The sequence below is a fragment of the Brassica napus genome, chromosome C5 (genome assembly GCF_020379485.1).
Source record: "Brassica napus cultivar Da-Ae chromosome C5, Da-Ae, whole genome shotgun sequence".
In the NCBI taxonomy this organism is placed as follows: domain Eukaryota; kingdom Viridiplantae; phylum Streptophyta; class Magnoliopsida; order Brassicales; family Brassicaceae; genus Brassica; species Brassica napus.
Genome location: NC_063448.1, coordinates 21154781 through 21226869, shown reverse-complemented (window position 1 = coordinate 21226869; position 72089 = coordinate 21154781). Strand labels below are relative to the sequence as shown.

At 36.4% G+C, this 72089-nt stretch overlaps 5 protein-coding genes and 2 long non-coding RNA genes across 7 annotated transcripts; 4 read left to right on the top strand and 3 right to left on the bottom strand.

Moving 5' to 3' along the window:
* The first annotated feature begins 29117 nt into the window (after positions 1-29117).
* Positions 29118-30813, top strand: LOC106397079 (calcyclin-binding protein-like). The gene is made up of 5 exons (XM_013837633.3): positions 29118-29355; positions 29730-29882; positions 29981-30220; positions 30322-30381; positions 30478-30813. The coding sequence occupies exons 1-5, from the start codon at positions 29245-29247 to the stop codon at positions 30577-30579; spliced, it is 666 nt and encodes a 221-aa protein (XP_013693087.1). The 5' UTR covers positions 29118-29244; the 3' UTR covers positions 30580-30813.
* Positions 30814-32646: 1833 nt separating this feature from the next.
* LOC106412039 lies at positions 32647-35514 on the top strand. Its single transcript, XM_013852928.2, has one exon. It carries the CDS (start codon positions 32647-32649, stop codon positions 35512-35514), a length of 2868 nt encoding a protein of 955 aa, XP_013708382.1.
* Positions 35515-37754: 2240 nt separating this feature from the next.
* Positions 37755-40917, bottom strand: LOC106422174. The gene is made up of 2 exons (XM_013863003.3): positions 38963-40917; positions 37755-38890 (listed from the first exon to the last, which is right to left on the bottom strand). Exons 1-2 carry the CDS (start codon positions 39173-39175, stop codon positions 37913-37915), a joined length of 1191 nt encoding a protein of 396 aa, XP_013718457.2. The 5' UTR covers positions 39176-40917; the 3' UTR covers positions 37755-37912.
* Positions 40561-41783, top strand: LOC106412059. Its single transcript, XM_013852947.1, has 2 exons — positions 40561-41227; positions 41521-41783. Exons 1-2 carry the CDS (start codon positions 40561-40563, stop codon positions 41781-41783), a joined length of 930 nt encoding a protein of 309 aa, XP_013708401.1.
* A 12281-nt stretch (positions 41784-54064) lies between these two features.
* On the bottom strand, positions 54065-57393 carry LOC106435076 (gibberellin 2-beta-dioxygenase 2-like). The gene is made up of 3 exons (XM_048759494.1): positions 55553-57393; positions 55044-55389; positions 54065-54381 (listed from the first exon to the last, which is right to left on the bottom strand). Exons 1-3 carry the CDS (start codon positions 55963-55965, stop codon positions 54112-54114), a joined length of 1029 nt encoding a protein of 342 aa, XP_048615451.1. The 5' UTR covers positions 55966-57393; the 3' UTR covers positions 54065-54111.
* Positions 57394-57693: 300 nt separating this feature from the next.
* On the bottom strand, positions 57694-63452 carry LOC106422194. The gene is made up of 4 exons (XR_001284390.3): positions 59105-63452; positions 58395-58494; positions 58266-58327; positions 57694-58185 (listed from the first exon to the last, which is right to left on the bottom strand). It is a non-coding gene; the product is annotated as an uncharacterized LOC106422194 (long non-coding RNA).
* Positions 63453-64068: 616 nt separating this feature from the next.
* On the top strand, positions 64069-66207 carry LOC111210716. The gene is made up of 2 exons (XR_002661963.2): positions 64069-65705; positions 65789-66207. It is a non-coding gene; the product is annotated as an uncharacterized LOC111210716 (long non-coding RNA).
* The last annotated feature ends 5882 nt before the right edge of the window (positions 66208-72089 follow it).

Below are 72089 nucleotides of genomic sequence, written 5' to 3'. Positions count from 1 at the left end.
GGGTTCGGGTCGGGATTAGTAAATCTTCAAAGAACCGGTATAACCCATTGTACTTTCGGGTTCGGGTCTCAATCGATTCTTCGGTTTAAAAATACCTGATTAAAACCTACTTTGTAACCAAAACATAAGTAAAATCAGTTCTTCGGATTTTAAGTACATGATTTGTACCTATTTTAATAGTCAAACCATAAGTAAAATCGATTCAAAAATAAGAAAGGTAAACATAGATATTGATAAAAAGAAAACCAAATAAATGAAAGCATAAAACAAAAACTAAGCATTATTCAATGAAAACAAAACCAAAATCTAAAAACTTCAAGCTTCAACCGCCACATTCAACCATTAACCTTCATATAATAGATAATTATTTTAGAAGTTCAATAACATTTTAAAGTATTTTGGATACATATTAGGAATTAAGATCATGTTTGGTAGAAGTTCTTTTTGTGATTTAAAATTTTTCGGGTTCTATCGGATATCCATTTAGGTACGGGTTCGGTTTGGATAATACCCATACCCAAAATACCATAAAACAAGATCCATTCGGTATTTATGTCGGGTTCAGATCGGTTCGGATTCATTTTTATCGGATCGGATTCGGTTCGGATTTTCGGGTTCGGTTTATTTTCCCAGCCCTAAATTTAGATAATTATAAAGTCCTTAAAGCCTTCAAAGTCAAATCCCCAATCACAACCCTAGTTGGAACTTTGATCATGTATTGAATTTTGTCAAGAGTTTCGAAAAATTTAAAGATGGTTCCAATCTTGCTAAAAGAGATATAACTCTATGCGGTTTTGGATATACATCTTCAGAGTCTGAAAATCTTACTTCTGATGTTGAACTGAAGAGAAGATGGAGCTTGTACAATAATAGGGCAAGCTCTAGAAGATGTCAAGAAGAGTTCAATCAAGCTTCAGAGGTGTTCTGAAGTAGTTATCTTGTGAAGTTAAGTCAAGGAAAGACTTAGACTGATCATGTGAAGGCTTTGGAGGAGTTAGAGAGAAGATGGAAGTGTGGTGCAAAGATAGGGCCAGTACGGCCATGGTACGGCCTAAGGGCGATCCAAGAAGGTGTATGGGTCAACCATAGAAGATGTTTGGATGAAGGTGCAGATATAGGGCGAGTGTACGGACCTCAAGGCCGTACAGCGACCGTACATCCAATCCGGTCTGGCCATCACCCGGATCAGCCTTGTTCAGAGTTGTGCAATGTGTGGGCGCGGGTTAAGTTTCCTATAGTGACCGTTGGAGTGTGAGAGGCAAGGAGAATATACCAAAGGGATAAGAGTGAGCTGTATGTGCAAGCTGGAAAGGTAAAGGTGCTTTACCTTTACAGCAAGACCAATCTCTTCCCTTCATTCAAATGAAGCAATCTGAGCTCTCCATTCAGTCAAAAGTCGCCAGCTATCACCAGAACATCAAAGACCACTCTTCTCTCATCCTAGCCATTCAATCTATCTTTTATTTACAGCCTTAGGATCTAGGTTTGTGATCTGAGTTGTGTAAAGGCATATATAAGCCTCTTATGATCATTTTGTAATCTTTAAGTGAGTAAGGGGGTTTCCCTTCTCCTTCTCTAATCTAAAACACTTTCTTAGTCTCTCTAGTCTCTCATCCTGAATCTCTATACACGTTCTCAGTCTTGTTACTAATCTCTTAAACACTTAGACACACAAACACTCATTAAACTTCCTTTCTCTCAAATCGCTTCCAAGCTCTCTCTCTATACCCATTTGGGTTTCATACACACATACAACCTGAGTTCTCTTAAATATCACATGGTATCAGAGCCAGGTTCATTAGAACTTGGTTCCAGCTTCCGCTAAGCTCAAAGCTCACTCCCATGCCATTTCCAAACCAAGAAGAAGCTTCATGTTCATTTGGCTATTCAACCTCTTCAAGAAGAAGGTGTGCTCATCAATGGCGTCCAGAAGCTGTTCTTGGTCGTTCCCCACTCTCTCATGGTCGTCCTGAAGAAAGAAGGCCATTGGAAGCATGTCCAAGCCATTCCCATTCACTGTCCAAGAAGAAAGGTGAAAGCTTTCAACTTGTACCTGGTATGGCGACTCAAAAATGAAGAGAGGAGGTGTCTTAGGCATGGTGGGATCAAGAGAAAGGTCCATGAAAGAAGGAGATGTAGGAGTTGACACCAACAGCTCGGATCTTTCCATGTACTAAGGAGTTTCAAGGAACTAACACTAGTTCCTTGGCTGTAAGGAAATCTCTTTCTCTTGTATAAAGCTTGAGTGTATGAACAGGTTGTGATGTTGTGATGTGATTGGAAACCTGAGGATTGTTTAAAAGATTGCTAAAATGAAGTTGCTTTAGAATCTGTCCCAGGATACTTTAAGAGTCTCGTTTGGGTATTGAAATTGTTTAGTATGCTTAGCTCCGGTTCATAGTGATGCTTGTTGTGATTAATTAAATCTGCTTGCATACATGGAGTGAAACCGAATTTAAAGCCGTTGCATATAGTCTTGTGGCTGTCTTACATTGAAGTATTAGATTCATGTCGAAGTACTGAGTAAAGAAGCTCTTAAGAATGCCTAAGTAACTTGTCTTGAATCTGTTAGGATCTTACTTGTACTTAGAGATTTAGCTTGCAAAGAATAGAACTTGATAATCTCTTGTGTATATCTGTTGCATTGCTTGTGATATTGGGAATCAAACTTGATAATTTATTAATCAAGATTTGACATCAATACTATTGAAAATGGTTAAATGCTTAATGTCAATTCTAAATTAACTTGTCTTGTTAAGATGATAGATTATATTATCTAAGCATGCTTGCTTTCATGAGTTAGAAACTGATTAAGATTAATGCTTACTGCCTTGTATTGTTGCATTTAGATTAAAATCTAAGTTGCATAAAATTGCCTAAATACTTTGACTTGAATCTGATAAGGTCTTGCTTAGTATTTAGAGAATGGTTGCTTGCATAGATAAGAACTTGACATTGTCTTGATTCTATCTAATGTTATAAAGCTTGAGACATTGGTGATCAAACTTGATGAAGTCAAGGATTGATCCCAATGCAATTGTGACTTATCTTTGCTAGAGTTTGAGTGATGTTTCAGGTTCACAAAAGGTGTTCCTAGTTCATCATCAAATCCGAGTTGAAAGAGAAAGAATGATGCCCATTGTGTGTACAATGGAGAGGTGTTACAAAAAGGGAGAAGCACAGATGGTTGTAAAACTCACTGGTGTTCTTCTCCTTAACATTGCAAGTACCTGAAGAAGAAGCTAACCGGGTCTAGGCAGTGGCGTGCCTATTCAAGAGGGTGCTCAAACTATGACAGAGCACTCTTGGCTGTGTGAAGAAGAAGGCTACTCTATCAAGGCGGCTTCTATTGTGAGGTGATTGAAGAAGTAGCTGAAGCATTCACAAGCATTCCATCATGGTGGCAAATTCAAAAGGGTGATTGCAATAAGAGAAGAAGAAGAAGTGAGGATTCAAGTGGCAACTTTAAGAACCACTCCTCATCACCTTAAACAAGGGAGTAAACCTAGTCTCATCTATCTTAATATGTCTTGATAGGTTTATCTCCTGATTATACTATGTGCTTTCCCTAATTCCATTAAGAGTTTATAGCTTCTAAGTAGAATGTCTAGGCTAATTGCATTGAAATTGTTTTGCTGCTGCATTGTCTTATTGATAGTAAGTAATGTCTAGAGTCCCAGAATCTCATGTTCTGTTTATTGCATTGTCTTGGATGTTGTCATAGCTTGAATCATCATGAATGTGTTGTAGAATTGAGTAGAATGTCTCTGCTGCTTGCATCATGATTGATAAGTTATTTTGCATACATAAGCATATCTCATACTGTCTAAGTTCAATCCTAGTGTTATCTGATGCTATTGCCTATGTTTAATCCATCAATGAAAGTCTTGCATAAATTAGAAATTGTCTAAGTTGCTTGCATCATTGTTTTTGATTGAAACTGTTGTGCATAGCTTTAATATTGCTCATGGATTGAACCTGTTGCATTCATATAGCTAATGCTTTAAGATTGTGCATTCATGTAGTAATGCATTTAAAAATGAGCCTAAATTGCAAATGTACTGATGTAAGCTTTGCATTTAGAGAACTTAAGTATAGAACTTGCATTGTCATTGTTAGAAATTGAAATCTTCTTGTCTTGACTCAGTCCAGTTCTGATTGTTGCTATGCCATAGTTAAATCCATCAGTGATGTCTTATAAGCATTTAGAAGTATGTCTAAGCTACTTGATCATTGGCTGTGATAAAACTAGTGAGCATAAGCATGAATTGAGTCACTCTTGTCGCCTTGATTGCATAAGTATCATCTAGACTTGTGTTCCATTTGGATTGAATCTGTTTCATTCATATAGTTAGTGTGTAACCTAATGCATTCATCTATTGTTGCATTTAAAAAAAAAAAAAACTGAATTGATTGTCTTTACTTGATTGTCTTGATTGTCTAGCTTGTTTCAAGTATTATATATTATTGTGGCATTGGTGATCAAACAGGATGGATAATCTTGGTTTGATCCCAATGGGATGATCTGATCTTGCATTGAGTTGTGGTGGTGTTAGGTACACAAGGAAATGTGATACATGTAACTCGCCAACAACCAAGAATGTAAAGAAAAGGGTCTTGCGCCATTGCATATCATCACTAGGACATGTTAGTCCATAATCTACAGGAAGTGTAGTGTGATTGAGTATGCAATGAGAGATGGCCATTGCATAATTCCATTGGACATATCTAGTCCTTAGTCTACAGGAAGTGTAGCATGGGTCATTATGCAATGAGAGGTGTGTCTTGTGAGACTCTCTATGGTGATTCAAACACCCTAGTTCCTGGTTAAGGAAGAGAGTAAACTCACAAGAAGAAAGCTATCATGAAAGATGATAGTTATTAGACGATGGAGATGCATAGGATCATCACAAGCTTAGCTCCTTATAGTCTCGGTTCTAAGCTTGAGGGGGAGTCTTAATGCATATGATCCATGGTCAGTAACAAGTCTTTGCAAAGGCTTCTACAAAGGATCATCAACCGGACCAAGTCAGTGGCGTGTCTAGGTAAGAGGCTGTTCAGAGCAGTCTTGGCGAGTGAGGAAGAAGGCTCTCCATCAATGCGCCTTCAATGAGAGGTGATTGAGGAGAAGCTGATGAATCCATTATGCCTTTCCAAGAAGTTGATGATTCCATGAAGATGGTGCATTGGCCGAGTTAGGAAACTCACAAAAACACAAGAGAAGTTCCCTTAGACTTTTTAAACTCTTTCTTCAATCTTTTTCATTCATCTTATTCACTGCTTGTGCTTGAAAAGATACTTAAGATGATCATGATTGAATTATGGGATTGTGTGCATCAAGTGTGATGCAGGATATTCATTTTCTTGTTTTTGATAGGTACTGATGCACCTTTGGGATAATGTATCAGGTACCATTGCTTGTAGCCTCATTAAACAGTTCCGGGGAATCTCCTAGCTTCTCTAAAGGGGCTATGAAGTCTGTTGAGAGGGGGAGACCCTAAACCTAGTCTATGAAGAGGGCAAGCCGGGTGTGAAGTATTGATCAGCCTCACTAGTGTTTTGAAGATGATCTGGTCGTGTCCTAGCTTCTCTAAGATGGCTGAGAAGTCAGTTGAGAGGGGGAGACTTCAAACCGGTTCCATGAAGAGGTGAAGCTGAAGTGTGAAGTGTGCGCAAAGCTGTGAAGAGCTGCTGCACCTGTTAGGCCGTGATCCAGAGCTTCTTGTGTCCAACCACATTGGTTCTAAGGCACAAGAGCTCACTGGCCAATCCCTAGGCTTTGGAGAGCTCTACTCTTTTTCCCTTGCAAGGTTTTGTCCCAATGGGTTTTCCTTGTAAGGTTTTTAATGAGGGAGACTCTTCAGAGTTCCAAGCTTGGCTTAGGATCTCCTAAAGTCAAGCTTGAGGGGGAGTGTTGAACTGAAGAGAAGATGGAGCTTGTACAATAATAGGGCAAGCTCTAGAAGATGTCAAGAAGAGTTCAATCAAGCTTCAGAGGTGTTCTGAAGTAGTTATCTTGTGAAGTTAAGTCAAGGAAAGACTTAGACTGATCATGTGAAGGCTTTGGAGGAGTTAGAGAGAAGATGGAAGTGTTGTGCAAAGATAGGGCCAGTACGGCCATGGTACGGCCTAAGGGCGATCCAAGAAGGTGTATGGGTCAACCATAGAAGATGTTTGGATGAAGGTGCAGATATAGGGCGAGTGTACGGACCTCAAGGCCGTACAGCGACCGTACATCCAATCCGGTCTGGCCATCACCCGGATCAGCCTTGTTCAGAGTTGTGCAATGTGTGGGCGCGGGTTAAGTTTCCTGTAGTGACCGTGGGAGTGTGAGAGGCAAGGAGAATATACCAAAGGGATAAGAGTGAGCTGTATGTGCAAGCTGGAAAGGTAAAGGTGCTTTACCTTTACAGCAAGACCAATCTCTTCCCTTCATTCAAATGAAGCAATCTGAGCTCTCCATTCAGTCAAAAGTCGCCAGCTATCACCAGAACATCAAAGACCACTCTTCTCTCATCCTAGCCATTCAATCTATCTTTTAGTTACAGCCTTAGGATCTAGGTTTGTGATCTGAGTTGTGTAAAGGCATATATAAGCCTCTTATGATCATTTTGTAATCTTTAAGTGAGTAAGGGGGTTTCCCTTCTCCTTCTCTAATCTAAAACACTTTCTTAGTCTCTCTAGTCTCTCATCCTGAATCTCTATACACGTTCTCAGTCTTGTTACTAATCTCTTAAACACTTAGATACACAAACACTCATTAAACTTCCTTTCTCTCAAATCGCTTCCAAGCTCTCTCTCTCTTTACCCATTTGGGTTTCATACACACATACAACCTGAGTTCTCTTAAATATCACAATCATGTTACACAAGCATATCCAGGTTTGTCTTTATTTTCTATAAATTTAGAAGAAGAAGACATTAATGGTGGATCTCCATCTCAGCGACCAATTGGAGTGAAAAAATACAAACTAAAAAAAAAGAATGATGATCAAATATCAGTTGTTAACCAAGCGAGGAAGGCCCAGTGGTTTTTAGGGAGCGTTGGCCCCAATACGGACCCGAGTTTGAATCCCGCTAGCTACCGTCGATTAAAATGGGGTGAAAAAGGCGGCCCTCCAGGATGCCTTCTGCGGAGGTGTACTTAGGCGCTTGTCGGGTTTCCTCCGGGGTGTCCGGATTACCTGGATTATCAAAATAAAAATAAAAAATATCGGTTGTTATAAAGACCTTAGAAGAAGGAAACCAACAGCTTCTAGAACAAATAAAGAAGACAAGTGCATAAAGACAACACCACTTGGAGATGCAAAGTAAGAATTATGCATTGAAGGAGCTCAAAGAAGAAAATAAAATGTTATTTCTGAACATAAATTTCATAGAAGATCTAAACATTCGAGAATATGTTCAAGGAGAATAAACACGAATTTTGAGGAAAGGCATGAATCAACAAGCTCCTTCTTCATCAACTTCATTTGAACAATTTTTAATGTTCTTGGTGGATCTGGAAATGATCTACTAGAGTATTAAATCATAATGATATGTTAAATTTGAGTTTTTTAAATGTTTTTGCTATTACTTATGTATTTTTAGTTTATTAATTATTATGTTGATATACTTTCTTATTTATATAAGGTATCATTGCATTCAAAGTTTCACCCAATTTCATAATTAATTTTATAATATTCAAATGTATAAAATATGACATATAATTATATTCGAATAGAAAATGAAAACTTATAAAAAGAGGGGGATCATTTTGCAAATGAAAAGTTCAATTCCAAATATAGAGTAAATTAATAGTGTTACTCTGTATTTGGAATAACACTGTTCATCTTTCTAGATTTGGTATAAGATTTGATGTACCATTGCATTGACTTTTATTCTATATTTTAGAGGGAAAATTATAGTACCATTGAAGAGGCTCTAATACAACTATAATTTGAGGAGAAAATTTTCCAAACACAAGGCCCATAAATGGACTAAACCGGGTCTGGATAAACATCATAAAGAAAAAGTAATTAGATAAGTGAAAATGTGATGAGAGACAATACTTTCGAGGAGCCTTGGAAATGACTCATGTGCAAGTTTGACAATATATTTGCATAAGACCACGATCAATGAAGGTGTTAGAAATTTTCTTTTCCACTGTTTAACTAATACAATGGACTTGTTGAGTTTTACCAAAATACATGTGGATTAAACTTTAGCTGAAAGTTTTCAACGGGGTGAAAAAATGAGGTCGCCTCGATGGATATGAAAGCGCAATGTTAGTTTTTGGTTTCTGAAACTTATGAGATATCAATTTTCTGCATCTCATCTTATAAATGGTTCAACTTTATTTATATATATATAATTTTTTTGATATTAAAAATCTATTCTATTACTCAAACTTGAGGTGGTCTGGGTAACCAGACCATAATAGAATAACAAACGAAACAAAAAGACCTATGGAAAGACCGAACAGATCTAACTAAAAAATTAGCAGTCTCATTTATTTATTGGGAAATGTAAGGTAGCCTGAAATCATAGAATCTTCTCTTCATTTCTTATATCTTTTTCGGCTCTGTCGAAAAAATCGGCCATGCATGAGTTTTATTTATCATGTCGATCAAATCTTTGCAATTATTTCTAAAATGCTGACATGTTTACTGATGACATAAATTAAGATGGAAATAAAGGCGCCAATATTATATAGTTTTTTGTTACAAAATAATAATATGCAGTCAATATTTGTGAGAATATTGGCGGCGATGCTCTAATATTGGTGAAGAATGAAATTTTGTACACACTGATAAACTTCTAATGAAACTGTGACAATTAATTTCAACTAAGTAAAGATTTGCGCTTTGCGCGGAATGGAAATGATGAACAAATTTTCCTAACATAATATGAATTATTGCGTTGAATTTATTTTGCGGTAAAAATTAGATGTAATATACAATGCGGACGCAATATACAATAGAATTCTGTAAACTAAGATTAGATAAATTAATAAATATTATAAAGTAATAAAATTGAGCCAGTTCAAAATAAGACACAAATTGATAAGAATATTTTTAGAAGATCTCATGTAAAAATATATTCCCATTAAAATTATAAATTAATAATTTTTTATATAAGTTCAAATGATTACATTGTATTGTTTGTTTTACGTTCACAATGAAGCTTATTTATATTTCAAAGACTTTTTAATATTTTGATGTTATATATTAAAAATATATCTAAAACATACATTTGGTGTATGATATATATCTCAATACATCAAATAACAAATAAAATAATAAAATTATATGAAAGTTAAATTTTAGTAAACAGTAAAATCAACTATTTTTTAGTTTACAAAAAAATAATATCGTAAATTTTAAAAATATAAAACGATTTTCTTAAAACAATTAATAATTCAATAAATTAATAAAATAATATAGTTTCAACATTATTATTTTTTAGAATTTTTACTGTATATTGAAATGGTGGAAAAATTTACAACTCTTAAATGGACATAATATACCATATGAGATGAGTAGATGATTATGACATCACTTATATAGTACGCTGAAAATATTCGAGCACTTGTAACATATATATGGTCGACTATATAAAAATAGAGAGTATTAGCTAACAAATAAGTATCTTTCCCGTTTGATATATACGCGGCTTCCAAAATTGCACGCCAATTCAATCAATAATATTAATTTACTTTACTTGTCACTAGAAAATCTTCACGAAATGCAAATAAACTAATTGGATGCATATCATTAACTTATAGGCCATATTAACCTATACAGTGAAAAATCTTCACGAAATGCACACATATTAAATATGAATACATGATCAATTTTGAATAAATCACTTTGTTGTGAAACTTAAGATTTAGAACCGTAAGTTTCTGTGTATTAATCAAAAGTGTGTTTCTTTATATAAGGATTACAAGATATAGAAATATGGAAATAATCCAAAACCTAAACCAATTAGGATTAGGAAAACTACTAATACATAATATGGAAAGAGTACAAATACAAGGAAAAAAAAATATGGTTTCCTTTTCTCCAAGCTACAAGGCCGTCTCTCTCTCTCTCTCCAAGTCGTGGCTGCCTTTCTCTGTCTAGGGTTGGGCCGTCTCTCTCTCTAAGTGTATGGGCCAGTTATGGACCGGGCCGGTTATGGACATCCATCAATTGATTTATAACACTCCCCTTTGAATGCCATAACCATACAGGGATTGTAATACGCTTTATGTTGCCTCATTAAAACCTTATCAGGAAAACCCAGTGGGACAAAACCATGATGAAGGAAAAAGAGTACAACACGTACTACTCCCCCTGATGTGAACCTCAGTGGAGGTCCTTCAGCCTACGCATCCCAATCTGATGTGAGCTTCCTGAATGTGCAGGTAGGAAGTGCTTTAGTGAATAGGTCTGCTGAATTGTCACTGGATCGTACTTGGACGACTTGGACCTCACTGGCTTTTTGAAGCTCGTGAGTGAAGAAGAACTTAGGCAATATGTGTTTCGTCCTATCACCTTTTATGTAACCGTCCTTGAGCTGAGCAATGCACGCAGCATTGTCCTCATACATCACGGTTGGCTATTTGTTCTCGGCCATCCCGCAATCAGCTCGGACGTGTTGGGTCATCGACCTCAACCAAACACACTCGTGGCTGGCCTCATGTGTGGCCAATATTTCCGAATGATTAGATGATGTGGCCGCGATGGTTTTTTTCATGGAACGCCATGATATGGTCGTACCTCCATGTGTGAAGACATATCCTGTCTGTGATCGAGCTTGATGTGGATCTGATAGATAACCTCATGATCGGACATGATCTAAACATATACAAGAGATTCATGGCAAAAACACATGTCCAGCCTAGTATAGCTTGCCTATTACATCAAGGCGCCAATGGTACTTGGGTTAAGAACTTTTCCGGACCAAGGACATATCCCTTGTCCTTCTTGGGATCAAAGGATCCGTGTCTAATTCAATAAATCCTCACGACCATGTCCTTCTTGAGACTTACAATACGTTTGTGTCCAGACCAAAGTACCTTATGGGAGAACACAATGGGCGAACTTTTAGTCCATGTTTAAAATTTGGTTGAATACCTTTCTATAAGCCCTTTGATGCACAAAGATTCCATCTTTTTAAGATGTTTTAATTTTATTCCCAAACAAAACCTTGTTTGTCCCAAATTCTCATTTCAATCTCTTTCTTTTAGATAATCGTTTGGAAAATCTTTCCAGAGGATATTAACATACACATATATATTTTAGTTCTCGAGAACCTGTTGTATTTGACAACTCAATATCTTCTGGGACTTATATATATATTCATTATCCAGTGGACCATATAAGTAGGCGGTTTCTACATCCTTTAACCGCAAATCTATTTTCTTTTCTTATGGCCAGACTTATTAGGAATCTAAATGTTTGTTATATCCACCACAGGGGAGTATATCTCCTCATAATTGATTCCTGGTCTTTGTGTGAATCCTTGTGCATATGGCCGTGCCTTATATCTTGCTATCTCGCCATGTTTCATTTCTTTCACAAAGACTCATTTGTCCAACTGGTTTTACATCTAGAGGTGTCCGAAATGTGGGACCAAAACCTCTCTTTTCTTAATTAATTCCACGTCCCCTTTTCTTTTTATCTGATTTGTTGAGTGCACTCATGTATGGACGTGAGTTCATGATCGTCGTTTATATTCATAATTTCAAGTGCTACTAAATCATCTTATGTCGACAATCTTTATGTGTTCCATAATGTTCCAGACATGATATAATCGATTGAGATTTTATTATTATCAAGGATCTTTATTACCTTGCAGCTTGGCGCCCCAAGCTACATTGTTTGGTACCTTAGATGTTTAGCCGACCGGCCTTATCTCTATATCTGGGATGGTTTCCTTAGTAACCTCGGATTTGGATCTGTTTATCATTATCTGCACCTTTCTTTTGTTTCCGAGGATTCTAATTTTTTGGAACTTATTGGTCTATCTTGTATAGACTCTGTAGCAACTTGACTGTGTTTCTCTTGGACATCATTTTCGTTGGTGTTTTACAAGCTGGTTTATATATGACTTAGTCATTTTTCCGGGTCAGCAAATGTGTCTGGCATTTGATTAGCTAGCTTTGTAAATGTATAACCTTTGGACGTCTATTTCACATTCTTTAGTCCGAGGATCTTGCCAAGACAATGATGGTCGATGCCATTCTGTTTCTTTTACCAGCTTATTATTTTCTCCCCCTAATGTTGAATAGTCGGATTCATTAAACTTGCAATCTGTGTTCTTGGCCACTAAATAGATCACCCATATTTGGCTCAAGGTACTTCATTATCATGGGAGATTCATATCCAACATATATCCCTATCCTCCTTTTGAGGTCCCATCTTAGTTTTCTGTGGTGGAGCAATTGGCACATCTAAATGTCTTTAATGATGGAATATGTCTGGCTCTTGACCCGTTATCTAATCGAGATGGGGAATATCTATGATCACTAAATGGCCTGATGCTTTTAACTTAGATGCATGTAAAATTCGTATGTCCCAAAGCTTTAGATTTAGAGTTTTGACCTTATAAGTAATGGCCTATGCGGTTTATAAAACGATTCGGCCAAGCCGTTTATAGTATGGACATGTGCCACGGATTTGTCCACACTGCCCCCTCATGGACATATTATAATTATCGCCTAATGAGTTTCCCTTGTGAGATTCTATGGGATAACTCTTTCTTTCTTTCAATGTGTGCCCATTTTGCATCATGTTTGAACCATGATGGCTAATCCGGTTATGCCATAGAGTGAAAAGTTCGCAGGCATTTGCCTCTATCAAACTGATCTTTGCATAGTATAGACCAGTAGAGAATGCAGGTATAGTCAGGGCCATTTTTTCTATGATCTTGAGTGAATTTTAAAAGGAAATCTTTATTTCCTTCGCCCATTGTTTCAATATGGAAATCATTCTTATGTTTTTTAAACTCAATGGGCTTCAATGGGTGAGTATAAATCATTACATCTCTTTAGTCTGGTCGTAGCCTTTCATGGGAATGACTATACCCGTAACTATTTTTCTTATCTCTTTGGGCGATGTAAAGGAATTCTTTGTTCCCACTGCCCATGGTTTCAATTTTGAAACCATTTATCCATTATTTAAGAATGAAGAAATTTTAGGTGATTTATTATTATAGATTTTATTATACTTATTTCAGATTTTTAGAGATATGATTTTTAAAATAAAAACTTTCATTCATATAATAAATTCAAATAAGTCATAAAGACAAAGAAATCATAAAATCAAAACAAGACATCGAAATCAACTTATTCTTTTAGACAATTAGAAGTCTCATATTCCATAAGATCGTGTGGGCTTCAGGATTCTTCCCTTTAAAAATTCTCTTGGTATACATCAACTAGATGCTTGGGAGTCCTACAATTCTTAGCCCAATGATTACTTATTCCACACCTATGACACACTGATCTGGTCGAGTGTTGTGGTTTAGAAACACCACAGATTCTGCCTCGACCACGGCCTGAATGAAATTGATATCCACGGCCTCTTCCATAGCTATTCCTGCGGCCATGTAAGTTGTATTAGCCGCAGCCACGTCCTCTCCATCCACCACGGTAATGGATGGACATGGTTAGATTCATTCATAGCTTCTTCGGCTGCATGTGCTTCAGGTAATGGTGTGGATCCTGGAAGTCTCATCTCACGGTTTCTCATCAGTAACTCATTGTTTTTCTCAGCACGCAACAAACATGGAATCAGATCTTCATAACTCTTGAAGACTTTTTCACGGTACTGGTGTCCTAACACCATATTATTTGTGTGGAAGGTGGACAATGTCTTTTCCAACATATCCTCATCCGTGATCTCTTTACCACACATATTCAATGTAGAAACAATTTTGAACATTTCTAAGTTATATTCATCCACGGACTTGAAGTCCTGGATCCTGAGACTCATCCAATCATATCTAGCCTTTGGCAATAACACCAACCTTTGGTGATCATATCTTTGTTTTAACTTGTTCCAAAGGTTTAGAGGATTCTCAATAGTTATGTACTGATCTTTGAGACTCTCTATAAGATGATGGCGAATAATTAATATTGCCTTTTATCGATCTTTCTTACTTGCATTATTTTCCTTGGCAATACATTCACCGAGGCCCTTGGATTTCAATATAAACTTAGTATCAAGCACTCATTGCAAGTAATTATCTCCTGAGAGATTTAGGGCAACAAAATCCAAGTTGTTGATTTTCGACATCTGGAAACAATTATTAATACTTTTAGAAATTCTTTATAGCTTTATAATAATAGTTTATGTCACACGGACCAGAAAAAAAAATTTCTAAGAAGTATCATATGCAAACAAAATGATCAGGTTATAATGCATTATTGGTCTCACGGCCAAACGAGATGATTTACTTATCCTAGTAATATTGATGCAAGCCACACGGATACAGGATGATTATAAGCAATAAAATCAATCCTACCAATTTTCTAAGTGATCATCATGGATGCAAGATAAGTCACACAGCTAATGGTATGAACAATCTTAATCGGTTTCTATAAGATCATAATGCAACTAGTTTTAAACACCTTAGCAATCAGGTTTCTAAGTGATTATGAAAGCATGAAATCTCAAACAATTAATTTAATTCAAACAATCAAATTTCAGTATGAGATCCTAGCAATCGGTTTCTAGGTGATTCATATTCAGAAACAATTCAATCACAAACAATCAGATTCGGGTTTAATTATTTAAGCAATCATGATCAGGTTCGGATTTTAAAACAGTAAGCAATTAATCAATTCTAGCAACAATCCTAATCAGATCAGTTTCAATCTCAATAAACAATCAATCAAATTCGGATTATATCAAGCAAGCAATCAATCAATAGTTTTCGAATTAGGGTTTTAGGATTTTCAAAAATTTGATCTTAGATCAAAGGAATTTTAATTTGAGATTCAAAACCATTAAGGCTTTGATTTTAATCGATCAATGGATCAATCTCGTTTTAGGTTTGGGGATCGAACTTATAGAGCTTTGATTTACTCATTAGGGATTGATCTATTATCCTATGGCTTTAGTTTATAGAGATTAGATTTTAGGTTTCATTCTTTACAATCAACCAAATTCGAATTTCATGTTCTTAGAATTTGAATTACCTTAGGTTATTAGATTGTTGAAACCGTACCACCAGAAGAATGAACCTCAAGCTGGGCAGGAACGCGAGCTGGACACGAGCTGGCCTGGACGCGAATGGATTGAGGTTGGAGATGCGAGCAGCTGATCGTCGAACTGGAGCTGTTGCAGTCGCGATCGCGAGCGGCTCTGATGCGAACGGGAAGCTTTGCTGTCTGGAACGCGAGCTGTCCTGGATCAAGATGGAGCTGAGTTCGTCTAGGATCAGGAACGCCTTGGGGCTGGAGCTGATCAGGTGGATACGAGCTGAAACAAATGTGGGGACGGATTAAGGTTCGTCGGGTTCGGATTAAGGTTCCAAAGCAAATCGGCGCGCACTGTATCTGTGCGTGAGGGTGCGTCGGTGGTCAGATCGACAAGCGGTTTGTACTGACTGATTCGTCTTGGCAAGGGCTTCGATTTGATATCTTAATCGTTTTCTGGGTCCTCACGGTTTGGGACAACGACCTCTTTGAAGTTTCGAGGCAGATTACTCTTCGTTTAGGGTTTTAGGGTTTTAGCGATTTGGTTTTAGGCTCGGGGTGTTAGAGGCTGTCGTGCTGATAACTTGTTGTGAAACTTAGGATTTAGAACTGTAAGTTTCTGTGTATTATTAATCAAAAGTGTGTTCTTTTATATAAGGATTACAAGATATAGAAATATAGAAAGTATCCAAATCCTAAACCAACTAGGATCCAAATCCTAAACCAACTAGGATTAGGAAAACTACTAATACATAATATGGAAAGAGTACAAATACAAGGAAAAAGGAAATATAGTTTCCTTTTCTCCAAGCTACATGGCCGCCTCTCTCTCTCTCTCTCTCTCTGCAAGCCGTGGCCATCTTTCTCTCTCTAGGGTTGGGCCGTCTCTCTCTCTAAGTGTATGGACCGGTTATGGACCGGACCGGTTATGGACATCCATCAATCGATTTATAACAGTTTTTGTATTAAACCATTCTCCAAGAAGGAAACAACTCCTAGAAAAAAAAATGAAAGAACTTCATCACACTCATAATTTGTCCAATGTAAACTGTAAAACAATATTTAAACATAAATCGGGTAACCTCAAATGTACATTATTCATCAGTCCATAAACGTATACATATATTATATATTTATTTATTTATTTATTTATTGTATCACCTAAATTAAAAAAGTAGTGGCCCTAAACATCTTGCCAAATCCAGTGGTTGTGATAACTAATACTTGAACACTAGTTAGAGATCCGCGCCTTGCGCGGGGTGAGAGTGTCACGTAAATAATTCTATTTAGTAAAAAATTTGTGCATAGTTTGAAGAAAATATTACTAACATATAATATGTGCATTGTTTGAGTTTTTGTGATTGTTCCTTTGTTGTTTTTTATCTATGTTTGTTACTTTCTATTCAAATTAATGAAACCTTCATGTTAAAAAAAAACATGTATAATATGTGATGTTCAATCATAATAATTTTTTTTTATAACGTTCAATCATAAACACATTGTACATTGTTAAAATGGAAATAATTATATTCTCGTGTAAACTCAGTGCTATTAAATGATATGGACCAGCTATTAAACGATATGGACCATGACTGGTGACATATGTAGTGGGCAGAAAAAGTGATGGGCTCTTGAAATGAAGAAGAGATTATTAGCCCTAACTAATAAAAAACAAATTAGTGGCCCAATTCTATTTGCAACTTTTTTTTTCCTTAATTGGCTTTCAAATTAAGAACAAAATGAAATAAAATGTTTAAAGCCCTTCAGCTTTAGTGTAGATACGCAATAGTTAAAACAAATAGTAAAGAACTCTCTAAGCCCCCAAGCCCACAGCCCAGTTGAAGAGAAGCAAAAGAACGACTCTTGGAATTATCGAGACATGAAGAAATTGACCAGCGATCATAACGAAGAAGTGATGGAAACCTTCAAGCAAGACGGATCCATGACCGCAACATGGCGGTAGAGAGTTGGGGATTTGATTCTCTGAAGCTTTGAGTTTTGTTCCAAAATTGGAGATCAATGAAGCAGAAGAGAGAGTGTCTATTGATCGAAGGTGTTGGAGTGCAATCGGGCGTTTCTCTCATTCCAGATCCCGTAGGTTGTAGATTGCCAAGCAAGCAAGGTGAGAATTCGGAGAGGGCGTGATGATTTCCAGGTCGGCAGCGTAGTCATCTGCTTTAGTGTGTCTGACCATCGGCGCTACTAAGTCAATAAGCATCTTCGAGCCCAGGTTGCCAGCGAGATTCTATTCATTTACTATAAAAAAAATATAGTAAAAAGAGGCTACCTATTAATTATAATCCAACATAGGTATACATTCCACAAATCTAGAATGCTAAAGAAAAAAAACCATAGTACGATTTAAAACTCAATGAATTAGAAAAATCAATAAACTTCGATAGCCTCTATATATGAAATGCACTTCATTGACGTTTTTAGCCACTTTCATCCACCTTTTCCTTCTTGATTCTCGTACTACACGTCATTCTCGTAAGTTCGTAACCGAGTTCTAATCAACAGCCTCTTCTAAATTGATAAGAGATACTCCTCTGCGTTTTAACGGTGTCAAGTCTATTGGATCAGCTTGAAATACTTAAGAGATAATTCCTACCGAGATATGGATTAGAGAAAATAGGAAAGTCCTGATATTTAGGAGTTATCTAAATATCATATGAGTTGTGAGTTTAGGACTTTAATCTCTTATATATATGGAGGTATCAACGTGTGATAGAACATAAGTTTTATGTGCTTTAGTTTTGAGTGATTTTCTAAGGCTTTGAGATTGATTAATAAGAGAGCTAATTCTTATTAAAGTGTGTCCTGTGTTTTGCTTAATCGAAACTACATTTGGTATCAGAGCTAACCATCATTCGATACAGGCAAAGATATAGACTATGGGAGACTTGTCTACGTTCGTGATGAAACCTAAAGACGGCAAGCCGTCTACGTTTAGTTGTCCGATGCTAAACTCTGCTAACTATACAGTATGGGCAATAAGGATTAAAGTTTTGCTCAAACTGCATAACGTATGGGAGTTTATAGAAGAAGAAGAATCCACTAATGCTGAGAAAAACAACATGGCGATTGCACTGCTCTTCCAATCCATACCTGAGACACTCATACTGCAGGTAGGAGAATTGGACACAGCTAAGAAGGTTTGGGAAGCAATAAAGTCGAGGCATGTTGGGGCAGACAGTTCGTGAGGCTCGTCTACAAACGCTTATGGCTGAGTTTGATAGACTACGAATGAAAGATGAAGAGAAAGTTGATGATCTAGCGGGAAGGATATCAGAAATTTCGTCTAAGTCAACCGCTCTTGGAGAGAGCATTGAAGAGACTAAGTTGGTTAAGAAGTTTCTCTCCAGCCTTCCTCGCAGCAAGTACATTCATATTGTGGCTTCGTTGGAACAGGTTCTTGACCTAAAATCTACAAGCTTTGAGGAGATAGTAGGACGCATCAAAGCATTCGAGGAACGTGTTGCTCTGGAGGATGATGAGCCACAAGACAATCAAAAGCTCATGTATGCAAATTCGGACTCTCGCTCTGTCTCAAACCACGACTCCAACGGATCTTATCGCAGTAGGGGGCGTGGAGGAAGATACTATAACAGAGGCAGAGGAAGAGGACGATATAGTGGACGGTACAATGACAGATACAATGATCGATATTATGGTGAGATTGATTTGTCCAAAATCACATGTTTTAGGTGCGATAAAAATGGACACTATGCATCTACATGCCCTGATCGCTTATTGAAGCTACAAGAGGCCACAGAGACTAAAGAAAAGGAGGATGATACGACTGAAGCCGAAGAACTGATGATGAATGAGGTTGTGTATTTGAATGAGAAAAACGTCAATCCACAAGATTTTGAGATAAACTCTGAGAATGCTTGGTACTTGGATAATGGGGCCAGTAACCATATGACTGGGAATAGGAGCTATTTTAAGACAATCAATGAGTCAATAACAGGAAAGGTACGCTTTGGAGATGATTCACGCATTGACATCAAAGGAAAAGGGTATATTCTCTTCTGTAGCAAAGACGGAGCAAAGAGAATCATAGCTGATGTCTACTACATACCAAAGTTAAAAAGTAATATAATTAGCCTCGGACAAGCTACTGAATCTGGTTGTGAAGTTATGATGAAGGATGATTATCTTATCTTGCGAGACAAGGATGGAAGACTTATAACAAGGGCCAATAGGTCAAGAAACCGACTATATAAAGTTCTCATTAATATTGTTGATCCAATATGCCTCCAAGCTACCACTTTGAGTGACTCGACTCGTTGGCATGCGCGCCTAGGACACATAGGGAGAGATTCGATGGCTAAGATGATCAAGAATGATTTGGTGACTGGTATACCTAAGATCGAAGTTGAAAGAGAGACCTGCTCTTCATGCTTGCTTGGTAAGCAAGCAAGACACTCATTCCCGCAAGCAACTACATATCGAGCAGAAAGAGTACTGGATCTAGTACATGGTGATTTGTGTGGACCTATCTCTCCTCAAACTCCATCCAAAAGGAGATATATATTTGTGCTTATAGATGATTGCTCTCGTTATATGTGGTCTATTTTGATTAGTGAGAAGGGAGAAGCGTTCAAAAAGTTCAAAGAGTTTAAAACCATTGTTGAAAAGGAATCATGAGCAAGCATCAAAACGTCCAAAACTGATCGTGGTGGTGAGTTCACGTCATCGGAGTTCACAGCCTTTTGCGAAGCCACTTGCATTATCAGGCACTTTACGGCCCCCTACACGCCGCAGCAGAACGGAGTCATAGAGAGACGCAACAGGACTTTGATGGGAATGACAAGGAGTATATTGAAAGGGATGGAGTGTCCTAATTACTTATGGGGAGAGGCTGTGAGACATTCTACGTACATCATCAACAGAGTGTCCACTCGAGTACTGGAGTTCAAGACTCCATATGAGGCTTTGAAGAAGAAAAAACCTAATGTCTCACACATACGCATATTTGGCTGTATAGGCTACGCTAAAGTTGATACACCGCATCTGAAGAAACTGGAGAATCGATCTCGCATGCTTGTTCACCTAGGCACTGAACCGGGATCGAAAGCATACAGAATGTACAATCCCACTACTCGCAAGATAATCGTCAGCAGAGATGTTATTTTTGATGAAAGTAAGATGTGGAACTGGAAGAACATCGCATCAGAAAACAGAGGATCCTTCAACGTGACGCTTGGAACTTTTGGAAACAGAGGAATCGATAGAGAACTTGATAATGAGAACACATGCGATGGAAATAACAATAACATCGATAGGGCAGATCAAGCTGCAGATGTTCCAAACGTTGAAACTGAGATAGATAACATAGAGGATGATGATGACGTTAGTATACTGAGAAGATCTGAGCGTTTGAAGAGAACACCATCCTATCTTGATGATTATATTCTCTTATCCGAACTTGATAGTGAGCGACTTCTTTTGAGTATTAATGATGAACCTTGGGACTATGACGAAGCCAAGGAAAAGAAAGTGTGGTGTGATGCTTGTGATGACGAGATTGCCTCTATAATCAAAAACAAAACTTGGGAACTGGTTAACTTACCACACGGAGAAAAAGCCATCGGCCTCAAATGGGTGTTCAAGGTTAAACGGAATGCAGATGGGAGTATAAATAAGTTCAAAGCAAGGTTAGTCGCGAAGGGTTATATACAGAGACACGGCATTGATTTCGACGAAGTCTTCGCACCAGTGGCAAGAATTGAAACAATGCGGTTTATCATTGCCTTGGCAGCGTCAAAGGGTTTGCAGATTCATCATCTAGACGTCAAGACAGCATTCTTGCACGGTGATCTGAAGGAAGAGGTGTTTGGGTGTCAACCGCAAGGGTATGTGGTTAAAGGACAGGAAAACAAAGTGTATAACCTGAGAAAGGCGCTATATGGTCTGCGACAAGCTCCGCGTGCTTGGAATGAAAAGCTAAACAATGTCCTTGGAGGCTTAGGCTTCTTGCGGTGCTCAAAGGAACCGGCCTTGTACCGGAAGCAAGGTAAAGACAACACTCTCTTAGTAGCGGTGTATGTGGACGATCTTTTGGTTACAGGATCGAGCCTTGATCAAATACAAGAGTTTAAGATGGGGATGGCGAAGAATTTTGAGATGAGCGACTTGGGCAAGCTCACATATTATCTTGGAATTGAAGTGGTACAAAATTCAGATGGGATCACGTTGCGACAGGAAAGATATGCGATGAAAATACTTGCAGAGACAGGCATGAAGGACTGTAATGCCGTGCACATACCGATGGATTCTAACTTGAAGTTGTCTAAAGCAGAGGATGAGAAAAGTGTCGATGAGAAAGAGTACAGGAGAAATATAGGATGCTTGAGATACTTGCTACACACTCGACCAGACCTTTCTTATGCTGTTGGTGTTCTCAGTCAGTATATGCAATCTCCTAAGGTATCACATGAGACGGCTTTGAAGGTGATCCTACGTTACTTGCAACGAACGTGTTCCTTTGGCCTGAGCTTCAAGCGATCTAACGATGGAAGAGTTGAAGGTTATAGCGACAGTAGCCATAATGTGGATGAAGATGATGGCCGGAGTACATCAGGACATGTATTCTATTATGCAGATTGTGCCACTACCTGGAGCTCTCATAAACAGGAGACAGTGGCCTTATCGTCTTGTGAAGCTGAGTTCATGGCAGCGACAGATGCAGCTAAACAAGCTATCTGGCTTCAAGAGCTATTGGGGGAAATACAAGGAACAGAGTGTGACAAGGTTTCGATCATGATAGACAACAAGTCAGCTATAGCATTGTCAAGGAACCCTGTGTTTCACGGCCGCAGCAAGCATATTCATCGACGCTACCATTTTATCCGTGAGTGTGTGGATAATGAGTTGATTGAAGTGCATCATATAGCCGGGACCAAGCAAAGGGCTGATATACTAACTAAAGCGTTGGGAAAATTGAAGTTCAAGGAAATGAGGGAGCTCATAGGAGTAGAGGATGTTTTGAAAGATGATTTCAAGCTTAAGGGGGAGAATGTTGGATCAGCTTGAAATACTTAAGAGATAATTCCTACCGAGATATGGATTATAGAAAATAGGAAAGTCTTGATATTTAGGAGTTATCTAAATATCATGAGTTGTGAGTTTAGGACTTTAATCTCTTATATATATGGAGGTATCAACGTGTGATAGAACATAAGTTTTATGTGCTTTAGTTTTGAGTGATTTTCTAAGGCTTTGAGATTGATTAATAAGAGAGCTAATTCCTATTAAAGTGTGTCCTGTGTTTTGCTTAATCGAAACTACAAAGTCCAGTGCTTCAGTGCGCTGAACTGATCTTCTAGGCGATCCCTATTAATGAAAGAAATATGGTTCCAAGTGTTGATACTTATAAACTATTGTCAAATTCATATACGTAATATAAAACCAAAAGAAATAAAGTATACCTCCGGTGCATCGGAGATGATGGAGTGCTCTGGATCAAAACTGTTATCCAGTGAATCCTAAATATAAGATTCCATGGTTTAAAATACATTAGTTTTTGCTCAAATTCATGATTGGAATCATAATGTACTCAAAACATATTTCAATCTAATAGCTGGGCATAATAAAAGAAAACCAAAAAATCTCAGAATTTTAAATTTTCACCGTTGACACATAATTAGGGTCGAATTCTGAAATCACTTCTTCATTGGTGATAATCTTCTCAACTTTGTAAGTATCATGTTTGTAAAGATTGTTATCTTTTTCAATAGCAACCTTGAATAAGTACGTCTTTCCAACCAAATTAGTGATTGGAAGAGGAAGATCACCCAGCTCTTGAATCCGCAAAAAAAAAACCTTTGTGTTATCTATAAAAGCCGGCAACAGAATTAGTCATAACTCATACAGAGGGCACGGATATTTTCAGAATAATTAGAAGTAAACCACAACTACAAATCACGCTTACCTCTTCACAAACTTGTAATGTTGTTCAAGTTTGGATCCTGCTCAATGAAGAATATACATTGAACTGATAATATTTATATTTTCTGTATATGGAAAATAAATTTAATTTCACGTTTTCAAAATTTAGGAACTTCCTTAGCATATATCTTTTATATTGAATTATGATTTCGCATATTGTCCAATTGTCCAATTCTTTTTCTGCAAGCAGTTAATTTTGGGAATACTCCTAGCGAAAGGAATATAACCTATCACGCAAAATTAATGCGAGATGTTTATTGCCATCACTGATCAAAAATCGTAAATAACCATTTAAAGTTGAGATATTGCAAATGAGAACTTTATGGTATATAGCCTGTATCAAAACGTCAATGGGCTTTAATAATTACAGGACTTCTCAGACTTAGATATAGGCACTAATATACACTAATACACATATATACTAATGTTTCTTAATGTCATCCGTTTAATTTCTCTAGTTAAGTTGGTCCACTTTAAAAATGACTCTGATTAGGGCTGAAGTGACGACACGTCAGCACTAATCCCTTAAGTTACAACTTAAAAATGTTTCACAAATAATATACAGGGGATACGAAAACCCATTATACTGAAATAATGTGCGTCTCGCTAAGGTTAGCGCATTGTGGACTCGAGTCATCGACCCAACCTTCACCAAAAACAGAATACAAATATATATCAGTTAAGAAGAAAATAAAACGAGCTGCCAAAAATGTTGAAATATAGATTCACTGCTGTTGTGCGGGGCCTGAAAATGAGATAGGTCTCTAAGCAAATGCAGAGGAAACTGCTTCTTCGACAATGGAGACTTCTATGGGTCCACTGTTCCTAAATGAAGAAGCTTATCTTTTTCAAGCTCGATTACATGTTTTGTAGAAGCAGCCAATGGTTGTCTTAACACACCTTCTACTACAATCCATGTCCTTAAATAAATAAGCTGCGTCGATGGAATAGTCGACATTGCAGAATCAACAACAACATGTTATAACATAAATAAAAATTAGCATTTTATCAACATCTTCTATGCCAAAACTTTACTAATATCAAAACCCATATGCTACGTGGAGTTCAGAGACGGAACAGACATCACGGATCATAAACTATATAATATACTCCGGTGGTGTCGTGGCCTTCTTGACCGGCGAGCTCCGGTTTATCAAATATTATACTCCAAGATGATAAAAGTAGCCAACATAACCAAAACCATCATTATAACTTCATCCTTTTATCGGATTCTTGAATCGTGCAACTTTCTAAATTGTCGTATTTTGAATTCAATCAATCCATGGCAAAATTTTGGTCGGTGTATCCATGAAAGAAATAACAGATCTTGCAAAAGAAGCCAAGACAAGTTGTCTTGTTGAGGAAATATATGTAGATCCAAGGTAGAACGCAACCTGCGGGTTATGTCAAAATAGCCCACTAGTGGATGGGTCTGGACATATATATACAAACCGCAACCCGCGGCGGGCCAAGCACACAGATCCAAGTACTGAATCCGCTGCGGGTTGGGCTACTTGGACGCGGGTCGGCCCACTTAACATTTCGTAAACAATGAATTTTTGATAGAATATAAAAATTATGAACAACTTGAGACACATGTTCTCTTAAATATTTTGTTATCTATAACAAATAATTTTAAGCCATTTAAAATACAAAAAGAAAAAAAAACAAGCATGAACAAGACATTTAAATAAAATCGCATTTCATATTTGTACAACATAAATTAGGTTTTATGTTTCTTTCAGGAACTTTGGAATTTAATTATTACAGCAAACAAAAAAAAAAGTGAATCTTGCAATCAAATATTTTAACACTTTAACTTTCAGTTGCTTTGTATCAGCTGATATAGGTTTATGGATGATTTTTTACTTTTCTGTTTCAATTCATTATATAGTAATGAATTAGTTATTCTCAATTTTGTTAATTTTTGAACACATATGTTGGATGATAATTAAAAATAAACGTATTATATGTAAATAATTTAATTGATAAGAGTGTTATAAAATATATTTGTTTATACTCTCTCATTTTATTTAGAATTCTCTTACCTTTCTATTTTAAATATATATTTTTTCAATTTAATGCACTAATGTATATCATTTACAAAAAAAAAAAAAATTCTTTTATAAGTCACATTCATTCTAAAATGACATTTATATCATAAAACTACATAACATATTATAAAATGATATTCATATCATGAAAACTACATATTATATTTTGAACCCGCAGGTTGGCCTGCAAAACCGCTTATCTAGACAGGGCGGGCTTGGACATATAGATACAAACTCAGCTCGCAGCGGGCCGACCCATGCAGTCCGCATAAAAGTTGAACCCGCTATGGATTGGTCTACTTGGACGAGGGTTGACCCGTCTGACATCTCTATGTGTAGTCATTTTATTAATAACAATATATTATATAATTACTAATGGTATATATTGTAATTTGTGTAGTAAGTGTTGGTTTATGAAAATTGAAAGCTAAGGAAGCATGTGCTGATGACACTACTTGTAAATAAATTACTAGACAAAAGTTAATTTTAAAAAATGCTTCTCTTTAAATAAAAAGTGGATTTGCACGAATCAAATGCTGAGGAGCTCCTGCCAGAAAAAAAAAATTATGTGATACTCCTGATCAAAAAGTTAATTAAATAACACTTTATTTTAATCCGAAAAATTAGCAAAAGACCACGAAACCAAAAGAAACTTGCATAATTACAAGCCAACCAAGGATATTTCGCGGACAATCCAGACCCGGCCCATAAAATTTGGATCTCTTTCTCCATAAGTTCCGAAAAATTAGTAAGACTTGATGTGACTGTAAAACTTCAACTAATATAGATTCTATCATTTACAAAGTAATCTAAGTTGAACTAAGTAGCTTTTTTAGTAACTATAAAACTTAGTAAAAGTTCAACTAATTTTGATTGTATTTTTTACATTTGCAATATGTTCTTTTTTGGATACAGTGTTGTTATTGATATATTTATTGAAGTTAAAATAAAAAAAAAGAAGATGAGTTTATAGAGAAAAACTAGAGACATTACATAATGTGAAATGTATTTTACATAAACTTAGTAAAAATAGATAAAAATTACATGTCATAACTCATAAGCACATAACTAATCTCCAATTAGCGAGTCACGAGCAGTCAAATGAATTTCATTGCAGAAGTCCCAAGCTGCACATTGCCAGAAACAACGATCGCATTTACGTTGTGTTCTTGATCCATCTATGGGGACTACAAACACTGGTTCTATTATTCAGGAGCACCAACAATCATATACCATCAAAATTATACTAAGTTATACAGTTATGCTATTAAAATTAGAGAAAATTACTTAGATTAACCCTAATCTTTTAATTAATTACTAGTTTAACTCTATGTAATCAACAAATCTGAATATAGGTACATAAAGACCAAATAACCCCAATAGTTCTTCTTTACTACAATATTGCCATTATCAATTTAATTCATTAACAAGTTTAAAAACTAAAGAAAAATAAAATAGTGTTTCCTTTCGTAGTACGTTGACAGAAAAAAAAACATTCACAAAAATCCATTAAACAACTTACAAATATGGGCATATGAGTGGCTATGAATTGCATATGTTTTAACTTGTTCCAAAAATCCATTAAATTGCCTTTGATTTCCAATATCTATAGGCGGTGTCTTTTGCGGTAATGTTAGCAAAACTTTCTTTGGATACATGTAGCTCAACTCAACGTCGTAAATCTCCGTATCAACATTGTGCGCTCTGATCACCATATGAACAAATTCTTCGTAGCTTGTTTTGTGGTTCACTGGTATTATCTTGCTTTTCTTTCCTTTATCAACACCGAATAACCATTTGGGTTTTCCATGTATCCATTTACAGCAAATAATTTTTACTTGAGCCATAAGTGAAAAAAGAAACTCAATGACACAAGAAACGTAACCTCTCGTTGAAGAAGAAGACGTGATGGTTGGTTTGTACATTAGGGTTTTTTTCCTTCTTGGTTTAAATTAAGTTTTGGTTTACTTAATTCATTTCGGTTTATTTAATTTAGTTTGTTGGGTAGAAAGATTTCGGTTTAATTTAATTGACATATCTGTATTGTTTTAAAAATCAGAATCTAATGGTTAAATCCGGTTTTCATACACCAGTTTGGTTAAATAAATTTAATTAATTTGTGGCCAAAGAATTATTAAATCTGTCGCCAAAGTAAAAAAAAATCTGTCAAATTGTAGTTAAATATGTGGTCAAAAGATAAACAAATTTGTCAAATTCATATTAAATCTGTCAAAATTAAGTTAATTTGTGGTCAGATGATAATAAATCTGTTAAAACTCAAATAAATCTGTCAAAATTAGAAAAATCGGTGGCCAAAGGAAAAACAAATCTATCGAATCCTATATAATTCTGTCAAAAATAAGTAAATTTGTGGCCAAAGAAATTAAATCTGTGAATATTTAATAAATCTGTGACCAAACACGACAGATATATCAAAATAAAACTGTAGAAATCTAATTAAGTCTATAGAGTTAAAGATAAATCTGTGGCCAAATAAAAATAAAAATAAGTCTGTGGCTATATAAAACATGGACAAAATAAGTCTGTGAGTAATGGTATTTTCGTAATTATTATTTTTGATTACAAAAGAATTCAGGGTAAAATAGGTATAAAATTTAAACTCTAGTAATTTAAAAAAAAAATTAGAGTCATTCTAGTAATAAACTGATGAATTAGGGTTAAACAAACTTTTTTCCCTTAAAATTATACTAAGTTATACTTTGTTACACAATTTTGTGTGTAACTAAGCTTTACAGTTTTACTGTCTAATCTAACCAAGTCTTACCAAGTTTGCAGTTCTAGTTGTTTATCCTCTTCAATTCACAATAATAATCAGCTTTGATTCCCGACATTCTATCATTTTTTTATGATTATTATACTAGTTGTTGATTATCCAATTCCCTAATAGGAGGATTCCCTTAATAGACAGACCATCTACACTGATTCCCGATTAGTTCATTGTGAACACAAATATGAATCATCTATCTATCTAATATCACAACTACAAATCTTGTAAATCATGTATGGTGGATTCAAAACATGAGGTTTTACAAATATTTAAGATACATACCAAGAGAACGCTGAATTTACCTGAAGTTGAATTGAGTTGGAAATCAATAGCTCAATGATCCAAGCGAGGAAAGTACAAGTTGATTTGAACTCAATTCAATCTAGAATTCTCTGATTCTCTCGATGAAAGCGAGGAGACGGAGTGATTTGAACTCAATTCAATCGTGATTTCTCTGATTCTCTTGATCAAAGCGAGTAAACCCGACATAGTGATTATTTAATCTAGAATCCTCTGAATCTCTCGATGAAAGTGAGTAAACCCGATTGAGTGAACTCTATTCAATCGAGATTGATTTCTCTGATCTCTCGATGAAAGCGACGAAACCCACAGAGTGATTTAAACTCAATTCAATCGATCAGATTTCTCCCGATTCTTTCGATGAAAGCGAAGAAACTCGACGGAGGAATGAGAGATACAAAGAAGGGGAATGAGCGGGCCCCATAACTCGATTAATTTTGAGGAATATTTTGAGTACTTGGTGAAGCCGAAGAGATGGGCTACTTTCGATATTAACCATTGATATGAAGAGTATGAGAATAGATAAAAGTATGAATTTTGCCTCATTAATGAGAATATGCAAGAATATGACAGAATGGATTTTGCCTCATTAAAGCATTTGCCATTATTCTTCGATTTACACTATTAGGAGTAGGAGTAGGAGTAGGAGTAGGAGTAAGACTCTTGCTTTTTTTTTTTTTTGGTCAACTGAGTAAAGACTCTTCCAATTCACTGTGTGATTTGTTTTCTTTTTATCGCAGTGATCCGTGTGCGATAGTAAAAAGTGAAAAGTAAATTGGGCTTGGATATGTTTGAAAAGAACAGAGCCCAATTAGCTTAATCAAGCCCTATAACAATAAAGGCTTCTTCTAGTACTTTCCACAAGGCTCTCGTTCCCTTCTCATTGGTGCGGTATATTATTATCTGCAACCTTCTCTGAGCAGATTGTAACACGTTTCGTTTGCTTGGGAAGACTGCTCAAAGATTATTTATCGATGGCGGAAGAAGTTGTGCTAGATTTGGAAGAACTCAGACAACTCCAGAACATCGCCAAGAGACCTCGTGTTCTCAATCTCATCAGTTCCGAGATTTGCAATTTGGAGAAGGTACCAAATCCCTTTTTCGCCACAATCGTGTGTTTCTTAAGTGTTATGTTGTCTCCTCTATCTTTCGACAAACCTGAAATGTAGTAGGACTCTGTAATAGTGGAATTCCGAGAAGAACCATTTCAATCTCTGTCCTTGCGTGTGTGTGTGTGTCAGTTGCTGGAGACTAGACAGTGAAACAGGGTTTTTGTGTCTTATGTTGAAATCTTATGAATCTGTCCCTTTGGATTCGAGTTGGAAAGTCTCTAGTGGTTGTGTCGATACTATGTTCATTCTGTTGTCAAAAAAAAAAAAAATCACAAAGCAATCTCTTTTACTGAGAAGATGGACTACTTTGATCCCTGACAGTGTAATGATATCTTTATTTTTTGTAGCTGAGAGAGTCGGCAAGCGTTTCAAATGCAAAGCCAGAGGTCGAACCGGCGGTTCCCGTACCTGTTTCTTCTTCGGTTAAACCGGTTTCTCCTGCAGCGAATTATGCAACTCTCGGAACGTTCAGCTGGGATCAAGACAACGAAAAAGTCAAGGTGAAGCTGTGATTTTTGATTCGATTTCGTGACTGTCATATGCTTTTCTCTGGTTCTGTAGTGAGCTTTCTTGTTTCTGCCTTTTATTTTCTTTCTAGGTTTACATATCTTTGGAAGGTGTTGATGAAGACAAGGTTGAAGCTGAGTTCAAGCCAATGTCTTTGGATGTCAAAATCCATGATCTTCAAGGGAAGAACTACCGATGTGCAATCCCGAAGTTGCACAAAGAGATCGTCCCCGAGAAGTGCAAAGTGCTTGTAAAGCCTAAGAGGATAGTTGTCACTATGTTCAAGTCTTCGAGAGGAAACTGGATGGACATACACTACAAAGAAGACAAGGTAAAGAAACCTCTTCAGCTTCAATAACATCATATGGTGGTGGCTTTTTTTTTTTGTCTGGTGAAACTAATGTTAATGATCATTGTGGTTTTTTTGTTCAGATTAAGCCAAGTCTCGAGAAAGAGAAAGACCCAATGGCTGGAATCATGGACATGATGAAGGTTAGCCTCTTTTCTTTTTAGTGAGGTTGAGATACCTTCTCATTGGTTTTTGCTTATGGTTTGTTTCTTTTTTTTTCGGGTGAAATATTTGTGCAGAACATGTACGAGGGAGGAGATGAAGAGATGAAGAAGACAATAGCCAAAGCTTGGACAGATGCTAGGTCAGGCAAAGCTGGAGATTCTTTAAAAGGTCTGTAATGAAGCTATTGTTAGACCAGTAGTGGGATTCACTTGTTCTTGTCTTTTGCCGTCATGCACGCGTGAATCTAGGTTCCAGTGATCTCTCATGTGTCAAAACCGAAAGTTTGGTCGCATGTTTGGTTTTACTGTTTTGGATGTGAACTGTTTTCTGGAGGATTTGAGGTGTTTAATATTATTTTCCAACTGGATCTATTTGGTTATGTACTCGTGAAAATGATTCAAACTTCTTGATTTCTTCTCGAACCTAGACTAAGAATAGTATCGTTCAACTTCTTAAATGATGTGAGATGATTGTTATAGACTGACACAAACCAACATCCCCAAATTGGCCGATTCTGCATATTTTTCAGATTTAAATATACAGGGAGACGTACTTGGAGCGGTCTCTGTTATTAGTTGTTCTGTTAACCCCCACAAGTCTCTACCTTTTTCTCCAGCCCTCGTGGCTGGTGCTGTGTCCCTGTCGCTGGTTATGGATTCGTCTTTGTCGGGTCCAATACCTCCATCAGCATCTTTGGAAATGGGTTCCCAACCTATTGATGGTAACTCTGCTCCTTTGCCTTCGGTTGTTGCTGCTCCGGCTCTCGAGCTAGTTAGAAATTATGCCTCTGTTTTTAAGAGTTCATCTGATCTCAAAGAGCTTGGAACCCCCACTGAACACGTTTCTGGTGCCCTCTTCGTGCTTATCCCAGATGAAAATATCGCTGCAGCTAAGGAGGAGTTCAAAGATTACTTGTTTGCTCGGTTTCATAGCGATGTCCCACCAATGGGTAGGATCATCGGGGTAATAAATGCTGTATGGGCCAAGTCTGGTCCGAGAATCTATGTCCATAGCATTGGTCAAGGCTCATTCCTTCTGAAGGTTACAAATCCTAAAACCCGCGAAACACTGCTCTTGCGATCTTGCTGGAATATTGCAGGAGTGCCAATGTTTGTTTCTCTCGGGTCTCATTCCTTCTGGGTTCTCTAACGGGAGAGAGGTCCTAATTGATGTATCTTATCCATGGCTTCCATTGAAGTGTGACAATTGTGGGAAGTATGGGCATAAGAAGGAGGACTGTAGAGTTGGAGCTGCTACAACTAACCATGAGGGACCACCTCCAAAGAAAAATGACAAGGAATCCTCCCGTAGGCGCTCTAAGTCCAGACCGAGTCGTTCACGAGCGATTAAATTTCAAGAAGATGATACAAATATTGTCGCAAAAGGACCAGTTACTTTTCAGGACGTTCAATGTGAAGCAGAAGGAGCTTCTCTTGCCAGTCACTTGAGCTCTGATAATGATAAGATTGTTGACTCTAAGGTAGAGCCCGAGTCTGATGGTAGCCTTGTTGCTGGTGAGGGTGGTGATGATGGCTTGGTTACGTCAGAGACGGTCACTGCTGGAACGATTCCATGTGCTACTGGAGAAAGTTCTAAGTCTTCTCATGGGGTTATGGGTGATGTGACTATAGAACCCTCAGAAGCTACGATGGTTGAGCCTGCGGTCTGTAATGTGGCTGAGAATCAAGAGGAGGAAGGTGAAGCAAAAGAGGGTGCCGAGAATATTGAATTGGGCCAGTCCATCAGCTTAGGCAGTGTTTATGCTGAGGGTACTGGTCATTCTGAAGAAGCTGAGAAATCTTTCTTCCTAGTTAATAATAGGAAGTGTGGCCGCAAGGTCACAAAAGCCTAAACCCCAACATTAATAATGTTTTTTGCGTGGAATGTTCGTGGACTTAATAGTGATAGACGCCACACCATGATTAAGGATTGGATTAATATCCATAAACCTTTTTTCGAAGCTTTTTTGGAGACACATATTTTGGAAGCTAATAAGGAGCGTATAATGCGTGCAATTCCTCAGGGATGGAAGTTTTTTGGAAACTATGAGGAGAATGATGCAGGACGGATTGTTCTTGTTTGGGATCCTCGTGTTACGGTTTTTGTTTATCAAGTGATAGATCAGTCTATGACTTGTGGTATTTCTATTCCTTCTGAAAATGTTAACATCACGGTCACTTTTGTTTACGGGTTCAACTTATTGGAGGACCGCAGTTCTCTTCTCTCGGGTCTTGTGGCCTTAAATGCCTCTACTCCGGTTTCTCATTGTCTGTGGGCTGTTCTTGGAGACTTTAACCAGATTCTGCATATTAGTCACCATTCTAACCACTGCTCGGGTTGACACTTCGGGAATAGAGGATATAAATCTTGCGCTTCAGGAAGCTGAGTTGTTTGAAGCACAAGCGAAAGGTGTTCCCTTTACTTGGAGAAATAATCAGGATGATGACCCTATCTCTACAAATATTGATCACGCTTTCATTAATCAGCAGTGGTCTGATTCTTTTCCTGATGCGTATGCGGACTTCTTGGACCCAAGTCAATCTGATCATGCCCCCTGCTTATTCCGCGTCCCATCTCTCAGAAGACAAGTTTGTAAGCCTTTTAAATTCTTCCACCACGTCATTGATCATCCTCAGTACGCTGACTTGGTTAGGGAAGGATGGCAATTTAATCAGATTGTGGGCACAAATCAGTTCAAACTGGTTAGATCCTTCAAGCTCCTCAAACCAATGCTTCGTGGTCTGAATAAACGCAACTATAGTGGTATCTCTCAGCGAGTTCGTGAGAAATCAGCAGTGGTTGATTCGCTGCAGCGTGCGTTGCTTACTTCTCCTGATATTGTTACAGCAAGGGGGGAGCATTCTCAGAGGGCTGAATTAAATATTCTACTTACAACAGAAGGAAAATTCTACAGACAACGCTCTAGGGTGCAATGGGCTGATGTCGGGGATAGGAAAACTGTGTTTTATCACCGAACTGTATCACAGCATGCAACCAGAAACCACATTCACTTCTTGAAAGATCAGAATGACCAGCTCATCTTCACTGCAGATGACATAAAGTCCCATTCTGCTTCGTACTTTCAGTCCATCCTAGGCACCACTGATCTCCCTGTCTCTATGGCCCCTCTATCAGAGTTACAAGATCTTCTTCCATTCCGCTGCACGGATATCCAGCAAGCATACCTGTCTAGAAGTGTGCTCGAGGCTGAGATAAAAGCAACAATATTTTCTATGCCATTGAATAAGAGCTATGGCCCTGACGGCTATTCTATGGAGTTCATAAGATCATCTTGGGACATTGTTGGTGGGGGATGTCATTGCAGCGGTATCGGAATTCTTCAGGAATGGAAGATTACTAAATGGGAGTTAGCGGGGTTTTTCGAGGGAAGAAAAGGGTTAAGGCAGGGTGATTGTATCTCGCCTTACCTCTTTATTATGGTCATGGAGGTGCTCTCTATTTTGCTGAACAGGGCAGACCAGCAGGGTGAGTTCCGTCTTCATCCCCTGTGCACTTCACCGCGTCTCACTCACTTGCTCTTTGCTGATGATCTCTTGGTATTTTCTGATGGCTCTCGGTTCTCAATTAATGGGATTAAATCAGTAATGGCTTCTTTCAAGTTGTGGTCAGGCCTTGATATGAATGAAGCCAAATCTGAGATATTCTTTGGTGGTTATACTGATATTCATGCATCGGTGCTTGCTGATTTGTCGGGTTTTAAGTGGGGATCATTTCCCACTCGGTATCTCGGTCTCCCTCTTGACCCAAAGAGGATCGCTATGGCTACGCTGCAGACGTTTCTGGAACGTATCACTTCAAAGCTACACTCATGGACTGTGAAGTGTCTCTCCTTTGCTGGAAAGGTACATCTCATATACTTCTATGGAATGGTCAACTTCTGGATTTCCGTCTTCGTTCTCCCTAAACGGTTCTATGAAAAGGTAGACTCTCTTTGTTCAGCTTTTCTCTGGAAAAATAGGACTTCTTCTGCCTCTGGAGCTCGCGTCTCGTGGTCTGATATCTGTAAACCGAAAAAAGAAGGTGGTTTAGGGTTGAGAAAGTTAGAAAAGTTTGAGTTAATCTTCAGATTGAAGCGGTTATGGAACTTTTTCTCCAACTCCGGCTCCTTGTGGGTAGCCTGGCTGTCTCATAATCGCTTCGGTGATAAAAACTTTTGGCTGGTTAGGGATTCTCAGCGTTTTTCTGCGACGATCAGAGGTATATTGCAGCTAAAAAACATCCTTCCTCAGTTTCTGCGTTGTGCTGTTGGTGATGGGCAAAGAGCCTCCTTTTGGTATGATTATTGGACAGACTTGGGTCCACTATATCTGCTATTCTCATCATGTCCTAGGCAGCTTCAAGTTCTTGACTCTGCCTCTGTCTCTGATGCTGTCCGGAATGTTGAATGGTTCCTGCCTCCAGCAAGGTCTGAGAATGCAGTCACCCTACAAATTGTCTTATCTTCTACTGCAGTTCCATCGGTTGAAAAGGGAGGTGATACCTACCTATGGCGGATTCAATCTGGTGGGTTTGCTAATAAATTTTCGTCTCAAATAACTTGGGATAGATTGAGAACTTCATCAGCTGAAGTAGTATGGCATGATGTAATTTGGTTCAAGGAAGAAGTTCTGCGTTGCTCTTTCGTTGTGTGGATGTCTATGCTTGGCAGGCTCCCTACTAAGGATCGCCTGATTTCTTGGGGTCTCTCTGTCCCTGCAAACTGTGTCTTATGCGCTAATGGCATCGAGTCCCACAACCATCTTTTCTTTGGCTGTCCTTACGCCGTTGCTATCTGGACCCGTTACTGCGGAAGGTTTATCTCTGTTCCTCCTTTGGACCTTCCAGCTGCGGTCAACATGATCTCGCAATATCAGGGACAGTTCTCATCGCAGGTTAGACCCATCATGAAGTTGATTCTCCAGGCTGTGATCTATAGCCTTTGGCGTGAGCGCAATGCTCGGATTTTCAGGGATGTCTCCTTACCGGCGGGGCTTTTCTTCAAGCAAGTGGACCGGGGGCTTCGTGACAGGCTGCTCTCTCTTCCTCCTTCCCCGACTGATGCTCATTCTCTCTTAGAGTTGTATTTTTGGTTCACTGATCCTTATAGTTAATCGCTCCTTGTTGTTGCTTGTTTCTTATTGTCTGTTGTCTCCTTCTCTCCTCTTTTTTCTTTTTGTGTTGTAATAAGTTGCTCTGCAACATTGTAAAAAACAGAAAATCGGTATGGAATTTAACATTTGTACCAAAAAAAAAAAGTACCTTGATCTACAAGCGTTGCCGAAAATATAATAAACGTATATGTCTCGAAAGCTATTTTAAGGAGTACGCTTGAGAAACGGCTCTCTGAAGAAATGACGATTTCCTTGCTTCCTGCTCTGCAGGGCTGGCTTAGTACTGATATGAACCTTAGGACAAATTTTTTTCGTCCATTAAATTTTATATTTATAGAATGTTTAAAATATTTTTAAAATTTAATCAATAATTTTTGTATATTTTGTGATGAAAATAAAACTATATATATATATCAAATATTTTTGGGTCTGTTTCCAATTTTATTTTTTAGTTTTTTGTACAAAAAAATAAATTTATAAAAAATTAGGCTTCTTAACTATTAATATACGGGGGATATGGGTTTGGATCCGGAGTAGTTGCACCGTTTGTTTTCCCGGAGTAGTAGTCCACAAGGCGTTTTGGCTGCTAGTCTTATGTGGCACGAGTACATGTTTGGAATGTTGCATGAATGTATCCAAAAAGTCGGCTGTGACAAAGAAGCTTGCACGTGAAAGCCCTAAAGCACAGTCAGTCAGTCACTATACACAGAGGCCGAGAGTGTTAAGAAAAAAGGGTTAGAGATGAATCGTAAGGTTGTAAAGTTGAGTGTTGAGCTAGAGAGATTAGAATTTTATAAGTAAACTTGGTTCTTGCTAGTTCTCTAAGATAGGAAGCGAGAGAGTATGCATCGAATGCTAGTGAAGAATTGATACTTGGATACTTGTGTTTTCTGTTTGTAAGCTCCATTTGAATCTAGTAGATTCTGAATCACTGACTCGGCCTGAATTTGTTAATCAATGAATGAAGTCTTGCATTGGCAGTTGGAAAATTAATGAACTAATATATAAAGGGTTAGAATCAATTTGACTATCGCCAAATAGTTTTAAATTGGAAATTCATGATACTTAACATGGTATCAGAGCCATATTAAGTTTGTGTTTTACATTTATTTTCTCACTTGGCTCATTGACCATTTTCATCTTCTGTTTTGTATTTTGTTGCTCTGTTTCTGAGCTAAAATGTTGTTTCTTCTCTGGGAAAAGACGACGTCTTCCGGGACAAGGAGACTCAACAGCCTTGAATTTAGAAATGAAGCATTGTTTTGGTTTGGCAACTGGTCTGCTTTGGGAAGAATATATGATATCACGGGTTCAAAAGGGTTTACTGATATGGGGATCTCTTCTAATGCAACTCTAGCTTTGATTGTGAGCATGCTGAGTAGAAGAAGGAACTACAGAGTTAAACCTCTTAAATAACATAGAAGAGGAAATAACAAACATAATTTTAGCACTAATCGAGATGAAGTTGATTCCAATCAAGAGCAACACGGAGACTAATTGGAGAAGGTAAGCCAATGGTTTAGAGGGGTATGTTTCGTTACTCAACACTAAAATAAGCTTGTTCACATGATTAGCAGTTCTTAACAGATGGACTGGTGGGTGATCTTATTAAGCTATGGGCTGGAGGACAAAGATTGTATGATAATCTAGAAGAGACCCTTTTTCTTGTGCCCATTTACATAGGAGATATAGAGTAAAACGAGTTGGACGCTGTAAGAGAATAAGTTCTCCACTAATTAGGTTAGTCTCGCTAATCTTGTCTACAATCCCTGATTCAATTGAATCAAAGATTTTCTCGTCATGCATAATTTTTAGGCTACAGTTTATCATGTTTGGATAGAAAGGAACAGACATCAGCACAGAAAGTACGTAATGGCAAAAACCTCAGCTCAGTAAAACAATCGCCAAAAAACATTCCGAACAGACAAAATTCGATCATAATCAACAGAGATCATACGAACAATGAATGTCTGGAGATGTCGTTTGCTACAAAATTACAAATTATTCTCGACGAAGCACTTTCACCAACAATCTCAGCTGATACGTGGAAGTAGTTTGTAACCTAAAATACCAAAAAAAAGAAAAAACCAATGTACTTGTCATAACAAAAGACTTAAGAGGTTTGATGATATATTTTACAATTGATTAAAAAGAGAACCACATATATACTTGTCTCATTCTTCTTGCCAAAAGAACACAATATTTTATTCAGTTTTGTGTTACCAAAAGAAAAGAAAAAATCAATAAAACTCCCTTTAGAGATTTACGTGGATGTAGAGGGCAAAACTGTTCATCAATATTACAATCGACAACCAAAAATGAAATCAAGTTAACAAGAAGAAAACTTTCGAAGCAGATAAAAAATCAAAATGGTAATAAGTAATCAACTCTTCGATTTCTAAACAGACATCTGTGACAATGATATTTTACCATCATCCGTGTATCCCAAAGAAGGTGGTCGAACCGGTCTAGGACTCTCATCAGCACTACCACCAACATCACTAGCCGAACTCTGCTGAACCAAAACAGGATAAACATCCGTAGAAACCGAAAGCCGAGAAGGCGAAGATGGAGACAAAGGAGAAGAAGAGTTCACAGGGAATTCAGAAGCAGCGAACGAAGCCATTGAGAGCGTCCTCGTAATCGAAGGATTCACCTCAGCCACTTCTTCAATACCTTCATCGATATAAACAACATCTTGCATCGTCAACTGATGATACTCAACGATCTCTCTCAAGAACCTGTTCTCTCTCGCGTAGATAGAGTTCTCATGTGCTAATCTTGCTTTCTCCGCAAGCAACGTCTCAAGCTGAAGCCTGATTAGGTCATCATCGGCAGGATTGTTGGTTCCCTTCTCCCGGTTATCTCTTAACCGTTTGTTTTCCTCTTCCAATTGCGAGCACCGTTGTTTAGCGAAAGCTTGGTCGGCTTTAACCGTTTTGAGTTCGCGTAGGAGGAGCTTGGCTTTGGCTGCTGTAGCCATGGCTACGTCACGTGAGGCTTTGAGCTGAGACTCATGTGGGTTAGGTTGCGTTAATGGCTGCCATGGACTGCTTGAACCTGAGGATTGATTGTGATTCTCTGGTATATCCATTAGGTCTGATCCTTTTCGCCTGATCTGAGAAGCTACCATCGTACGGCCTTCCTCGAACGCTTTCTCGAAGCTGTCTCCGATCTGATTCAGCGACGTTGTGATCTTGTCTATGCTTTTGCGTATGGTTGGATTGCTATTATTACTCGAGGGCTCCGAAACGACGACGTTTTGCTGCTCTTCTTCTTCGTCCTCGAGGATTGATTTGGCTTTCTGAGCTAGGATTCCCCAGAAACCGCGGCTTTCACTCTTGGCCGCATCTTCGTAAGCCGTGAATCCTCGTACCTGAAAATTTACGGATTTAGGTTTTTATTTTTGTTTCTTGCGGGAAAAGTTATTTTAGACAGAGAATGTGACCTGAGAATTGGAATTAGGGTTAAGAGAAGAGGAAGCGCGGATTGCTTGAGCGGCAAGAGAGGAATGAGAAGAGAAAGATTGAGATGATCTGAAGGAGGATTTGCCATTCGAGTGACCTTTGAGATCGCCGTAATCGTGATCAGGTGTTTGATGATAGATATCGTCGTTGAATGTGGAAGCTCTTGTGACCCCTTGTCTTCTCCGATACGCCATTTCTCATTCCTTTGTTCGGTTCTTCTTTCTCTGTCTTTATTCTTGTTCTTTCTTTTTTTCTTTTGTTATTAAGAAAATTGTATATCGCATTTACAATCTTTTATCCTCTGGTTTTACGTAATTCACGTTCTTAATAAGTCTGTGCCACAATTTCTAATGTATAAAGAAAATATATCGTGTCATCACATGCGGTTCAATTGTTAATTTTCATTATTTTGTGAAATAATTTTCTAAATAAATTTGTAACAATTAGCTTTTCTGTGCAATCAAATTTTGTTAAACAAAAATCAATTATTCCAAATTTTATTTTAACAGTAACATATAGGCTCGGAACTGAAATCAAACTAAATTTCATAAATAACCGAACGGATTCTATATTTCTAGAATAAAAAAAAAACTGAAACTGAACCGAATACCGAATGAGTAACCGAATTTCAAAATACAAATTATATTCCTAAAATTATTAACTATATTTAATTAATAAATAACCAAATAGCCTAAAAATATTATCTATAAACCGGATTATCCAAAAGATGAATTATCAAAATAATTGTTATCTGAAATATTAAAAATTATCCAAATCAACCGATATATTTATGCAAAAGAAAAGCTAATAACCTACGTCCTCATGCAATGAAACAAAACAAAAAGAAAGAAATGGCTATTCTCTCTTTATCACTCATATATATATAAATTTGCATTTTAAGAGGACAAAAACTAATATTATCAAATTTTAGAAACTGAAATAGAAAGGGAGAGAATCAAAGGTTAAATGAATGATAAAGAGAGAATATTCATTTCTTTCTGTGAGGTCTCGATGTCTCTTGGGGCATCCTGGGCCGGCTACTGGACTTCGTACAAGACCTGGAGAGATAAGAAGATTGGGTTAGATTTATCCTTATCCAAGAAGTTTATAAAACCTTATAAACTTAGGATAAACATGTTATTCATTTTACAACAAGGAATCACATTAGACAATCTTGTATAAATAGAGGTCTAGGCTCCCATTGTTAGATACGACAACAAAACATATAATCTCTCATAGAACACGTAACTAGTGCGAGGCTTGTAATCTTTTCGATTCATAGTGATATAGAGTTTGTCTCCGGTTTGGAGAGAACTCGCCAAACATATTGGTGTGTCGATTCGTTTGTTACAAGAATAGCCAAGGTTGATTCTCTACAAGTGGTATTAGAGCCAGGTTAATAGAGATCCAAGTTACAGAGATTCGAAGGCAAGGTTCAATAAACAAGCAAGGAGAATTCTTATCTGGTGTGGTGAAGAATACTCAGCTCATACTCAGCTCGTTGGTATTGAAACTTGACGGTCACGGCGTGTTACAACAATCTGCAAACAAGGAAACAAAGTTTACGGGTTAATAGAGGATGGAAGCAACTTCAGGGAAATTTGAAGTGGAGAAGTTCGATGGTAAGGGTGACTTTGGTATATGGAAGTATAAGATGCTATGTCAGCTTGAGATAGTAGGTTTGGGTTCTGTTCTTAAGGAGAAAACTCCTTCTATGGATGTTGAAGGTGAAGAACAGAAGGATGCTAAACCTGATCCTAAGGAGCAAGACCGGGAGCTGCGTACAAAGAATCTGATTAGTATGTGTCTATCTGATCTTATTCTACGAAAGGTCATGCATGAGCCAACGACATTGGCTATGTGGAAGGCTATAGAAGCGGAGTATCAGACCAAGACGTTACCTAATCGAATCTATATGAAGAAGAGATATGCAAGTTTCAGAATGGAAGAACACAAGACCATTGAAAAGAATTTGGACGTGTTTATGAAACTTGTGGCTGATCTAGCAAGTCTGGATATTAAGATCAGTGAAGAAGATCAAGATATTCAGATCTTAACCAACTTACCTAAGCAATACGAGTCTCTCGTTGATGCTTCAAAATACGGCAGCGGAAAGGAGACATTAACGGTCTGTGATGTTACAAGCTCGGCTTATTCTAAGGAAGTTGAATTAAGGGAGAAGAGACTTCTTAACAAGTCTAAACGTAACTCGGAGGGGCTGTTTGCTGGCGACAACAGAGGCAGAGGTGAGAAGAAGAACGACAAGACTTGGAGAGCTAGATCTAAGAGCAAAAACATATAAAAATCAAGACCCAAGTTCTCAAAAGAATGTTGGACGTGTGGCAAAGAAGGACACTTTAAAAAGGAGTGACCAGAAAGGAAGAATCAGAAGCCATCAAATTCGGTCAACATAGCAGAAGAGAAGGAGGAACCATTGGTATTAGTGGCTAGCCAGAAAGCTACTAAAGACGAGTGGGCACTTGATTCCGGCTGTACATTCCATATTACTCCAAATAAAATGTCTTATTTTATCTTTAAGACATAGAAAGAGGGAAGGTTTTGATGGGAAATAATACTATCAGCGAGATCAAAGGGATAGGAAAGATCCGGATCATGAACGATGATGGATCAAGCGTGATTCTCACTGATGTGCGTTACATGCCTACAATGGGCAGAAACCTTATATCCTACGGTATATTGGAGAAGATGAGATGCAGATACGAAGGCAAAGACTTCATGGTGCAGTTTTACAAAGGAGATCAGAAGGTTTTTTCTGGAAAATACTGTGATGGTTTGTATTAGTTACAAGGGACAGTATTGAATGGTGAAGCTGCAGTCGCAAGGCCTGACATCGATATGACTAAGAGGTGGCACTCTAGACTTGGACATATGAGTTTAAAGGGCATAAATCATAGTCAAAGATGGATACTTAAGCGAGAAGGATGTGAAGACGTTGGAGTTTTGCAAGAATTTGTTTTGGGCAAAGCACATAAGTTAAGATTTCCAAAGGGCGATCATACGTCTAAGGAAGTCCTAGAATACATCCATTCAGACTTATGGGGTTCACCTTCGGTGGTTGAAAGTCTCGGAGGCTGCTACCACTACAAGAAAACAGCGGTATTCTGACGGACATTCCGACGGAAAATGAAATCCTTGAAATATACCGAGGAATTTCCGAGGATATTCCGACGAAACACAAAATTAGTTTTCCTCGGAATTTCCTCGGAATATACCGACAGAATTCCCAGGAAATATCAATCCGTCGGAATATTCTTATGGAATACCGAGGAAAAATGTATTCCTCGGAAAAAATCGATGAATTCCGAGGATATATTATAGCCGTTGGAGAGCCGTTGGGGGATTTTAAAAATTCCGAGGAAATTCCGACGAACTAGCCGTTGGCGTCAGAATTCCGTCGGAATTTCCTCGGTCTGTCGGAATTTCCTCGGTCTGTCGGCAGGATTTCAACTATAAATGCAAGCACCCCTCTTCCTCTTCATTCACTCCATATCTTCATCCTCCCTCTTACTCTCTTTACACACGAATTTGATTCATAAAAAACATGTCTTCTTCAAATTATTTTCGTTCTTGGATCGATCGATCTCATTTGGATCCGAACACGAGATTGCTTACGGAAGAATACCAACGAGGTATAACCGAATTCATGGGGTTAGTTCACCGACAACCGGAAGCAAAAACATGTATGTTAAGATGTCCTTGCTCTAATTGTAAAAATAGAAAGGTTATTAAAGAGTGGGATGTTTGGACTCATCTATATTTGAGTGGGTTTACACGAAGTTACAAAATTTGGTATCATCATGGGGAAACTGATTATGAACATAGTAGTACTAGCGAACCTCAGCCAGCGGTTAGATTAGAAGAACCAATTAGAACGGATGTAGATTATGGTGTAGGTACTGAGCAGATGGTAAATGATCATTTTAGAGGGGAAGATTTACCCAATGCACAAGCTAGGAGATTTTATGATATGTTGGATGCTGGAAAGCAACCATTGTACGAAGGTTGCAGAGATGGTCATTCAGCTTTATCATCTGCTACAAGATTGATGTGCATTAAAAAAGATTATAATTTGGCTGAAGACTGTGTGGATGCGATTGCTGATTTTGTAAAAGGTATTCTACCCGAGGATAATGTAGCTCCTGGTTCATACTACGAGGTTCAGAAACTCGTAGCTGGTCTTGGTTTATCGTATCAGGTAATAGATGTATGCAGCGACAACTGCATGATTTATTGGAGGGCGGATGAACAGCGGGTTACATGCAAATTTTGTGGAAAGCCTCGTTATAAAGATACGAGTGGAAGAGTTCCAGTGCCATATAAGAAGATGTGGTATTTGCCTTTGACGGAAAGGTTGCAGAGGTTGTATCTGTCTGAACGCACAGCGCAACCAATGAGATGGCATGCGGAGCACTCAACAGATGGTGAGATCAGACATCCTTCAGATGCAAAAGCGTGGAAGCATTTCCAATCAAAGTATCCCGACTTTGCGTATGAGAGAAGAAATGTCTACCTTGGTGCATGTACTGATGGTTTCAGCCCGTTTGGCAAGAGTGGAAGACAGTATTCTCTATGGCCAGTCATTCTTACACCATACAACCTACCCCCAAACTTGTGCTTGCGACGAGAGTTTTTGTTTCTCTCGATTCTCGTTCCCGGACCAGAGCATCCTAAGAGATCACTTGATGTGTTTCTTCAGCCACTAATATATGAGTTGCAACAACTATGGGCTCAAGGTGCTGAAACATACGATGTTTTGTGTAAAGAAAACTTTCAAATGCGGGCAGTACTAATGTGGACAATAAGTGATTTTCCAGCATATGGTATGTTATCTGGATGGACAACGCATAAAAGGCTATCATGTCCATATTGTCAAGATAACACTGATGCTTTCCAACTAAAACACGGAAGGAAAACGTGTTGGTTTGACTGTCACAGGAGATTCCTATCACCTGATCATCCATATCGTAGGAGTAGGAATTTGTTTACGAAGAACAAGAGGGTGTTTGACAGTCCACCTCCGGAAATTTGTGGGAAAGATTTGAAGACACAACTAAGAGATTTTGGTGCAGAAAGGACGCCAGACGTCGGTGGACATGAGCGTTTTCCGGTAGATGTTGTTGGAGACCTACATAACTGGCACAAAAAAAGTATTTTCTGGGATCTGCCATATTGGGAGGATCATCTGCTAAGGCATAATTTAGATGTCATGGATATTGAGAAGAAATTTTTTGACAATCTCATGAACACGATCCTTAATGTTCAGGGTAAAACAAAGGATAATTTGAAGTCAAGACTGGATTTAGACGATATATGTGCTCGTTCAGAACTTCATGTTGATGAGAATAGTAGGGCTCCTTTTTCCATATACCGACTTGATGCAGAGGGAAAGATGCGTTCTTTGATTGGATTTCACACGATGTGGAATTTCCAGACGGTTACGCATCTAATTTGCGTAACTGTATCAACAGAAAGGAAGGAAAGTTTACTAGCTTGAAAAGCCACGATTGCCATGTAATGATGCAGCTCCTCCTTCCGTTTGCCTTCAAGGAACTATTACCACAAAATGTTCATGAAGCAATTGCAGGGATAAGTGGTTTCTTCCGCGATTTATGCACGAGATCAGTGACTCTTGAAGGTATTGAAAATTTGAAGACTAACATAGCCGTGATTCAGTGCAACCTTGAGAAGATATTTCCTCCCTCATTTTTTGATGTTATGGAGCATCTTGTTATTCATCTGGCAAGAGAATTGGAACTTGGTGGTCCTGTGCAGTATAGATGGATGTATCTGTATGAGCGGTATATGTTCCATTTGAAGAAGATGGTGAAAAAATTAAGTAGGGTGGAAGGTTCTATAGTCGCACAGATGATCAATGAAGAAACTTCAAACTTTGTCGAGTACAACTTTCCAGCAGAAGTTCAGACCAAAAACAGAAGACCTGCTCGGCATGATGATAGAGGCGAACGGGCAATAGATCATGTTACGGTTCCAGACATTTTCACAGACGTTGGACGACTTAGCGGAAAACCAAAGGACCGTCGACTTACTGAGCAGGAGCGCAGTAATTTGCAAACATATTTGCTCACCAACTTCGAAGATGTTCTTCAATATAAGAGGTAAATAAATTAGCTTACAAATTTTTATTTTAACAAGTTGAAATTTAAATCTTAATTAATTACATTATTGTCATCATATGTACAGGATTTTCATGGCAGAAAAGCGGTTCGAATATAGATACGCCACAGAGGACGAACTAGAAGAAATGAAGCAGAGAGAATTTTCTGGATAGATGTTTACTTATGTGAATGCTTTAAACAAATTAAAATATCATTTATCACATATTTATACTAATTCACATTTATTGATATAACATATATATGTGCTATTAATAGGTGTCTGCTGGTTTGGCCAGAGGTGAAACATTTGACGATTGGATACGCGAGATGGTCATTGGACCAAACTTTGTTGTGAAGTCATATTCTTGATTTTGTACTCGAGGATATGCATTCATAACTCAGAAGAGGAGACGTTCGAGTACGACTTATGATGCTGGCGTTTGTTCTGCATCAGGAGATGATGTATACTACAGACACATACATGAGATTTTGGAAATCAAGTATTTGGGCATGGTTGGATTGCGCTGTACTGTTTTCTATTGTGATTGGCACGACAACACTCTAGATCGAGGTGTGAGAGCAGATGCATTTGGTATTACATCAGTAAATTCGAGGCGAAAGCTGCAATATTATGATCCTTTCATTCTTGCTTCTCAGGCCGATCAGGTAATTAAATGTTAATTATTCGGAATGATTCATCATCATGTGTATTAATTTATAATTTTACTAATAATTTTTTAAATGTTACAGGTTTGTTATATCAAGTACCCCCGGGTAAGGAACAGAGATGATCCATGGGTTACTATTACAAGACTCAACCCGAGAGGCCGAGTTCATGGAAGTTCTGAGCTGGAAGACCCACTACAACCAAGCACGTCCGGCAACTTAAGTGCAGCAGAAGATTTAGCTGGAGTTGGCCTTGTAGTTGATTTAACCGACTTCGGAGAGGAAGCTGTCGTTCACGTAGAGGATGAACCAGTGATTGGAGAGTTTCACCAAGATCCAGATTCAGATTCATCTGGTGATGATGACTCGGAAACAGACTAGCATCGACTTTTTTTTTTTTTTTAATAGAAATACCGAGGGAAGATAGGTTTTCCTCAGAATTTCCTCGGAATAGACCTTGTCGATTTAGGGATTTGATTATAGAGTCTTTTTCCTCTGAATTTCCTCGGAATTCCGAGGAAGATAAGGGTTTCCTCAGAATTCCCTCGGAATATTCCGAGGAAGTAGGGTTTTTAAACCGAAAACAACGTTTTGCGGTTTGAATAACACTTATATAACCTTTATTAAGTGTCTTAGACTGATTATGAAGTCAAAAATTTGTTCCTTACCCTATAATAAACACTTTTCCGATTGTATGAACGAAATCCCCACAACATAAGAGAAACACTTATACACTTTAATGAACGGTAAAGGGAATACTTACAATTCATTTTGAAATTTTGTTATTTCATAGTTTATGATCATCTATACAAACATTCCTCAATGGTATGCATTGCATTTGTATAAGAAATGATATAGGGCAAAAAAATTTGATGTTTTGAAACCCCAAACATGTGTTCCTCGGAATTTCCTCGGAATATTCCGAGGAAATTCCGAGGAACAATATAAACCAACAGAAATATATGCATAGGATATTATTTTTCCTCGAATTAATGAAATATCCGAGGAAATTCCGACGGATATTTAAGTGTCCGTCGGAATTTCCTCGGAATATTCCGAGGAAATTCCGAGGAACAATATAAACCAACAGAAATACATGCATAGGATATTCTTTTTCCTCGAATTAATGAAATTTCCGAGGAAATTCCGACGGATATTTAAGTATCCGTCGGAATTTCCTTGGAATATTTTCATTTAACCGGGTAAACCAGCCGCGAAATATTTCGCGAAAATTGAAATTGAAAAACAGAGGAAATTCCGACGGAAACTATCCGTCGGACCCTAGGTTTTATAACGACGCAACACTTCTTCTTCCCCATTTCTCTCTTCTTCCTCTCCGGCTCCTCTCCCTCCTCTCCGGCGATCTCTCCCTTCTCTCTCTTCTTTCTCTCCGGCGAATCCTCTCTAAACCTACACAAATCATGTAAGGACCCTATCCCACTCTCTTAGGTTCTATTTGTTAGGTTTTTGTGTAGATTTGATAGATTTTTGTTAGGGTGATTGGTTAGGATTGTGATTTGGTTGTATAATAGGTTTAGAATTGTGATTTGGTTGAATAATTTGTTTTGTTGAATTTATTTAGAATTTTTTTATAAATTTTTTTATTATTTTTGTATTTATAAAATCGATTTTTGTATCTAAATTCGATTTTTGTGTATAAATTCGATTTTTTGTATTTTACAAAATGTTTTTTGTATATAAATTCGAATTTTTGGATTTTACAAAACTTTTTTTGTATATAAATTTGATTTTTTGGATTTTACAAAACATTTTTAATATCTATAAAACTTTTTTTGTGATTAAAAACTATTATTTGGGATTTTTTTTTTAAAAAAAAAATTATATATATATATATATATATATAATATAAATTTCTATATTTATTAAACATTTTTAATATTATTAAAAGTATTTTTTGTAATTATTAAACTATTTTTCATTTATTAAAACTATTTTTTGTTTATTAGAACTATTTTTATATATTTATTAAACATTTTTAATGTCTATAAAACCTTTTTTGTGATCCAAAACTATTATTTGGGATTTAAAAAAAATATATATATATAAAATTCATTTCTATATTTATTAAACATTTTTAATATTATTAAAACTATTTTTTGTAATTATTAAACTATTTTTTATTTATTAAAACTAATTTTTGTTTATTAGAACTATTTTTATATATTTATTAAATATTTTTAATATCTATAAAACTTTTTTTGTGATTAAAAACTATTATTTGGGTTTTTCAAAAAAAAAAAAAAAATTACAAAAATTTCTATATTTATTAAATATTTTTTTTTTAATTTACAGGTCTCATGATGATCAGACCCGGCCTCGACAGCGTTGTGCTCGTGGTGGTACGGGGAGCCAGTCTCGGGATTCCAGTCATTTTCATGATTCCCCTTCGCCCCACAGCTCCTACCATACATCTCCCTCTGCTGCACCCGCTCCTGCTCCTCTCGCTCCCGCTGCTGCACCCGCTCCTGCTCCTCCGGGTGCTCCGGGAGTGATGATTGTTGTGGAGTTGGTTCGACAGTCCGGTCGTGACCATCTTCCCTATCTCACTCCGTATCCACATGGACGGGGTTAAACATGGTAATTAAACATATTTTTTTTTTCATTAAAATTTGATTCATTATTAATTAAGCGTTTGTTCTTTTTATTAGGTTCAACCGATCCGGAAACGGGATCAGCGCATGGATCAACCGTATGATGTACTCGTCCCTCGACAAGGGACATCCGACTTTCACTGACTTCCCTACCGACAAGCAGCATCTGTGGTTTCGTCAGTTTGCGGTAAGTATTCTAATTTTTTACTTATATTTTTAATCTTTAATATAAATTTTCTACTAATTGTGTTTTTTTTCAGCAAGAATTCAACTGGAATTTCGATGAGACGCTCTTTATCTATCACCACTTCGTCCATAAAGTTATGGACAACTATGGGAAGCAGATCCACGAGTGGAAGAAGAAGTGGGAAATCAACAAGGTTGTTTTTAATTTATTAAAAAAAATTTTAATTTATTAAACTATTTTTTTATTTATTAAATTATTTTCTTTTTTATTTTTATTAAAAGGTCCCAAAGTCGATAAACAACACGGTCTGGACGGAGTTGTGTACGCATTGGGATAAGGAAGAGACGAAAGAAACTTCTTCCACCAACTCCACCAACCGCAGGAACGACCGTAAAGGGAAGGGCGTCTTCAAGCATAACTTGGGTGCTCAATCTATTGCCTCTCTGGGGGATCGCATGGTAAGTTCAGCCGCTTTTTCTTCAATTATTTAAGTTTTGAAATTTTATTTTTTGTGCATTTCTTCTAATTTCTAATGTTTCTTTAATTTATGTTTTTTTCAAGGCGGAAGAAAATGATGGCGAGCCGGTTGATGATCTCGCCCTAATGAAGAGGGCGTATACCAACAAGAAGACCAGCCAGATCGATGACAGTCTTGTAAGGGAAGTGGTCACCCTCGTCCAAACTCAGGTGCAAGACGAAGTGTCTCAGCTTCAAACCGAGGATGACGATTCGACGGCTTCGACCAACTTGTCCCAGTTTTGAATCAACGAAATCGTTGAATCCGTAATTTCTTTTTTGTTTAAAGTTCAATTCATTTATTTCTTGATTTAAATTTGGCTATTTTCTATTTCAGTCGGTTCCAAAGAAGAAGGGACGTTTGGTCGGTTTGGGTCATCGCACCCGGTCGGTTCCTCCTTCTTCTGCACCACCGCCCTTTGTTGATCCAGAAGTACTTACGATGATCGCATATCTTTGTTGGAGACCCAGATGGCGGCTCAACAGGCGGGCTATGAGGCACAGAGGAGGCTGAACCAGCAAATGATGGAGATGATGCAGAGGATGTACCCAACGAGGTGTTCCCGAACGTGCAAGACCTGTAGTTTTTTTTTCAAAAACTGGGAATGTTTTGTTTTTATTTGTACAACTTTGAATATTATCTAATATGTTTTCAATTTTAATTTTAATTTTATATTTTCGAATTTAATTTCAAAAAAAAAAAAAAATTTGCCGAGGAAATTAACCCTCGGAAATTTCCGAGGAACATTTCCTCGGAATATACCGAGGGACTTCTTCCTCGGAATATACCGAGGGACTCATTCCTCGGAATATACCGAGGGACTCATTCCTCGGAATTTTCCGAGGGCTCCGTTCCTCGGAATTTTCCGAGGGCTCCGTTCCTCGGAAATTCCCGATGAAAATTCCGAGGAACATTTCGTCGGAACTTCCGAGGATTGGACCATCGGAAAGTCCATCGAAATATCCCGAGGAAGCTCTCCCTCGGTATATTCCGAGGAGATTTCCGACGAACTGGTGGTCCTCGGAGTTTCCTCGGAAATTCGTTTCCTAGGAATTCCGTCGGAAATTTCCAAGGGATTTCCGAGGAAAAATGAACTTCCGAGGAGTTATTTCCGAGGACTTGTTTCGTCGGTATGTCGTCGGAATAACGTTATTCCGACGACATACCGACGACATATCGACGATTTTTTCCCTCGGTATGTCGCTGTTTTCTTGTAGTGTACTACTTCGTTACATTCATTGATGACTTTTCTAGGAAAGTATGGATCTATTTCCTAAAGTCAAAGGATGAAGTGTTTCAGAACTTCAAAGAATGGAAGGCCAGCGTGGAGACAGAGACATGAAAGAAGGTGAAGTGTCTTAGGATGGATAACGGACTGGAGGTTTGCAATACACATATGGACACTTTGTGTAAGGAAGCATGGATCAAACGAAACAGAACATGCGTCTATACTCCACAACAAAACAGAGTATCAGAACACATGAACCATACGATCATGGAGAAGGTTCGGTGTATGTTGACAGAGGCAGGCTTAGAGCAAAATTTCTGGGCAGAAGCGGCTTCGACGGCTGCCTACTTGATCAACCGATCTCCAAGTTCAGCAGTTAACTTCAAACTACCGGAAGAAATCTGGTCTGGAACTAAAGCTGACAAAAACCATGTAAGAAAGTTCGGATGCACAGCTTATGCTCACGTGACTCAAGCCAAAACTAGTCCAAGAAAAATGAAAGGAGTTTTCATGGGATATCCAATGGGGACTAAAGGCTATCGAGTTTGGCTACCAGAAAAGTTGAGATGTGCAATTAGCAGGAATGTGATTTTCAATGAAGAAGAGAACAAAGAAAGTAACGTTCAATCCGGTGCTGATTCAAGGACCTTCAAACGTAGCTACTGACGAAGACAGAGAGGATACAGTTCAAGGTGGAGTTTCTCCAGCATCAGGAAACTCGGAGTCTGAATCCTCAAGCTCGGAAAGTGAAGAACAAGTTGTGGAAGCTGAACGAGAAGATCTAGATAACTACATTCTTGCGAGAGACAAAATCAAAAGAGAAGTAAAGAAGCCTTCTAGGTTCGATGATTCAGACTGTGTGCCTTATGCTCTAGCTACAGCAGAAGAGATAAATATGGATGAACCTAAATCCCATTTAGAAGCAAGAAGGAGTAAAAGCCGGAAATTATGGAACGAAGGAATGCAAGAAGAGATGGACTCATTGGAGAAAAATCAGACTTGGAAGCTGGTTGAAAAACCAGAGAATAAGAAGATTATTGGCAGCAAGTGGGTTTTCAAGCTGAAAGAAGGCATTCCAGGAGTTGAGAAGCCGAGATACAAAGCTAGATTAGTAGCTAAAGGGTTTTCAAAAGTTGAAGGGATCAATTACACAGAGGTGTTTGCTCTAGTGGTGAAACACGTGTCGATCAGAATTATGCTGTCACTTGTTGCAAATTACAATCTTGATTTGGAACAACTAGACGTGAAAACAGCTTTCTTATACGGAACGTTGGACAAGGAGATTTATATGGCACAACCAGAAGGTTTCGTTGAGAAGGGGAAAGAAGATCAAGTTTGTCTCCTGTTAAAATCTCTTTACGGATTGAAACAGTCACCAAGACAGTGGAATAGGAGATTTGACACTTTCATGAAGGAACAAGGATTCGACAGGAGTGCATATGATCCTTGTGTCTACATTAAAGGTTCAGACTTTTCTCATATGATCTATCTATTGATCTATGTCGACGACATGCTAATAGCATTTAAAGATTCGAAAGAAATTAAGAGAATCAAAGATAGCTTGAAGAAAGAGTTTGAGATGAATGACCTTGGAGCAGCTTCAAGAATACTTTGGATGGATATCATTAGAGACAGAAAGAAAGGAACTTTAAAGCTATCACAAAGAAAGTATTTACAGAAGGTGCTGGAAACTTTTAACATGGAAGAGAGCAGAGCAGTGGTTACTCCTATCGGACCACAATTTAAGCTTAAAAGTTTGACACAAGAAGAGGAAGACGTGGAAGCAAGATTCATGAGTGAGGTACCATACGCATCAGCTGTTGGAATCTTAATGTACGCAATGGTGAGATCTAGACCAGACTTATGTTTCGCAGTGGGCTTGATAAGCCGTTACATGAGCAAGCCAGGAAGACAACACTGGGAAGATGTTAATTGGGTGATGAGATACCTAAGAGGACCTCTAGATTCAGACTTATTGTTTACTAAAGCAGAAGATTTCAAGGTACGAGGATTCTGTGACGCAGACTATGCTACCGATTTGGATAGGAGAAGATCCGTGACAAGATATGTGTTTCAAGTCAGAGGCAACACAATAAGCAGGAGATCAGGTCTCCAACACATTGTCACACTATCAACGACATAATCATAATATATGGCCTTAGCCGAAGCTTTTAAAGAAGCAGTATGGCTAAAAGGATTTTTTTAGTGAGTTGGGGTTTGAGCAAGACGATGTGAGAGTGTTTTCAGATTCACAGAGTGCTATACACTTAGCTAAGAATGGAGGATACCATGAAAGGACTAAGCATATAGATACTAGACTACACTTTATGAGAGACGTAATTGAGGCTGGTGAAGTTACGGTTCATAAGATTTACACATCTATCAACCCTGCAGATTTCCTAACTAAGTGTGTACCTGGACAGAAGTTCGAGTTGTGACGTTACGGTCTCGTATGGCTGCAGGTAACAAGGTTGTCGAGTTGTTCACCTCGCGGAAAGGCCACAAAAGAAGGTATCAGTTTCAGGAAAAGCAAACTGATGGTTCGACATGAATTTACAAAGCTTGGTAAAGGATGAGTTCAAAAGATTACCTTGAACACGTGTGGTTGCAGCGAGGAAATGTCTACAACAAAGCTGTAAACTTAAAGCTATTAGTTTACATGGTTAAAGTTCTTGAAGTAATTGAAGAAACAATTCTGTTTGTTACCTAAAGGAAGCAACGATGGTGAAGAGACGTCGACACCATGAGCTGGAAATTAAACAAGGAGATATGTTTAATCATTTAGCTAAAGGAGTTTCATTACAGGTTACAAAAGGGGGCTTAAGACACGTATCAAAGTGGAAGAAGTCAAAGCAAAAGGAGATACCTTTGGGCTTTGACAAGTCTGGTTCGGTTATGTCGTGAGGTTGGTGTGCAAGAGGAACTTTGTCACCAGAGAATCACGGAAGTCAAACTGAATTCATCAAGGGACGAGCTGGAAATTGAAATCAAAGGTTAGGGTTTTGTTCAAATATAAGGAAAGAGACAAGGAGGAACAAACGGAACCTGAGATGTCAATGGCGGAGGCGGTGGAAGCTAATGCCAGTGAAGAAAAGCGGCAGTGATGTTAGGATCTTGTCTGGTTCACGAAGAATCAAAGAGAGGAAGTGTTCGGGAAGAGAAGAGAACCAAGGATCGGAGAAGGCATTCATCTCCGGTGGAAGACAGAGTCGAGGAATGGACGGTGCATCGGTGGAAGACGAGGCGGCGAGCTCGTCGGTGTTTCAGGTTTCTTTTCGCGGAGAGAGAGAGAGAGAGAGAGATGGAGAAGTGGAGAAACCGAGGAGTGACCAAAGAGCCAAGGTGGAGAATGTGAGGCCTTGATGTCTCTTGGGCCATCATGGGCCGGCTACTGAACTTCGTACAAGACCTGAAGAGATAAGAAGACTGGATTAGATTCATCTTAATCCAAGAAGTTTATAAAGCCTTATAAACTTAGGATAAACATGTTATTCCTTTTACAACAAGGAATCACATTAGACAATCTTGTATAAATAGAGGTATATGCTCTCATTGTTAGATACGGCAACAAAACATATAATCTCTCATAGAACACGCAACTAGTGCGAGGCTTGTAATCTTTTTGATTCATAGTGATATAGAGTTTGTCTCCGGTTTGGAGAGAACTCGTCAGACATATTGGTATGTCGATTCGTTTGTTACAAGAATAGCCAAGGTCGATTCTCTACACTTTGTCTTTGTAATTATGACTTTTTACCATACAAAGGATCATCTTAACTAGTTTCATTCATTAGACATGTGTGTGAGAAGAGGTTGTTTCTCAAAGAGACCAAGCCTATAATCACCAAGCTTAGACTTGTAAGCAGAAGATTTGTATTGAGACCAAGTGAATTCTTTGTAAAGCCAATCCTCTTGGTTAGGGACTAGACACGAAAGTGGCGCTATCTTCTCGCTCAATGGCGGTCCTCCAAAATATATCATCGAGACTCTCGATCTCCTTGTATCAGCTAAGACTCTGTGTTTTACACTCTTGAACCTTCCGTTTGTCATAACCTGCATCACCCGCGGGTAACTTTATAATATGAGTTCTTGTGTGGGAATCAGACTTTGCCGACATAAAGTTAGGATAATAGAATATGCATTTGTATACTTTTTTTTTTGAAATGGCACTTTTTGTCAATTTTGAAATGGCATGAAGGAATATACTGCATACATGCCTATCATGTAAAATAGTAATTGTCACGTGAGGTTAAGTTTACACATAGATTTTCTAGACGTACACTCAAAAAAAATGATCGATTTTAAAAATATTCCCTAAAACAATTAGAAAGAGAGAGAAGAGATTAGAAGACATGGCTGGCATGTGAGAATTTTTGTCTACCGTTCACACCAATCTCAATCACTACATTGATATTCCTATTTAGGGAAAAAATAAAAAATTATAACTTATACAAGAAAAAACAGTTAATATAATATAAATATTTGTATCTTAAGTTGAAACTGTAAATACTTTTGAGTTTTTTTTTGGGTGTAAATGTTAAGAAAATACTTTTTGAGTTTAGACCACCGGTAAACTGCACGAATGACTCAAACACAGCCATCAACTCTTAAATACTTAAATATTCCTGGTATTAACCATAGTAATTTAAAGTTTCAAAAATACAAATAGGAATTTGTCTTTTTTATATATTAGAAAAAAAATGTAAAAATTGTACCTGAAGAGCATCTCCAACAATAATGAAAAAAGAGGAGTGATCAGGAGGGACAGCAACCCAACAACTTCCATCTTTCATACATATTTGAAGACCCGCCGTGTCATTGGACCTTAGCACTGAGATTATTTGTGGGTCTGTGTGTTCCCCAAACCCTACTTTCACCATGTTCTCCGCCTCTTCCTCCGCCGTCGGATAATGGTTCAGTCTCAAGCAAGAGTCACTCTTCTCATCTCTCACCATCTTACTCAGTGTGTCCCTTGGCTCTATCCCTAATCCTTCCGTCACCATCCCCAAAACCTTGCACGACACTTCCTTCAACTCGTGCATGTACTCGTCCACCGCCTCTCTGTTTTTGTTTCACTCAAAACGATCAGATTATGGGGAAAATAGTGTAAAACAGAGTCCCCTGTTTCTACTTTGTGGGTAAAAAGGAAGTAATGTAATGTCTTTGAAAACTTCATATTATTTGATAGTTTGTATATTAATGAATTTCGAGATTATTTTTTTACCGAAAAATTTGTGGGGTTTGACCGAAAACGTCGGATGTTTTAGGGGTGGAGAGCTGAGGGTTAGCATTGAGGAGGATATACTCAATCCACCCAACGTCACCGTTTGGTCCAATCCGTTTACTACCATATCCGTACGGTTCAGGTGGACCGGCCTGGTTCTTAAGAGACTGGGGCAAGGCGAAGAAGCGGATAGCCTCCTGCTCTAACCGGGTCATGAGGTCAGCTCGGACTCCGTGGTTTACAACCTTGAAAAAACCAAACTCCTCACAAGCTTTCACGATTAGGGTTTTGGCTTCTGGGTCGGTTAGGTCCACGACGGGGATTGGTTGGGAAGTGAAGACCGGAACCGGGGTGTACGTTGGGATTACGGATATGTGGTTGTCTAAGGCGACTGGCTGTGATAAAACCACCATGTTTGGTTTATTGTGGTTGAAGATCGGAGCAAAGGTTGAAGGAGTTCTTTACAAAAAAAAAGGTTGAATGAGTTTGTTATGGTTTAGGAACTATCATGGAAGCTATATTTGCTTGGCATTTATAGGGAGTGGCTTGTTGGGGACTGGGAAAAGGCATTTCATTATGTCTATAATATAATATTTTATTTAAATGTTACTGTTTAGTCAAGTTTTAGTTTTGCATGTCCGGTCTATTCTTCTATCTCCGCACACATGGAAAAAAAAACGTGCGCTTTGTTTTGTTTTTATCTTCTAATGTGAGTTATTGAAATTGAAGTTGGCATGGTGAGAAAATGGTATTGGTATGGTGACCGTGGTCCTATTTTTTATGTTTTTTTTTCAGTTTACTTTGACTAATCACACGTATCAATTGATAACAAATAAAGAACATATCACGGATATTCACGGGTCATATTTTTTCTTAATCAATTATTGATAAAAGAGTTCAACAGCTTCACGATTTCAAAATGTAGTGTAACGTCATAGTTTGTGTAAGAAAAAGCTGTAATTTTTTTATCGAAGATATAATAACTTTTTACTAGATAGAAAAATTTCTAGAGCATTTTGACCAAAATATAACATAAAAATTGATTTGAAATATAAAAGTATATTTTATATTCAATCAAATGCAAACTAACCTAAATGGGTGATAAAATTAGGGTTGACTGTTTATTCCCCTCTGTAAACACAATGACCTTATTTATTCTTCCTATGCTACATATCGTATGAGGTGACCACCCATAAATAAAAATTCTCTTCATATTGCCCCGTTCTTTTTAACTTTGTCCAGATCTCCTTTTCTAATCTAATTCCGAAATCAAGATGAAACCTTAAAAATTATGTTTTGTGAACAGAGATTGCCCATTAAAATAGAACCGACTCGACATTAAAAACCGACTGACTCAATTGATATATTGAGAGAGAGAGAGAGAAAGAGAGAGAGAGAGAGATGATGAACTTATGAACGATGTTAAAATCTGCCAAAAAGTATGATTGTGATATATGTTGTCGTTTTAAAACTTGTTTTAAAATTTCACGTTCTTTATCTTCCAATGCAATAACCATATTCAAGCATAACCAAGCATAAAGAACATGATCATTTTCGAGCATAAACAAGTCAAACTCATGTTTTAAACTCAGCATCATAAAGCCACATAAAGAACATGCATGACAATTTTTGAACATAATTCTAACGTTTCAACACTCAAAACATCACATAAGAGTCTTACATAAGTCTAAAGAGAATTTCATTACATAAGATAACCAAACCACATAAAGAACATAAAACCATATACTATCATTTCATTTAATTCTTATCACTTCTTCTTCCATCTTGTCAAGCCTTATTTCTTGAAACTCAAAGCACTCCATCATACTCTTTCGCAGATATTTAACATCGTTCACATGTTCATCATCACTCTCTATGCTTCTCTCTCTCTCTCTCTCTCTCTCTCTCTCTCTCTCTCTCTCTCTCTCTCTCTCTCTCTCTCTCTCTCTCTCTCTCTCTCTCTCTCTCTCTCTCTCTCTCTCCCTCCCTCCCTCCCATTCTCCGTCACTCTCTCTCCTATGTTTTTCGTCACTCTCTCTCCTCTGTTCTTCGTTGTCTCTCACTTTCTCATTGTTTTTCGTCATCTCTCTCTCTGTTCTTCGTCCTCGCCACTCTCTCTGTCTCTCTTCTCCGTCCTCGTTCTCTTATCTCTCTATTTGTTCTTTGTCGTATCTGTTCTTAGAGCATCATTATCCCTATAACTCCATTTGGGTTTCTTAGTGACTTGTTTGATAATAAAAATTAGTTAAAAATTTTAATTAAGAAACTTCTAGATTTTGTGCTCCATTGGGAGTTTCTTAATGAAGGGTTCTTAAAAAAAAAATTTAAACATTGTTGTATTAAAATTAAATTTTTTTAAAAAATAAAACATAGTAAAAATAGATTTGAGAAGAAGATGCCATATATGTGATTAAAAAGTAGAAATTGTTTTTGATTACTTTATGTATAAATTTTGATCACAAGATACACTGCAACCAGAATAGACATTCACTAATGATCATCTAGTTCATAAGATCAAGCACAAGAAATAGAAGTCATACTACATACCGGAAACAGAGAGCTGAGTAACGTCTATAGCACTAACGCATATCCATTTTGCAGCATCAGTGCCAAACAATGCTTGCCCAGCCCACCTATCCATCAAGTGAACAATAAAAGAAAAGATCAATGAGATGAAAGCACAGCATATAATGATATCCACAAGATATCTTACCATGGCAAACTGATATAGCTTGCTCCAAGCGCAAAGTTTCCAACCCATCCATTTTGTTTTAGCTGCAAATAAATGTATTGATAAGTGCTAAACTCCAAAACAGCGCTGAAATATATATATAGAGCTTACCTTAAGAGATGGAGCAGAGCATAATGATAAACAAAGAACCTCTAAAGGCTTTGTCACATCTCAACACAAATATCTATCTCTCTCTGATTATCCATGAGTACTGCCACACAGACAAATCTCTTCTTTTAATTACTAGAAATCAACAGATTGTATAAGATGTTAAACAGGCAAAAGGAAGAGTTTAGTTTACCAAGTGAAATGATGTAAACAGGTACAAACTTGAGGGTTAAACTGTATTAAAATCTCTATCAGGATTGATCATGTTCAGACAGATAAAATTTGAAGCATCTGAAAAGCTCGCGATCAGACATACAAAGAAAAACAAATCTAACAAACCGACTGTTCCATACATCATTTACAACTGAACACATCTAACAAATAATACTAAACAATTTAAGAGACAGAAAGAACAAACATCAGTTTGTCATTTATTGACTGTTAAATGATGATGTTCAGACTAATCAAGTCTGAAGAGACTGTAAAGCTTGCCATCAGACATATACACACAGCAAATCACGACAAACACATAGCTCATTACATCATTTACTATAGAACACAGATCAGAAATGACACTAAACAATCACTGAACGATCTAAGATGTCAAAAAGAGTTCCAACTTTAACAACGTAATCGACATTTCAGAGCAGGCACCAATCAAAAGGACCCAACTTTCACCTCTACACAAACTCAAAAAGAAGAAAGAGACAAACCTTGACGAAGTTTCCAAGAGTCTTAGTAGATCCCCTGGAAGAAGTGAAAACATCATCAATCCCATTGAACTGAAGCACCATCTTAGGAACCCTAGCCGCCACGATACCAGCACCTCTGGGAGCAGGAACCATCCTCACCGTAACGGAACCACACTTCCCCGTAACCTTACAAGAAACCGTATGCGGCTTGCCAATTTTGTTACCCCAGTACCCTCTCCTCACAGGAGATGACGAGAGAAGGGAAAAACAGAGATACGCCGATTGCACGGAGGAGATGATACCTTTCACAAAACCAATCGTCCTCCCGACGGAGAACACGAGAAAAGATGAGAAAGGAGAGAAAGAAAAGAAAAGGAAAAAAAGAAATTAACAGTTTCATGTCACGTATATTAATAAACCGCTTAATGATCGGTTGCCAAAACACTTCACTAAGGATCGGTTACCATAATTTCTTTTTGTTTTGATTTAATTAAATGCTTTCTTTTGTTTAAAAACCCTACCAAGAAACTGCATTAATGATGGTCTTAGTTGTCTTAAGAAAAGAAACCAAAACCTCATTTAAATTTACACCCAATAATCGTTTTCATTTTTTTGTTGTGTCGGATCGGTTTTTAGTGTCGGATCGGTTTTTTCTTAATGGGCAATGTCTATGTTTACAAAACTCAATTTCTTAAGTTTTAATCTTGATTTCGGAATTAGATTAGACAGGGGGATATGGACAGTGTTAAAAATAATAGGGGGCAATATGAAGAGAATTCATATATATGTGTGGTCTAGTCAAAAGGTAGGTAATATAGTGGGTTATAGATAGGGTCATTGTGTTTATATGGGGGAATATGCAGTCAACCCTAAAATTAGTATTTATTTTTATGCCAAACAAAAAACAGAAAGTTATTTTATGATTCTATTCTTCGGACGTCTACACTTATAAGAAATAAATCTAAAAGGTGTTGATTTCCTAGGAAGTCTACGTCATAATTTGATATGATAATTTTATTTTAAAAATGTATAAAAATAATTTGTGCAGAAAATATTATAAATCATCAATATAAGAATCAAAATGAGGTATATAAATTAAAATTTAATACATTTAAATTTACACCCAATAATCGTTTTCATTTTTTTGTTGAGTCGGATCGGTTTTTAGTGTCGGATCGGTTTTTTCTTAATGGGCAATCTCTATGTTTACAAAACTCAATTTCTTAAGTTTTAATCTTGATTTCGGAATTAGATTAGAAAGGGCGATATGGACAATGTTAAAAATAATAGGGGGCAATATGAAGAGAATTCATATATATGGGTGGTTTAGTCAAAAGGTATGTAATATAGTGGGTTATAGATAGGGTCATTGTCTTTATATGGGGGAATAGACAGTCAACCCTAAAATTAGTATTTATTTTTATGCCAAACAAAAAACAGAAAGTTATTTTATGATTCTATTCTTCGGATGTCTACACTTATAAGAAATAAATCTAAAAGGTGTTGACTTCCTAGGAAGTCTACGTCATAATTTGATATAATAATTTTATTTTAAAAATGTATGAAAATAATTTGTGCAAAATTTATTATAAATCAACAATAAAAGAATCAAAATGAGGTATATAAATTAAAATTTAATACAGTTGAACAATTTACCAGAATATATATGGGTTTGGTAACCTTGTGTTGGACAATACTTATGGTTTGGGGTTTAGTAGACTTCAAATGAAGTATACTTGATTTTAGGGTATAATAGACTTCCTTTTTAGTCTACTAATATTGAATATTACAAAAATTAAAACAATTTTTTAACTAAATTAGTTTTGATTAAATAAAAATTATGAAATCATATGTTAAAACTTTTTTTTAGCTATCATATGTTAAAACTACCAAAAAAATAAATAATTTTTTTCTAAATCTTATATTAAAATTATTAGCACAATAAAAATAAATAACAATAATGAATTTATTGTAATATATTTCCAAAAGGTCGACTACTACGTAGACTCCATAATTTTAAGTTTAGTAGACTTCTTGTTGAAGTCTATTGTGCCATAAAGTTTTACCTAGTTACAATTTTTGTCTCCATATATAAAGGCAATTTTCAAATTCTCTTTATAAAATGGCTTCACAAAATTTTGATATTATAAAACTATCTCACTTCTCTCTAAAACTCTCTTCATTCTCTCGAGAACTCTCTTCATTCTCTCCAAAACTCTCTAATTGTTCTCTAATATTTTTGAATTTAAAGAAAAACATTAGTCTAGTTTATTTAAAAAATTTCATGTATTTTCATTTCCTCCTCTTAAAATGTAAGATCTAGATCAATAAATTTAAATATGTATTTTATGTTTAAATTCAAATAAAGCTATAGATTCAAAATCTATGTAATTTTTTTTCTATTATTTTATCTTATAAATTCTATTTTTCAAAATTTTCATATTTAAAGCTATATTCACGTTTCCAAATTTACAGATTTTTTAGATCAGAATTTTGTAGAGTAGACTTCATTATGTCTAGTAAATATGATTTTGAATTTTTGGTCTTATATGTTTCTCATAATATTATCTTATTTTTAAAATATTATTTTCCATGGTTTTCAATTCCTCCTCTCAAAAATCTAAAAATTATATCTACAAAATTTAATTGTGTATTTTATTTATATTAAAATAAACTTATTGTCAAAATTTATGTTTTTACTTTGCTACTATTTTAGCTTTAAAAATCTAGTTTTAAAATCTGAAGCTATTTTTACAAGTTTTCTAAATGAACATTTTTAATCTGGAAATTATCTAATACAGTATACTTCTGATGAAGTCTAATTCAAAATTAAGGCTAGTAGATTTCAAATGAAGTTTACCAAATATAAATTTTAGGCAGATTTCATGAGAAGTCTACAAAAATATGATTTTCATTTTTATCGTATTTGTTCTTATAATTTATCTTATTTTATTGATACTCTCTTCCAAGCCTTTAATCTCTCCCTTCCAAACATATACAATTTAGATATATCTATTTTAAATTCATATTATAAAAGTTAAGGTTAGTATATTTCATATGAAGTATACTAAAGCATAAATTTTATGTAGACTTCAAATGAAATCTACTAAAATTTTATTCTATACTTTTATATATTATCTTTTTATAATTTAAAGCATTTTTAATATTATTTTGTGTGTTTTTGTATGTCTTATTAGCATACTTCATTTGAGCCACCAAGATTATGAATAATCAAATAATCTCTAGAAGAATCTTATAAAATATTCCTTTGTAATTAATTATCATTATAAAAAGATTTGTTTGTAAATTACTATTTTTAATTGTGTTTCACTTGTATGTATGATATTATTAATTTTTGTTATCAAATTTATCTCCACATATTCTAATCAACAAACAGTTTGAATCCACCATATGGAAAAACAAGAACTAACACATATGTGCGAACAAGAAAATCTATAAAAACTTCTCAAAAAGTCTTTAGAGTAAATTACTCACAAAAACTTTTCAATAAGTCTCAAGAGTATACTTCAGTTGTTTGGACATCATCAGCAACATTATCTCATCCAACCCTTCATCAAAATCTTAATCAACAAAACTACTACCATTACCATCAAACACATCCACATTGTCGTCAAGCCCAACTTCTTTATGGCATTGACTTGATAAACAAAGTCATACAATACAATACACATCTTAGATAACTCGATCAAGTTCCACACTTGTCTATCATTCGTGACATGCATATGAGCAGTATCCAGAGGTATTTCCTGTAACATTAGGTCTCGTAAGGAATAAATTAACTCCACCATCTCAATTTTTTGTCCACATCATAATCTTTTTGTGCCATTTCAAGAAACTCACGATATGTACAACCATCATATAGAAAGCAAATTTTCCCTCCTTTCCGATCATCAACCACAAACTCCCACAAAGAGTTTTTCACCACCCACTCTCCGTATACAACAGATAATTGTACCATTCCCAGCAAAAACAAACACGATATACAAACTTAACAAACAAATATGTCATGTTTGATAAAATTAAAAACTAGACTTTTAAAGAAGTCTATGTTTATGAGTTAACAACATAGTCAAACAAGATATTTGATAGCTCCATAATTATAACATAACTTTTGAAATTCATTCAAGACCATTAGGATTCACTAATACATACCATGAAACAATAAAGTCGTGAAACTGTTTAATGAATAATACACAAATTCACTTTTAATATATTTTTTTTATGTAGACTCCAAATGAAGGCTGCACCATGGTAGACTTCCTTTTCAATTTACATATATTAACTATCATAGACGTATACTATTTAGGTTACTTTTTCCAATTACAAAATTTGCAAGTTCTTTTATGTCTTTTTAAAAAGTTTTGATTTTTATACGAGTAGACTTTGTATGCAGTCTACACTTCTAAATAAATTAGTTTTGCAATTAACTAAAATTCATCTACTCTTTGACTTTCAAGAGCATACTTCATATGCAGTCTACACTTTTTTTTAAAGAAGTCAGTTTTGAAATCTACGAAAGAATAGACTCCATTTGAAATATACTCTCAGAAGCAACTAGTTATTTTTGGGTTTGTCCACAATAAATTAGTAGAATTTATATACAGTCTACATTGTTTTCCTAAGATTAGTAGACATCATATGAAGTCTACACTTTAATTAAATTTTGGTTAATATTTTTACATTTTAGTCAACCACAAAACTAACTTATATTTGTAAATGAAGTCTACTAAAAAGTCAAAGTTTGTTCAAATGAAAAATTGACCTCTTGCAGATTTTCAGCAAAGTCTGTTTGATGCAGACTTCTGATGAAGTTTGCTATGAAGAGTCAAAAGTTTGGTCAAATGAAAAACTAACTTCTTATAAATAGACTTCTTAGTAAGTGTACCTATTTTTTTTTAAAGAAAAAGACATAGACTTCTATTGAAGTCTACGTTGCAAAAGTAGAAGTTTAGTCAATTTGCCAAACTAACATGTGCGTTGACAAGTAGACCGCATAATAAGTTTACACATAAATATAGACATACAAAATAGTCTACTATTACAATACATGTCTGAATAGTAACAAAACCATGTAAATAGTTACTTTTTCGGTGTAAACGTGTTTCCAAACTTTACCACCCTCTAGACTCCGAATATGAGCAAACAAAGTTGTTTTGACGTCTTAGTGAAGAATCACCAAAATATGAAACTTGGGTTTTTATGAAAATTAAAATTTTGAGAGCTTTTTAGATGAAAATAGAGAAAAAATGAAGTTTTGTTAGTGTAGAATGAGAAAAAAGAAGATGGAAATGGTATGGTTGTTCGTGGTGGTTGGAGAAATTACTAATAGTGAAATTGTTGTAAATAAGAATAACATAATAATAAAAATGTTTAGGGTGTATAAGGTTTTTTGTCATTTTCAAAAATGAGAAGAAATTAAATTATAATGGCATTTTTGTAAATATTGGTAAAATCTAAGGATTGTAGAGGAAAATTATAACAAAATATTGGTGTTAAAAAAGAGGTTAGTTTGCATTTGACTTCAATTCTTGAATTATTTTTGAAAAACCCCCTAATAATATTATAGAGCGAAGTATCGAATAAGAGCACACCCATAATGATAAAAAAAAACACTTCATAAAGTTTCTCATCGAAAAAGTAATTAGAAAATAGAAGAGACTCTAAAAATACATGAGAAACTCTCACAACCCTTCACCAAAAAAAAAACTCTCACAAAACTTACCAATAGATTAGTAGTTGATTGATTTTCAAAGAAATTAAAATATTCATGAAATAAAACATGAATGTTTTATACTTTTTAAAGACTCGCAACATTTTAACCATTGACAATGATCTATTTTCTAATTTCCAGTTTTAAAAAATACTGTGTTTGTGACCTAACACAGAAAAGAGCGTGACCAGATTTTTATTTTTTTTAAATGCCAAGTAAATAGGATAAAACCCCAGAGCAAAGTATTCTATAGCTTTATACTAGTAAGATAAAACCCAAAAGCAAAATATTCTATAAATAGTTGTCAGACAATTTGGTTATATTCATTTTTAACATAAACCTTAACGTGTGTGAGAGAGAGAAAACCCTAACCGGCCGCCAAGACCTTCATTCTCAGATCTGCCACAGTCTCCCCGGTGGTTTGGCTTCCGCCACCGCCGGAGGATGCTCTTCCTCCTCTTTCTCTTATGTGTCATGTGTTTCCGGTGTTCTGCTAGAGCAAGGAAGGTGTGTTGGCTCCTTTTCCGGTTTGGTCTCTAGTTTGCTCCAGACACTCCTCTCGTTTTCACAATGTTCAGTTTTTCTCGTTGATGGTGGTTGTCCGACCAGATCTGGGGAGTGTACTTCGAGTCTTTGGGAGAGGTCTCTGGTTGTTTTCATATCTAGTTTTGTGTTCCTCTGCAGTATCCAGTTTGTGGTGGTCTCTGTCAACTGTGGCTATCTTCTGTGTTGTATTGTTGAGAGCTCCTACAAAGCAGCTGTTAATCTTTCTCTTTCCAAGTTGATCTTGGGTCTTTGAAGTTTAGCCTTCGGTGTTGAGATAGTGATAATGGCGATCCAGCGGTCTGCTTTCGGATCTGTTATGTGATTGTTTTGATGGTGTTGGTAGAGGTATGTCGCTGATCTTACCGACTTAGTTCTTTTGTAACGGAATCATTATGGACTTTTCATGTGTGCCGGCTTATATTGGTTAGGCATTGCTACTTGTTTCATGGTGGTTTCTATCAAGGCGTTTATTGGTCGGGTCATGTGTTGTCCGACTCGCCGTTTTCAAAGAAGTCTTATGAAGATCAATGTCTTTAAGTTGCTCGATTGTGAAGCCATAGGTTCTTTGTGATGGAGAGGTTATCTGTCTTGGGAGAGGTGGACTCTCATCACAGTGAGAGAGGTTTAAAACCGCTTGCTTCGTGAGTCGGACTCTCTCACTCTCACATTCTCATAACTTTTTTGGGTTTTTGAATTTATTTCTTACCCACGTGTGTATGGGATTAGTCTATAGATGCCTACTGGTGTCTTTTTCTTTGAGTTTTAGTTCCTGGCCTATTTGGTCCAGAGTTGTAAGGATACTTTTGATTGATTACCGAGCGTTAAAAAAAAAGACAATTTGGTTATATATATTATTAGTAAGATAAAACCCAAAAGCAAAGTCTTCCATAAATAGTTTCTTTCTACGTCCTTAATAGTAGTAAACCAGAGTTATCAGTCAGGCGGTGAGTGATAGAACGATAGAAAAAAATTGGTTTGCCAATCTTCATAAAAACATCGTCCTTGTTTATATTTTTATTTCTACATGAAACTTTTTTTTTTTTGAAAAAACATGAAACATTTTCGTCCATATATTAATAGAAATTAAACGGTCTACACTCATTTAATATTATAAACTTGAGACGTTGGAAGTCGACTTCAATTCAGTTTGAAAGCGAGTTCAAAAGAAAAATAAAAAGAAAAAGTCGACTTCAGTTAATATAAAGTCGACTAACTTGCATACCTAACAAAAACATTTAAACTCCATCAATTTTTCTACGACTAGACGATAATCTGCGCGCCGTTTTTTATTCTAATGTTTGTTCAATAAATTGTTTTAACTTTTTGTAACACTACAATCTTTATAGATTGTAAAATGACAAATACAAATGTTGGTTTCTTAAATGTATCATCGTTGTTGAAGAATTAACGTATTACAGTTCATTTTAATTATTTTTAAGACTTCATATGCACAAAAGAAAATTAAGTTTTGCAGGTGACACAAATCACCAAAACAAAATATGCAAAATCGATTGTAAAATGACGAAAGAGAATTAGGTTTTCTACTCTCGATTTATTTACTATTGATTCTCCATAAGTGATTTCATTTTCTACCTCTATAAAATTATGCTTTCGTTTTCATTTTGTTTCATTTCGTTTTCATTTTGTTTCATTGATATGAGTTTTGTTATTTTTTTAACTTCTTCTATAAATTCGGTGAATTGCATAAATGTCAATTTAAAAAGATGAACATTTGTAAAAGTTGGTTTCACTCCAGATACATATCTAAGAATCAAATTTTTGAATAAAATCACCAGGTTCCTCTATTCACATATTAGTGTTCAAATATAATATATCAAGCTGTTATAGAATATAAGTGCAGACTCGAAATATAAATGTCTGCCTAGTATATATTCATCAGTTCGGTCTAAAAATCAAATAATTATAGAACAACAAAACAAATCACTTATTTTATTAACCTATGCTTTTGATGTTTAGTTACTTAAGAGTATACCGATAAAAAAATATATAATACTTTATTATTTTAGTACATGTAAACTATGTATAAAGTAAGAACTATTTGATTTATTAAATGATAAACCATAAAACTTATAATAAATAGTTCAAATCTCTCATTCTAACAATTATAATAGCTAGATATGGTATTAGGGAGAAACAAATATTGTCAAATCTCTTATTCTTCAAACAAACTCAAAAGGAAGTGATTAAAATCTTGTCATGGTATTTCATTAAAAGCTTTTTAGGAATAAAATCAAGACTAAATTATTTAATCAGAATGAAATAATATATGTAGTGCTTCCAATATTAAAAATTACTTCGATTTGAAGAAGTGTATTTTTGAGATTGTCAGGATCAAATAACATATTAGAAATTACTTATTTAAAAAATAATTTATATACATTAAAGTATATACATTAGAGTAAGCATATAAATCAAAACCAATACCTTTTGTTAATTTACAATCATGTTTTTGGTATAAATCAAACAATCATTTTATTTACTTTATATGGTATATAATTAAACTTTAGTGATATTGACACAAATATATATATATATATATATATATATATATAATATTTTAATATAAATATTTATTATTGATACTTTCTATTCAAATGATTTTATCATTTCTATATTTGATGTAACCAAAATTTAAACCGTTAATCACAAAAAATTTAATGTGAGATTTTTCAACACAAATTTCAAAATTAAAATATTAAGATCTCAATAAGTTTTCACTGCAGATTTTGAAATCAACATATTTATATATTTTATATAATATATAATTTAATTTAAATGATATTAATATATATATATATATATAATATGAATATTTATTAATGAGACTTCATATTCATACTATTTATGATTATTTGTATTTTTTGAACAAAAAAAGTTAATTTCTTTTAATCATATAAAATTAAACAAAAAAAATATATATTTATATGGACGAACTTATTTTTTTAAAGATTCTAAGAATCATCCTACGGATGACACGTGTCTACAAAAACATTTTGTAATGCTCTATAATTAAGAGCATCTCCAACCCCACTCCATAATTTACTGCAAAATGGAGTGGGAAATGGAGTAATAATCAAACAAAAAAGTGATTACTCCATAAATGGAGTAATTTGTTTTTTGTTTGTTCATCCCTCTATTTCTCACTCCATTTTGCAGTAAATTATGGAGTGGGGTTGGAGATGCTCTAATATATAGGGGATTTGTCGTATACAGTACCTATGCAAATATAAGAATATGGATTTACAGAAAATTGATTTGGTTCAGTTAATTTTGTTGGGTTTAGTTAGCAAAAAGAAAGATTGTTTGGGTTGGTAAATATCGCGGAAATCCTTTTTCATTTTTTATATATTTTATTAGACGATCAGATCAATAATGAAAAAAACACATTTGATATTTCAAAGTGGACTGAATATCACATGTTTTAACATAAGTGTAGAATACATTCTGACTAATGTTACAAAATATGAAATATTCTAGTACTGAATTAATATGTAAACTGTTTTAAACTGAAATTTAAACTTAAAATATATAGGTAGCAGCAATTTTTTTTTCATTTTAGGTATACTATTCGAGTATTTAAGAAACAGTACTGGGCCCCTACATATATGTAGATACATACTTTTTACCGTAAAAGGCATACTATTTGATATTATGTAATTAAGTTATCATTGATTTTGGCAACACAAATCATAAATGAGGCAATAAAAGTTATTTATTTTTCTGTCTAAAAGCTAAGATCTCGAGATTTTGAATAGAGATCGCAAAATTTATATGAGTAACATAGGTTTTGAATGGTGACGGACCGCACCGCCCCGCATCGGTGTCAATACTAATAAAAATCTCTACTTATATATGTATCTATATATTTTGTTACTATTAAAATTGCATCGCTATTGTTCCGCGGTTGTTCTGCACATTACCATTGGGACCCATAATTGCTGACCCAAAAGCTTCTTTACCTTTGGAATCTCGAGATCTTAACTAGCTAACATAACTGTTGTCCAAAAGCTTCTTTACCAAAGGAATCTCTTAGTGTACCTTTTCTTCCTTTAAAAAAGGCAAATAATCGAACAAAAATATCAAAAAGAAACTAACAACAGAGAGACGTCTGGATGAAAATGATTGCATATCTCGTCAAAACCGACCAATATATCCTCCATACGCAGGTTAATTATGAGACTATATAGGGAAAATGATTGCATTTTAATATGATTTTCATATTGCAATTTGCAGAATCTTTAGTCTACTGCTAAGAGATTGCACTATAATTGTTTCACATATTTGAGAAATATGTTAACTAGTACCACGTAAGAAATGTTATATACAATGAGTCCATTAACTTTTTATATAATAAACATGTTGGTGAACTATGTTTAATCTTAATAGAGAGCCTGCTCATGGGGGAAAGAAGTTTGGAACCAAAACTAAGACATCTACTATAGAGTTCCGAGTCAGAAGCCTGAAAGATGAAGCTCGGTTGATTACATGTGATGGGATGCCAACACATTGATAAGGACTTTCATTTGCCACATTTTTTAAAAAGTGAGGTTAGCAAATTATTTTGTAGTATTTAAGGAATGGATGGATATAAAATATATGAAATTATTTAAAAGGGCCAGACGAGAGTGTAGTACTTAAGGAATGGATGGATATAAAATATATGAAATTATTTAAAAGGGCCAGACGAGAGAGAAACGTGCGATATTAATAAGTCGGCTGTGATGACAAAAGAGAAAAAAAAATAAAAGTCGGCTGAATAATTGAAGTCTAATCATTACGAGAGCATGACCTTTAATCAGTTCTGTCATTTCATAGATTTAGCAAATAATATGATTAACCTGAGAAAGATGTAGTCCATTCGTGCTTGGAACTCAACAAGAAGAAATTGTTGCTGAAAAGACCGAAGCACAGCAACCAGAACCTGTTCAAGTCAATTCAGAAGTTGAACAAGTCGATTCTCAACAACCTAGGCGTTCAACACGTTAATTAACTCGTCTTAGCTATCTTGAAGACTACATATTACTGGCCGACATAGAGTGTGAGTTCATACTCCTTGCACTCAATGACGAACCAATTAACTTTCAAGAAGCCAGCAAACTTATTTGATGGAGAAAAGCATGCACATACGAGATGATTCTATCGAGGAGAACGAGACGTGGGTGTTAGTAGACAAACCAGCCGGAGTCAAAGTTATTGGCCTCAAGTGGATCTTTGAGATCAAAAAGAATGCAAATGGCTCAATTAACAAGTATAAATCAAGACTCGTGGCTAAAGGATATGTTCAAGAACATGGAATCGACTTTGAAGAGGTGTTTGCACCAGTTGCTCGTATAGAGACAATCAGAATGCTATTCGGTTTAGCTGCTGCAAACGGATGGGAGATCCATCACTTGGACGTGAAGACATCGTTCTTACATGGAGAATTGACAGAAGATGTGTATGTATCTCAGCCTGGAGGATTTGAAAAGAAGGGAGAAGAGCATAAGATTTTCAAACTTCGAAAGGCTTTATACGGACTAAGGCAAGTTTCACAAGCCTGGAACACGAAGCTTGATCAAGTATTGAAAGGTTTAAAGTTTCAGAAGTGCTCCAAGGAAAGTTCAGTATACCGAAAGGAAGAAGGAAGCAAAATACTGATACTTGCCATATATGTGGATGATCTTTTTGTCATCAGAAACTCTTTGAAGACAATCATGGAGTTCAAGGAATCTATGTCTCGACAGTTTGAGATGTCTGATCTTGGAAGACCCATGTATTATCTTGGCATTGAAGTGAAGCAGAGCTCAAAAGGAATTGAGATCAAGCAAGAAGCATATGCGCAAAGGATATTAGTGGAAGCAGGGATGAACGCTTGCAATCCAACTCACATACCCATGGAATTTGGTCTGAAGTTGTCTAAACCACTTGAAGAAGCCGAGATTGATGCAACTCTCTATAGGCAAAGGATTGGATGCCTGAGATACCTCTTGCACACGAGACCAGGCTTATCATTCTCGGTTGGAATGTTAAGTAAGTACATGCAGTCTCCATGTGACTCACACGACAATGCATGGAAGCATGTGCTAAGGTATTTGCGAGGCACAGTTGGATACGGTTTGGTGTTTAAGCATGGAAGACCTCAAAGACTCATTGGGTACAGCGACATCAGTCACAACACGGATCAAGATGATGGAAAGAGCACGACATGGCATTTTTTTGCTATTATACAACACCAATAACTTGGTGTTCTCAGAAACAAGAAAAAATGGCTTTGTCATCCTGTGAAGCTGAATTCATGGCTGCAACGGAAGCTGTGAAACAAGCGATATGGCTTCAAGAATTGTTGAGTGAAATCACAGGAAAAAAGTGTGTGAAGACAATATTATATGTTGACAACAAATCTGCCATTGCACTTACCAAGAATCCAGTGTTCTACTGTCGAAGCAAACACATTCACAAGCGATATCATTTCATTCGGGAGTGTGTTAAAAAGGAACAGATCGACGTTGAACACATGGCAAGAAGTGAGTAAGGCGCATACATCTTGACTAAGGCATTAGCAAGAATCAAGTTCAAAGAGATGAAGGAGCTGATTCGAGTTCAAGACCTTAGCAATGAAAGCTTGAAGCTTAAGGGATAGAATGTTGGAGATAAGCTTCAACATCACTAAAAAGGAAGTCATGAAGAAAATGAAATTATCCTTAAGTATAATTAGGATAACTAAAGCTA

What these genes read in the sequence shown, in the direction of transcription:
- LOC106422174 (XM_013863003.3), bottom strand. Translation starts at nt 39,175, where the DNA reads ATGGCGTATCGGAGAAGACAAGGGGTCACAAGAGCTTCCACATTCAAC. An exon ending in ACCCTAATTCCAATTCTCAG is followed by an intron (nt 38,891 to 38,962) that starts GTCACATTCTCT and finishes GTAAATTTTCAG; the next exon opens with GTACGAGGATTCACGGCTTA.
- LOC106412039 (XM_013852928.2), top strand. Translation starts at nt 32,647, where the DNA reads ATGCCTCTACTCCGGTTTCTCATTGTCTGTGGGCTGTTCTTGGAGACT.
- LOC106397079 (XM_013837633.3), top strand. Translation starts at nt 29,245, where the DNA reads ATGGCGGAAGAAGTTGTGCTAGATTTGGAAGAACTCAGACAACTCCAG. An exon ending in AAGACAACGAAAAAGTCAAG is followed by an intron (nt 29,883 to 29,980) that starts GTGAAGCTGTGA and finishes TTTTCTTTCTAG; the next exon opens with GTTTACATATCTTTGGAAGG. An exon ending in TACACTACAAAGAAGACAAG is followed by an intron (nt 30,221 to 30,321) that starts GTAAAGAAACCT and finishes TTTTTTGTTCAG; the next exon opens with ATTAAGCCAAGTCTCGAGAA.
- LOC106435076 (XM_048759494.1), bottom strand. Translation starts at nt 55,965, where the DNA reads ATGGTGGTTTTATCACAGCCAGTCGCCTTAGACAACCACATATCCGTA. An exon ending in CAAACCCCACAAATTTTTCG is followed by an intron (nt 55,390 to 55,552) that starts GTAAAAAAATAA and finishes AAACAAAAACAG; the next exon opens with AGAGGCGGTGGACGAGTACA. An exon ending in TTGTTGGAGATGCTCTTCAG is followed by an intron (nt 54,382 to 55,043) that starts GTACAATTTTTA and finishes CGGGTGATGCAG; the next exon opens with GTTATGACAAACGGAAGGTT.
- LOC106412059 (XM_013852947.1), top strand. Translation starts at nt 40,561, where the DNA reads ATGGAAGCAACTTCAGGGAAATTTGAAGTGGAGAAGTTCGATGGTAAG. An exon ending in TGGCGACAACAGAGGCAGAG is followed by an intron (nt 41,228 to 41,520) that starts GTGAGAAGAAGA and finishes TTTATCTTTAAG; the next exon opens with ACATAGAAAGAGGGAAGGTT.